Source organism: Cydia pomonella, chromosome 11, assembly GCF_033807575.1.
Source record: "Cydia pomonella isolate Wapato2018A chromosome 11, ilCydPomo1, whole genome shotgun sequence".
Taxonomy (NCBI): domain Eukaryota; kingdom Metazoa; phylum Arthropoda; class Insecta; order Lepidoptera; family Tortricidae; genus Cydia; species Cydia pomonella.
The window spans coordinates 16,556,693-16,617,640 of record NC_084713.1 but is presented as its reverse complement, the minus strand read 5'-3'; the positions used below and the strand labels follow the sequence as shown (position 1 = coordinate 16,617,640).

General features: G+C 37.2%; 5 protein-coding genes across 6 annotated transcripts; 2 read left to right on the top strand and 3 right to left on the bottom strand.

The window, feature by feature from the left end:
• Window positions 1-2,120: 2,120 nt before the first annotated feature.
• On the bottom strand, window positions 2,121-21,786 carry LOC133523009 (rho GTPase-activating protein 19). 2 transcript variants are annotated; one of them, XM_061858510.1, is made up of 10 exons: window positions 21,425-21,786; window positions 21,149-21,339; window positions 20,128-20,337; window positions 18,769-18,977; window positions 14,223-14,389; window positions 11,799-11,971; window positions 10,858-11,003; window positions 9,304-9,885; window positions 6,709-6,965; window positions 2,121-3,952 (listed from the first exon to the last, which is right to left on the bottom strand). In XM_061858510.1, exons 1-10 carry the CDS (start codon window positions 21,535-21,537, stop codon window positions 3,469-3,471), a joined length of 2,532 nt encoding a protein of 843 aa, XP_061714494.1. In that variant the 5' UTR covers window positions 21,538-21,786; the 3' UTR covers window positions 2,121-3,468. The 2 variants fall into 2 exon arrangements, with proteins under 2 accessions (XP_061714494.1, XP_061714495.1); XM_061858511.1 differs by lacking the exon at window positions 9,304-9,885 and having other exon boundaries at window positions 21,425-21,782.
• A 1,070-nt stretch (window positions 21,787-22,856) lies between these two features.
• LOC133523003 (U6 snRNA-associated Sm-like protein LSm1) lies at window positions 22,857-25,516 on the bottom strand. Its single transcript, XM_061858500.1, has 3 exons — window positions 25,307-25,516; window positions 25,047-25,231; window positions 22,857-23,101 (listed from the first exon to the last, which is right to left on the bottom strand). The coding sequence occupies exons 1-3, from the start codon at window positions 25,362-25,364 to the stop codon at window positions 22,928-22,930; spliced, it is 417 nt and encodes a 138-aa protein (XP_061714484.1). The 5' UTR covers window positions 25,365-25,516; the 3' UTR covers window positions 22,857-22,927.
• Window positions 25,517-27,101: 1,585 nt separating this feature from the next.
• Window positions 27,102-31,183, top strand: LOC133523001 (docking protein 2). Its single transcript, XM_061858498.1, has 2 exons — window positions 27,102-27,528; window positions 27,937-31,183. The coding sequence occupies exons 1-2, from the start codon at window positions 27,445-27,447 to the stop codon at window positions 29,488-29,490; spliced, it is 1,638 nt and encodes a 545-aa protein (XP_061714482.1). The 5' UTR covers window positions 27,102-27,444; the 3' UTR covers window positions 29,491-31,183.
• Window positions 31,184-31,366: 183 nt separating this feature from the next.
• Window positions 31,367-32,262, bottom strand: LOC133523002 (DNL-type zinc finger protein-like). The gene has a single exon (XM_061858499.1). It carries the CDS (start codon window positions 32,125-32,127, stop codon window positions 31,597-31,599), a length of 531 nt encoding a protein of 176 aa, XP_061714483.1. The 5' UTR covers window positions 32,128-32,262; the 3' UTR covers window positions 31,367-31,596.
• Window positions 32,263-33,404: 1,142 nt separating this feature from the next.
• Window positions 33,405-42,459, top strand: LOC133523000 (MMS19 nucleotide excision repair protein). The gene is given in 8 exon segments (XM_061858497.1): window positions 33,405-33,718; window positions 34,133-34,516; window positions 37,272-37,621; window positions 37,852-38,601; window positions 38,603-39,310; window positions 40,205-40,468; window positions 41,146-41,313; window positions 41,808-42,459. Coding segments are annotated over 8 exon segments (2,916 nt in total). The 5' UTR covers window positions 33,405-33,630; the 3' UTR covers window positions 42,012-42,459.
• The last annotated feature ends 18,489 nt before the right edge of the window (window positions 42,460-60,948 follow it).

Here is a 60,948-nt window from a genome sequence, read left to right as displayed (position 1 = left end):
TCGGTCGTGTTTTAATTTATCGTCACTCGTTTCGAATTATTTTTCGCACTTGTATCGTAATGTACTATTATGTATTAAATTAAAAAAATAGGTACGTTCAAATACATTATTGTGGGAGTAATCGCAGTCAAATTAGTACATTACGATACAAGTCTGAAAAGTAAGAAATTCGCAATGCGTGGCGATAAATTAAAACAACCTAATAAGGGAGTGTTTTAAATCGACACGAGTTGCGACTAACTTTTCCGCACGTCCCTTTTCCACTCGCCTACGACTCGGGGCAAGATATCTCGGTACTCGTGAAGTAATGAGGCAATGACATACTTTCCGCTCTAGCATCGAATAGAATAAAATAGAACATTTATTGATAAAATTTAAAAAAAAATTACATGTCATTTTTGCTAGTTTCTATACTATACATTAGGTAACATCATACAATTACAATATATATCACAGGTACATATTATCAGATTGAACGATTGTGTAGATGGGTCAATGACTTGTAGCAGTTAACGAATTCGTCAACACTACAGCACGCCATGTCCAGCAATATCCGTTTAAGATTTTTTTCAAACATTGAGTCCGAGCAGATTTTAATTGATCGTCTAGAGTATTGTAAAGTTTTATGCCTACTATGTGTAAGGATTTCCTAGACTTTGCTAGACGTCGCGGAGGCACGTATAGGTTGCTTCGGCGCGTTACAGTCTGTAGTTTTTGGCAATTAGAGGGGATCCGTTCGAGATTGCGTCGTATGTACTTGCATGCTTCGAGTACATATACAGAAGGTAACGTCATGATTTTTAGCTGCTAGTCTGAGGGTTTTCTGGCCATGATACGAATTGCACGTTTTTGTAGTTTGAAAACTTTTTCGCGTTCCGCACATGTTGCCCATAGGTCCACACCATAGACTAATATCGAATGAAAGTACCCAAGTATGCTTGTTTTTAGATTGTCTTCAGAGACGCTGTGGGTAAGTCTGGACAAGGCAAAACATGCTCAAGAGAGTTTTTTGCAGATTGTTTCTATGTGGGGAGACCATGTTAAACCAGCATCGATTTTGAACCCTAGGTATTTAACCTCACTTACTAGAGGCACAGGCGTGTCATTTATTATAATATTGAAGCGCTCTTTTAAGTTCTTTTTGAGCTGGAAGTACATTATGTTTGTTTTTTCGACATTTAGGAGCATGCCATTTGCTGTAAACCAGTCCGAGATATTCTGCATGGTTCGCGAGAGTTTAGATTCTAAAATCCTAGAATTTTCTGCAGTGACTATTATGCACGTGTCGTCAGCAAACATAATGTACTCCGCATCGTCAGACGCAGAGGTGATGTCGTTGACGAGAATTAGATACAGGTTATTTCCTGTCACCGATCCCTGGGGCACAGCACTGTCGCCTATTTCTTCAAAATCTGATTTATGCGTTTGAACATACGTGCTTTGTTTACGCCCGTTTAGAAAGGACTTGATTGTACGAGCGAACGAACCGTTTATACCATAATGTGACAGCTTCAAGAGAAGCAGTGTGTGGTCTACCATTTCGAAGGCACGCGACAAGTCGCAGAAAATTGCTGCGACATGTCGCCTGTCCTCGAGGTGTGACATGACGCGCGACACTAGATCCCGAGTCGCGTCCACGGTCGAGCGCCCGGGTTGGTACGCGTATTGTTGCGCGTTTAGTAAATTATTATTAGTTAAGTAATTCATTAACTTGGCACTCAATAAATGTTCAAATACTTTAGATATGATGGGTATCGAAATGTATACTTTTATTTGTTTCTATAAGCAATACAGAATAATCTAACTATTTATTTTGGCTGTTTTCTAAGACTTCTGAAACATATTTAGAATTATGAGAAGCATATGGTGCATACACAATCTCTTACTGATACTTTGATGAACTCAACTATTCACTCCGTGCACGACTGCGGCGCCCTAGTGGGTGTGACAGTTGGCAGCTGCCTAATACTATGACTATGTCGTCCCACAAGAGTTCATATTTTCACCACGTCGTCCGTTGGCGACGCTGATATTTCCCCCACCACCAACTTCGTACATAACCAATGTTATCACATTATTATGCTAAGTATTAATTTCATAAATAGGTAATAAAACAACAATTTAACTAAAATATACAAGTTATATTGACTTCCAATATTCAATTTGTATGTTTAATACATAGCTTACTACATTATTATAGAAAAAGGTCTCATGTTTATTTAATAAATAATATTTCTTAAGAGTGAGATACAAACCAGGTCAAGTTTTGTATTTTTTTTATGTTGTAATGTTTTTATATATAAGTAATTACAATTTGTTATTAATTAATATCTCAAAACTTAAACAAATTTATTGCAAATCTATATTTGTCAAAATATAATTGTTGCGCATATGATTATTACACCATTAATATAATACCTAGATAATATTTTTCAAAAATCGCAACTTGTCGTTTTACCTGATTCTCAATATACCTACCTGATTTCCGAAAAAATGCTTTACCAATGTCACCTTGATGAATTTCGGATTTTATAAAATGGTAAAATGAAAATGTGCTAGTTAAGTATGATGAGGATAAGGTGATACGTTAATCTAGAATTTTTGAAAATACTTGTTTTTTTTTTTTCAAAGTTTGACCCATTTTGTATATCTCAGGCGGTTATCATGCCGGATGCGACTCACACGTCGCTCCGATGTTTGAGCGAGACAACGCTATGCACGTATTACGCGTAATAGTGCGACATCCCGCTCGCACATCGGAGCGACGTGCGAATCGTATCCAGTGTAATAATCGCCTCACTCTCGTACGTTTAGGGGTAAAAAAAAGTTATAGCTATAATATAACTAAAATTATAATTTGGCATTGTTAGTAACGATTCATAAGAAGATACAAATATATTTATACGGATATCCATTATAACGAAATTAAGGAAGAAACAGAATTTTTTTTGAAGTATAAAATTATAAACTAACAGAATATAGCCAAGAGATATATTTATTTCGTGATGAAAGTAGTGTTATGAGCAGGTTTATACATAGCTAAATAAACGGTGAATACAAAAATATACAGCTGAATGCAAAAAATCGCTCGTTTCCAAAATACCCTATTGTATATAAATGACTACTAGATGTAAGATTCAACAGCTTTACCTATTTATCATATTCCTGTTACACCGGATTTCAAAAATATTACATCGTAAAATTCTTGAAGTACTTACACAAAATGTTCTAACCTGGTGTATCATGAATCAGGTAAAGAGAAATGTAAAAAAAAGGTATTTTAAAAAGCAGCGCTAAAATACTGCCGTATTTACATATACGTTGACGATTGTCAGCCTCGTGGAGACTTTAGAAAAACTAGCGCCTCTATACAAAAGGCACTTTAGGTATTCCGATACTCAGTTAACAAAACTATGTTTTTATCACAATGCCAAAATTCGGAGGCATACATTTAAAATTTAAAATTATCTAAAGATCAGTCTCTCTGATTTTATAAACCGCTTCGCGTTCATTCTCCTTTTCAACGAGCGCTTTCTTTACACCGACCTTTTCTTCGTTATAAACTAGCGAACTCGACCGTTTCCTGCTCGGACTCTCGGCGATTCCGTTCACATTTTTCAGCGGAGATCGAAGCGATTCGTTATTCACGGCCAGATTCCCGATCGACGAGGTCAGATCCGACGGAACGTTACCGTCTAAACAATACAGGAGGGAATCGGATATTTCTTCTTTATCTTTGGAAGTGTTGAGTATGGACAAGTCGACCGGCGTGGCGGTTAGAACTGATCTACTGAGCAGGTAGTCGCGGAAAGGTTCCGTGAGTGAGGTGGGTCGCTCTAGGGCTCGTGTTATCGGTGGGGGCTCCGGCCGGGGCAGGCGCGGCGGGCTGGCGGCGCCGGCCGACGGGGGGCGCCCGGCGAGGGGCCGGGAACGGGGGATTGATGTGTTTGATCTGAAAATATAAGTAAATATGTTTTTCCTACTCCTCTACTGTTATCTGTCATTTATGCATTCATTAACACGAATATAAGAACATACAAAGGAAAAGGTTTCGAGAAAAGTCTATATTGTCTATTCCTCATAACAGCACTTGTGCTTTAAATGGCTATAACGTTACTGCGATTAATGGCTACTAACCTAACAAAATCAAAACTAATACAATTTTAAACTAAGTGCATTGCTGCCAACTTACAAAATATTCATTTGGTTGCATAGTAAAAATAATTACTTCATAAGTCAGAAACACGCATGTGATACCCGTAATATAGCAACACCCATAGACTACGAAGACCGCTTAGCGTTGCTTGTTAGTCTCCGTAGGCTACGGTGGCCAAAATTGAGAAAAAGCTGTCCAAAAATTTAATTTAGCAAGTAGCAAGTACCAGGGCCTCATGAGTTACGAGGTGTCGCTGACCGGCCGGCCGCGGCCCGGGGCGGGCCGGGCGCGTATCAAGGTATGCTCGCTATATACTTTTGCTTTGTTTACCTAAATTAGTCGTCTTGGCTATATACTTTTGCTTTGTTTACCTAAATTAAGATTTATTTTTGTTGACTCGTAGGAAAAATATTGTATGCAACGTTGTATAAGTAGGTTCGCCTACGCCTTCGGCTCCGGCTCATATTGTAACTCACGCCGCTCGCCTTTTTTGACCCTTCTTATACAACTGTTGCATAAAATACTATTTCCTACTCCTCTACGGTTAACTGTCATTTATGCATTCATTAACGCGAATATAAGAACTACATAAAAGGTTTCGAGAAGAGTCTATATTGTCTACTCCTCATAACAGCACTTGTGGTTTAAATCGCTATAACGCTACTGCGATTAATGGCTACCAACCTAACAAAATCAAAACTAATACTGTTTTAAACTAAGTGCATTGCTGCCAACTTACAAAATATTCATTTGGTTGCATAGTAAAAACAATTACTTCATAAGTCAGAAACACGCATGTGACACCCGATATATAGCAACACCCATAGACTACGAAGACCGCTTAGCGTTGCTTGTTAGTTCTCCATACTGTGGCCAAAATCGAGAGAAAACTGTCCAAAAATAGAATTTAGCAAGGAGCAAGTACCAGGGCCTCATGAGTTACGAGAAGGTGTCGCCGACCGGCCAGGCCAGCGCGGGCCGGCCGCGTAACAAGGGATGCTCGCGTATCTTAGCTATATACTTTTGCTTTGTTTACCTAAATCTGACATTATCTATGAAAAGGGACCTTATTGTCGGTGGCGCTTACGCCATTATCAACGATGCTCCCATATTATAAACAACGGCGCGCTACGCAGTGCGGCGTAAGCGCCATCGACAATAAGGTCCCTTTTCATAGATAATGTCACAAATTAAGATTTAATTTTGTTGACTCGTAGGAAAAGTATTGTATGCAACGTTGTATAAATAGGTCAAAAAATGCTCATGGCGTATTCCTTTACCATGTTCACCTACGCCATCGGCTCCGGCTCACGTTGTAACTCACGCCACTCACCTTTTTTGTCCCTTCTTATACAACTGTTGCATAAAATACTATAAAACAACAACGATTTTTGTCTAATGTTTACAATCGTTTATTTAACTTTTATTAGTGTGGGTCAAATCTTTTTTTTGATAAATCGGATGCCAATGCAATATTTTGATGACATACAGCTGATCTGATGATGGGGACAGTGAAGCAGGTAAGGCTGGGTAATCAAGGTAAACACCCAGACGCTTTAAAAAAAATATTTTCGGGAGAACGATGGGGAAGTCCCCTGCACTTCCCCATCGTTCCCATCGACCCGGGGCGTCCAGCGGGCGACCACTAGCGCGGCCGGGGAGTGCCGTCCTGCCACGGAACCAAACAGGCTATTATTTAAAGGCCGTGGTACAGGTCCGTTAATTTAGAAGACGAAAAGACGGAAAGACTTGATCAGAAGTATACCTACTTCTGATCAAGTCTTTCGTCTTTTCCTAACCTAAGTATAATTGTATAATTGTGTACAGCGCCATCTATCGGCAAATTGTCTAACTAATTTGCGCGATGTATGTTGGTTTTTCGAGGATAATTCTCTATCATGTGAACCAATTTCAAAAATTTTTATTTTATTTGAAAAAAGTTATATTTAATGTAATAGAAATTTCAAGTGTAATAAACACACGTAAAGTTTTTTGTTATTTATAAAAAAATACTAAGATAGAGGTCTGATGATACTTTTTCCTGTAAAATCTATAGTAATGTTAATATTGTGTAAAAAATTTATAACTTTACTTCGGAGATAAGGGGGTGGTAATTTTTTCACATTTTCCTCCATACATCAATTTTTTTTTTCACTACGAAAAAAAATGTTTTGGGTTTTTACAATTTAAGCTCTTTCAAATGATACCCCACTTTACCTAGTCACTAGACTTTGAAATTTTGCCCCCTCTATATATTGCGCATTTTCCATAGTTATTAAAAATTAAAAATAATACTTTCAAAGTGTCAAGGTTAGCGTTGTTCATAACTATTCCAAATTTCAAATCGATAGCTTAAGTGGTTCTCGAGATATTTAGCGTTGTAACAGACGGAAGAAAATGTGACGGAGTTATGTTTTGGTACGGAAAAACTTTACTCCGTCACATTTTTTGGGGACAAAAAACATGACAACAAAAAGAATTTTGACCCAGCCCATGAAAGCCCATTTCGGACCTACCATGGCACAGTCAGACTGAAAACTGAGACGTCTTACCTTTCACAAGATAACGTGGACCTTGTATCATCATCCGACGACACAAAATCACTGTCATTATCCCGCGCCAAACCGAGCGCACTGGCTTCACTCGCCGCGTCACGATCCCGTGTCGCGTCGCGTTCCCGTGTCGCGTCGCGTTCCCGTGTCGCGTCGCGTTCCCGTGTCGCGTCGCCGACGTCTCGCTCGCACGCCGCGTCGCGCTGCTCGCACGTGATGATGAGCGGCTTGCGCGACCGCGGCGTCATTATGGACTCCTGCAACATAATGCCAGTGATGCTGTAGCTGACGACGGAACGCATCGTTCGAGGCGATCTTTCTACGTTACAGCGGAACCCTAGTGTTGGTAGATGCGAACACTGGTCTTGAGCAGAGCGCTAAAAACGAGATTTTTCCAACTTGATTTCTGCTTTAAAGATTGATTGATTGTATGTGTAAAATCTAGGACATGTTCATGTTTTGAATTTGAGTGCTAAAGTAGATACAGCTCTGTAGGTACGGTCACGTCTGAAAATATTGATATGGACATAGTGACAAAAATATGTACACGGCACCCTAATATATGGGGCCATAAGGTCGTGTATACATATTTTTGGCACTTCGATCGTGTCGATGTTTTCAGACGTGACTGTACAATATGAGTGGTCAAAAGTTGACGTTTGCCATTCAGTTACCACCAGTGATCGGCACGACCCGTGACGCACCGCGGGATTGCGAGCAGAAATCATAATATGGACATGATTAGATTATAACATAACTCCGTGGTTTTGTTAAATAGAATAATTTTATTGTATGATATATATTTGCAAATATACGATAAAGTGTTAAATAAGCTTATAAAATATACATTTTTATTAAATAAAAAATTGATATATTTCGAATGTTGAATATTTCAATTTGACAGTTTGTGAAATATTAAGTAGCGGCACGTAATTTTGCACTCATACAAAATATGTAAGTGTTAAACGGTGTAACCATTTCAAGTGCAACTAAACCCTTCGACCGACTACCTGGCTTATCGAAGGTCATTTTCGAATTTTCTATTGTTTGAGTTTGTTTAAACTGGTGCGGTGCAAAAAAGAAGGCTAGTTGAAATGCCTAAATAAAGAGTTAATGCCATCCTTTTCTAGTTTACTGATAAGGATTGCAACTATTTTCTAATGGCAAATATGTTTACTTATGTTCCTCGGTTCATTAAGTTCGCAAGTGTTGTTAAAGTTCCTTATTATCTCAGTGTTTATTTCAACGACTTTGGCTTATTTTACGGACTCGATAAACTCTTATGTTACACTAACTGGACTTCCTATTGGCTGCTGATTGGACAAAGTGAACTGTTGCTCGATGGTGTCCTGAATATGACGCGTAGGAGAACTCGGACCTTTCCTCAAACGAACGAACTTGATGTAATTTTATTTAATGGTAAAAATCATTCATCTTCCTGTGTGGAATACCTTTATGTACTATAATCGGAAATACTGACTTCCTAAAAAGACCGAAATCTCGGGGCATATCCATGTTAACATAATGATTGAGGTCATTGACACCGTGCGACACGGGTCGTGCCGATCACTGGTTACCACAAAACGTGTGGCTCGTGCAGTCATCTAGCTGTCAAACTCGGGGGCAACATTAGTTCTTAAATTCTAAGCAGAAAAATCTCATTTTGACCAAGCTGAGCTCAAGAGCTCGCCGGTACGAAAAAACTGACAAATTCTTGAGGAAAACATAGAGAGACCATGCACGTTGGAGAGTCTGCCACCTTGTGGCCTGAATCGGAAACATAAACATGTACATTGACACTTCACGCCAAAGCAAGTGCTGCCATCTACCGTTCTCGTATGTTTTCTTGTGCATAGAAGGTTCTGCCATCTTGTGGGCTACATTGGAAGCATAAACTTCACATTTACACCTCGCGCCAAAAATCTGACGTCTCCTGTGCTGCCCCCAATAGTTTATGCACGCTCCCTATAACAAGTCTCTCACTTAAATCATAATCTTAACTAAGAGTTTTGTGGACCATTCTAGCTTCTTTCTATGAGACAAGGCTGCAAAAATTAATACTGAAAGTAACAAAATGCAAACATAATTATGATGTTATGGAAGACAAAGAAAGATGATAACTTTGAGAAGATTAAGAAGTCAGTAACAAACACGAACACACAATGATTAAGAAACAGCAAGAAATAAAGTATAAAATAGAAAGCAAAAGTTACTCTTTCTGACATCGACATAAGATATATTTTCGCCTAGTTTTAGGAAGACTAATTTCACTATACAACTTGCCTCGAATGCTGATCCTAATAACAGTTCATTTAGCTATATTAGTAACTTTACGTAAAATGTTTGTAGGCATTTTTGGAGGATAAAGAGAGATTAAAGTAATAAAGATACGGTAAAAACATTTTTCTCAACAATTTTTTTATTATTTTTAAGCTCATCCAAACGAAAATATAAACCAACAGAAACTGGAAGGAACTGTCAAAGCATAGGGACCAACCGACGCAAGTTGTTCAAGTATGATTTCTAAGGTTAAAAATTACGTTATTCCTCACTGCAACTAAACATTAAACAATGATGTTAGTCATGCAAACAAACCTGCATAGCCTTTGACAGTTTCTGCGTAGATTTCGTTATAGGAGACATCGAGGCCCGTCTAAAGTTCACTGTATAGGGCGTGGCACAGTCTTCTATAATAGGCGCCTCCGCTATGCCCGGTGTGCTTGTCAAATAGTGCAACCGGAATTCTTCGTTAGGCCTTTTCTTTGGAGTCTCTTTGATCGGACTGTCGTATGACAGGTCATTTTCTGAATCTTGCTCGTCAAAACATGAGACACATGAAGTTGGTGTGCCTTTTATGACTGTATTTCGCTTTTGGTATTTCTTGTTTATATTCTGCGATGCAGATAGTAATTTTGAGCGGAATAGTCTAGAGGCTTTTTTAGGATTTTTAGGTGTTTCTTCACAATCTATTATGCTTAGATTCGGTTCTGATACGAATTTGGGACTAGTTTTCCTTCTTCTACTAATCGCTCCTTCGGATAAAGTACTTTCATTGCTAGCGTCCGAATCATAGTCATCATCGTCCAATGACTCTGAACTGGCAATTTTATGGACCAGGTTTTTAAGAGCGATGTTCTTATGCAACATCTCGTTTTTGTCGTCAAGGCGTTTCTTTTTCTGGAAATAAGGCATGCGTTAGAGATGCGGGTTATGGACGGAAAGTTAGAGAGAGAGATAGAGGGATGAATCACAATGCGAACACACAACGTTAGAATTGGATATTCAAAAAAGTTGCATATTGAGTTATGTTTTTTTAACACAAACATAGTCAAACAACGTTTTTGAATTACAATTATAAGTTATTGACAAAGCAAAGGATGCCAATGATACGAGTACACAGTAGAATGTAGAAGCACTTTTTATCTTTTGGTGCCCTAATTGTTAATCACAGAACGTAATATTGGTCGCATTTCGAATTAATGATTACACAAATCACCTTGACTATTAGATTTAGCGTGTAAAATGTAAGTCATCCCACTTAGACGTCTAAGGACCTTGTGTTCCTGGTCCAATTTAGTATTTATGTAAGGACTCAATGGAAATTAGCGATCCATTGAGTCAGCGTTTATGAGTGCCACGCTCATGTAAATTAAAAATATCTACAAAGAATGAGTTCTAGTTGGTGTGAACGTGACTTTTTTTTGTGACTTGTTATAGTATGGAACTCAGTATAGCTCGCAGTGAAGTATTTTACAAGTAAAATTGTATGTACAGGATGTTTATTTAATCACCTGCAATAATTTACGGGGTGAATATATAGGTTATACTGAGCAACTTATGCTATGGGACCAACCCCGAAATCGAGAAAATTTTTTTGGCTGTTTCATACATTTTGGCTATGTGACCTTGACATTTTCTAAGGGAGAGTAATTTTTTTCGCGATTTCGGAATCGGTCCCATAGTAAAAGTTGCTCAGTATGTCCTACATATTCAGCCCGTAAATTATTGCACGTGACATAAACACCCTGTGTATGTGGTGACCTCACGCTCATCGTAAACCCTTCATGTGTAGTCTGTGTAAGTGATTTCTCATAATTTACCGACTTTGTATAACAATATTTATTACTTGACAACTGATAAAAAACATACCTCTTCAATGGAATTGATAGTGGAGCCGGATCCTTTCTTCGGCGTTTTATTTAGGAGTCCCTTGTTGAAAATATGCCTCTTGATGGAGTCCCCGAAACTCCTAGAGCCTGCGACTTTGCCTGTCCTTTGGATCTGAATTGGTGTACCTGTAAAATAAAAATATATGGTAAACACAAAAACTGAATTAAACTCTTGAAAATTTCCGAGATGAGTTAAAATCTCTGATGGGTTGATTGATGGGCACAAACAACAATTTTTTTTTTTGTTATAGGAGGCAAACGAACAGACAGATCATCTGATGGTAAGCGATTACCGCCGCCCATGGACACACGCAATACCAGAGGGGTTGCCGGCATTTAAGAAGCGGGTCCGCTCTTTTCTTGAAGGTTTGAAGGTCGTATCAGTCCGGAAATACCGCAGGCGACAGTTCATTCCACAGTTTAGCTGTGCGAGGCAGGAAGTTTCTGGAGAACAGTTGAGGACTGTCATCCATCTAAGTGGTGAAGATGGAAATATTGAACTGCCTCTCACCTTAAGAACGTCTCCGTTTTGGCGTGGGTTAAAATTTTGTTATCGAAGCACCAATGCTGCTAGTAAACAGAATGTCCATTGACTGGACTTTCTCTGGCTGCATCCTCCAAAGTATCTTTGCGAACAGCTGTGGTTAAGCCATAAATCGCTGAAGCTGGTTTTAATATAAATATAAATAAACACATGCGTCGTAAACAGATGCGTTGGGACGACAACATCAAAAGGTCTGCGGGGAAGAAGTGGCTCCAAGTCGCACAGAACCGTAACGAGTGGCATAAAATGAAGGAGGCCTACACCCGAAGGGTAGATAAGAGCTAAAGAGAGAGAGAGAGTGCCCCAATCACACAAACACTGTCATGTGACAAGATTTCGTTCTAACTTTAAATAGAATAGTATCAGCATCAACTTACCATATCCATTCTGCCGGTTGAAGTGTTTGATGAGGCGTCGTTTGTGTGTAGACTCGGGCAGGGCTTGAATGTGCGCGTATAACTGTGCCAAGGCGGTGTCGGTAGGGTTGGACGAGTTCTCTGCCGCTGTTCGACCTCGGTCCACGAATGTGTATACTGTGTTTGCTGCTGTTCTGAAATGTTTATATGAAATTTTGAACACTGGGACTAACTGCACCAAAAGCGTCATTCGTTTATTAAGTAACACGATTTTTATGAGTGTTTGAAAAATAAGAGAACGCTGATCCTCCCTGGGACTTGTTACGTAAGAATCTAAAGTGGTTTAAATTTTATAGTAATAATTAATTTTAGTTTTATTTTTATCAGTCCAGTGTCTCAAAACCCACTCGGAAAGTGGATCTGCCACTGGAACATCTCTGGGACACACTGGTTTTCAAATAGGCGGAATCACAGAGTGAGCGAGCGAGCACGTACGTACGAGGCAATTTCCTCACGCACAATACGGCCAGTGTAGACGTGCCTCGGCTGAGGCGGCGCGCGCGTTTTCTTCGCCCGAGCACGCCGCCTCCTCCAATGCACGTCCACACTGGCCGTATTGTGCGTGACGAAATTGTCTCGCGCGTATGCTCGCTCTGTGTGGACCCGGCTAATTAAATAAATTTAGTCTGTAAGCATGTACCATTTGAGTAAATAAATAAAACAAAATAAAAGTATAATCTTAACTTTACGCAACTTTGTGATCTCACGTAAGAACTATCAAGACTAAGAAAAAAATTGACATGGTCGAAACCCAAGTTCCAAATTTTACCGGTCGATTTTGTGAGTTCGAACTTTCACACTCCATCGCCACTTGTATATTTAGCTTGAGATTATTACAAAAAGCGGCCAAGTGCGAGTCGGACTCGCCCATGAAGGATTCCGTACCATTTATGACGTATTAAAGAAAAAGTACTTACTAGATCTCGTTCAAACCAATTTTCGGTGGAAGTTTGCATGGTAATGTATATCATATATTTTATTAGTTTTATCATTCTGTTATTTTAGAAGTTACAGGGGGGGGGGGACACATTTTACCACTTTGGAAGTGTCTCTCGCGCAAACTATTCAGTTTAGAAAAAAAATATATTAGAAACCTCAATATCATTTTTGAAGACCTATCCATAAACAAGTATGGGTTTGATAAAAATAATAATAATAATTTTATGACGTTTTAAAAAAAAAAACTTACTAGATCTTGTTCAAACTAATTTTCGGTGGAAGTTTGCATGGTAATGTACATCATATATTTTTTTTAGTTTTATCATTCCCTTATTTTAGAAGTTACAGGGGGGGGGACACACACATTTTACCACTTTGGAAGTGTCTCTCGCGCAAACTGTTCAGTTTAGAAAAAAAATTATATTTGAAACCTCAATATCATTTTTGAAGACCTATCATAGATACTCCACACGTATGGGTTTGATGAAAAAAAAAATTTTGATTTAAAGTATGGGGAACCCCCAAAATTTATTGTTTTTTTTCTATGTTTGTGTGAAAATCTTAATGCGGTTCACAGAATACCAAGGCACCACCACCAAGTTTCAACAGTATAGTTCTTATAGTTTCTGAAAAAAGTGGCTGTGACATAAACGGACAGACAGGCGGACATGACGAATCCATAAGGGTTCCGTTTTTTGCCATTTGGCTACGGAACTCTAAAAACCAGCCGCGCCCAAATGCAAATCAAATTCCCGCTCTAAGAGCTCCATACCATCACACAGGTTAGACGTTTGTGCTTTAACTATTATAGAGACAAACCGTTTTCATTGAACCATTACAGAGTCAACTTTAATATTTTTTATATAATATATTCAAAGTCAAAGCAGCTACGGGATTATTGCATCTATTTAAGTTCTTTATATTGCGGTATTGGTTTTCTATACAAAATCAGTTCCGGTATCGTAAATTCCCGGAACTGGCGAACACTGGCTAATAGACATAGATGATACTTTTTGATGGCGATGTTGAGCATTTACTATTTATGTACAAATACATTGAAAACAAAAGAAATATACCCGCTTGTATAGAATTATCCGTATGACGGATCTGGCCGCATTGACCTCATTCAAAAATCGAACTTATATAGCATTTGTTCCTTCTTTTGGCCTGAGAAATGGGTGGTTAAAATCTTTCGGGCTCCTCGTGAGCACTGTGTAGATTCAAATGTCTAACAATTACCTTTCTTGTCACAGAGCTCGCTGACAGACGAATGACGAAGGCTCAATATTAGTATTGGGATAGTCACCCTATTGCCCTTTTAAAAGGATAAAATGAAGTCGAATTTTGAAATATAACAGAATTATAGGTTCCAAATTCAAAACTGCAAAAGCTCTGGGAGTTAGGGGACTACGCGAATGGAAATGGTCATAGAAACGGGGTACTGACTTGTCGGACACGCTCTCGTCGAGCCTGGCGTCGCGGGCCGTGAAGTAGGCGCGCGCGTCCGTGGCCAGCTGCGGCGGCGCCAGGAACAGGCGGCGCGACGCGCGCACCATGAAGCTCACCACGGGCGACAGCGCTATGGCGTCCGCGTGGAACGTCTCCGCCGATAACTGGAAGCACACAATAGAAGGATTTAAAATCTTAATTTGCTCTAATATGCTTGGAAATGTTGACCTTATTATAGCAAAAATAGTACAGGAAGTTCTTCATTATGGTCAAACTCAAATTAAAATAATTCAAACCATTATTGTCCTATTTTAGCGGACGGGAAGTTATTACTGTATTGTTTTTTACTTTTTTAGGGTTCCGTAGTCAACTAGGAACCCTTATAGTTTCGCCATGTCCGTCTGTCTGTCTACCTGTCCGAGGCTTTGCTCCGTGGTCGTTAGTACTAGAAAGCTGAAATTTGGCATGGATATATAAATCAATAAAGCCGACAAAGTCGTACAATAAAATCTAAAAATTTTTTTTTTTTAGGGTAAATTGGGGGTGAATTTTTTTTTTTGCTTCAACCGTACAGTGTGGGGTATCGTTGGAAAGGTCTTTCAAAACTAATAGGGGTCTTCAACAAACATTTTTTGATAAAGTGAAGATATTCGGAGATAATCGCTCCGAAAGAAAAAAAAATGTGTCCCCCCCCCCCCTCTAATTTTTGAACCATAGGTCCAAAAAATATGAAAAAAATCGTGGAAGTAGAGCTTAAGAAATCCATTAAATGAAAACTATAGCGGACATCATCAGTTTAGCTGTTTTTACATAATCGCAAAAAGTTTCCTCTTCATAGTAAAAAGACTTACTTTAATTAGGTACTGATTATGCAAATTTGCCTATTAGTTGAAAGGTACCGTTTTATCCCTTAGTTAACAATTTACTACACTTTAAGCTCCAGTTTAGCTTATTGTGACGGAAGAGTAACTACGGAACCCTACACTGAGCGTGGCCCGACATGCTCTTGGCCGGTTTTTTTAAACATGTATCCACTAAGAAAAACGCAAACGGCCAATTAATATGGCCGCGAGCTGCGCCTCGCCTACACGACCCGGTCAGCATCATTTCCAGCTATAGAGTGAAGATAAACGACCTTACATGTCTCGTTCTTACAAGACCATCGTGTATGATCGTGCGAATACTGCTTAATAAAATCAGACTTTTATATTTTTTTAAGAATCTCATGCGTGCACATACAGCTTATATTGCACAATTATATTGAATGAACGAATATTGAATGGTACTTCATATTGAATGGTATTCTGCTAATAAGTTGTTCCTTTATTTTATTTTTAATAATTAAAGGGGGAAATTGTTTTCAACGTTTTTGATGTGAAGGTGCGATTTGAGTCCTGGTTGCAGGGACTGCACAACCGAAAATAATAGTTGAGTTCACACAAAGTGAGCGAGCGAGCACGTACGTGCGAGGCAATTTCCTCGCGCACAAACCGGCCAGTGTAGACGTGCCTCGGCCGAGGCGGCACGTGCGTTTTCCTCGCCCGAGCGCGCCGCCTCGGTAGATTGTGCTAGAAATCTGGGCTTGTACACGGATTCGGGTCTTAAATTCGAGAAACATATAAATTTGAAGATAAAAACTGCTATGTACAAACTAAAGTCGTTGTATAAAATAAATGACTTCCTCAGTGCTGAAGTAAGATGAATGCTAGTTAAATTTTCAATTTTGTCACACAGTCTATGGCCCGTGTATATTCGGTCGGAAAAACTAGTCAGCGTATACAAAAAGTTTAAAATTCTTGCGCAAGATTAAGTGAACGACTTGGGCGTCGCGATCGTATAACTCCAGCGCTCAATCAACTAAACTCGCCGACAAGCTGCGGCGCGCCGTGCCCTCCACGCGCCGCCTGGTGTATACCGCCCGAGTGTCGTGCGGCTGCGTTCAGGGGGTCATTCCGCTACGCCGCCACTAAGTGTTGGAATGATATCCCCCACCTGTACGCGAGGCTAAGAGTATCCAACTGTTCAAATCTAGGCTTAAAAAGTTGTATATGAATCATGAAAGTAATTCTAGGATATACACGTTACCAGCCCAGTGAGGGATGCGTTCATTAAGTTAACAGTTAACTTCATGATACACATGTTATTTATTATTCTGTTCTAGTATTAATAGGCGGGCCCACACTGAGCGAGCATACGCGCTAGGCAATTTTCTCGCGCACAAAATGGCACAAAATTACCCCGTAAAATCTCTTGTTACCTACTAAATGTTCTCATTTTTTATGTCAATTGTATAATTCGCTAAATAATATCGATACCTCTCAAATTCGTTGACCAAGGGCGGGTTTAAATCCAGCAAGCTGTACCCGCATCTTTTTCATTACTTACACAATCAAATTGTTGCACATTGTTGAGATAAATACTTACCTACACTATGTACCTATGAACTGCTGTAAAATGTAATGAAATAAACGTATTTGTATTTGAAAAATAATGGTACCGTTATTTTACCTTTCCGCTTTCATAAAGATAGGGTTATCAGCTTAAACGTCGCAACGCAACGAATCGGCGAGCGCGGCAGGCGATGGGCCAGGCCAACCTGCTTGAGAGCCAATTATTACGGTATCGAAAAAATACCGGTACCGTTATTTTTAAAACGTAGCGATACCTTTATATCCGTGCCGCGCGGTATCCTAATTTTATACCGCTACCATACCCTTATACCGTAACCGAAATCAGTCCCTGGCTGATTGATGCTTAAATTATGATTATTTTACCTTATTTCCTCGCATGTTTGGGGAAAACCACAGTATATGCCTCGGCAGGAACAGCAATTTGTAGACTCGTCTTCTTTGTCAGACTTCGCTTTGTGTTACAAATACAAATGTTTATTTCTTAGAATATGGTACAAAGATGGTCAATTCATAATAAGCGCGTCATATTCTGCCTCTATCGGCGTAGAAATATTATAAATTAGGTTGCTATACTTATATAAAATTATTGCTAACATGCATAACTATATATTATAATATTTACAGATCTAGTATTTATAACTCTTATAATTACCTACCTAAGTATTGGCACAATACAATAGTAGTTCAGGCAGGTTTCAGTTACAATACAGCTTATGCAGAAATTTAACATAAGTTAAATTACAACATTAAAATAATAAGTTTATTAATAATTAAGGAACTCATTAATGGAATAAAAACACTTTTCAAGTAACCAATTAAACATTTTTTTCTGACAGTTATTTATATCTAGTGATTTTATGTCATTTGGAATCTTATTATATAATTTAATTGCCATGATATATACATTTTTCCTAAATATGTTCACTCTTTGTCTAGGGACATACAGTTTGTCTGGATACCTGCCGTTTGTTTTATTATGAACGGCATCATGCAGAGGAAACAGGTCTGGGTGTTTTCTGACAAATTTAGCAACCTCATATATATACAAGCAGGGCAGCGGAAGAATTTTTAGCTCCTTGAATATTGGTCTGCAGTGGGCTAAATATTGGGCGCCAGATACAGCTCGAATACACTTTTTCTGAGTGATGAATGCTCTCTGTATATCAACTGAATTGCCCCAAATTATCAGTCCGTAGCGTAACACAGATGATACATATCCATGATACGCAGAGAGAGCGGCCTCTTTAGATGTTACAATTCTAAGTTTTCGTAGCGCAAACACAAATCTGTCTAATCTGCTGCATATGTTATCGATGTGTAGTTTCCAGTTTAGATGCTCGTCTATTGTCAAACCAAGGAAGGAGGCTGAGTCGACTGTATTTATTAGATTGGAATTTAAATTGATTTTGAGATCTAGATTTGGAGAATTATAGTTCTGAAAATGTATTATTTTAGTTTTGTCTGCGTTCAGTTTGAGTTTATTATCCTCTAGCCATTTAATAGCTTTACATATTTCACTATTTGCTTCGGTTTCTAGGTCAGTCCTATTCCTACTTTTAATTATTAAGGTGGTATCATCGGCAAAAAGTATACAGTTGTGACTTAAGGATGCCGGTAAATCATTAATGTAAAGCAGGAATAGGAGGGGACCTAAAACGCTACCTTGTGGAACGCCACTATCGGTTGTTTTTGGAACAGATTTATAAATGCATTTCTTATTTTTTATAATTTTTGTAATTTCTACGTATTGTTTACGCCTACACAAGTAATTTTGTAGCCAGGAATAAGCATTACCCCTAATACCATATTTCTCAATTTTGTTTAGTAGGGTTTTATGACAAACCAGATCGAAAGCCTTACTCATATCAAGAAAAATTGCCAGCACTGATTGTCTATCGTTATCCAACAATATCGAAACTCGTCCACGAATTGCCCTTTCCTGGCCTCTCTCGTAATATGGTATTATTAAAGGGGCCAGCAAGAAGCGGAACATTAGCTTAGACCACAAAAAACACGTAAATTTTGTTTTATCAAAAATGATCGTATAGTATCGTAACATTCGTAACATACTTTTGTAGCATGATAGAGCCCAAAATGTATTTTTAAGGGATAAGATAGTTTGGCCTGCTCACCTTTCGTGGGCAAAGTAAGTGTGGCGTGAACATAGTAGCCAGCGTGTCCGGCGACATTCTGTTTGAAGCCTCATTGTCCGCCACCAATGTGAGTAGTGTAAGGAGCCGTTGTAGAAAGTTGCGGTGCAGCGGAGCCAGGAGGAGCAGCAAGAGCTGTAGCGCTGTCAGCAGCTTGGGCTCTGATGCTTCCAGGTTTGGGGGATATTGGACTGTGGACAGAATTATAATCATAATTAACAAGGGTGGTTTACAATGAATATTACTGGATTTACAATAGTATAATTATTCAATTAGTGTATTATAATACTAAGTTGCTAAATTATATTGTGTATTTTGTAAGTGAAAATTAACACAGGGAATCCTAGTTCAGGCACATGTAAACCATCACTTTGCCACTATTGCCACTATTAACCATTAAATACATGTATTTTCTTAATTAATTTTGTTAATATTTACTTTATTGCACCACAAAAAAAGAAACAAATTCAAACACTTTTTTTTTTTTTTTTTTTTTTTTTTTTCTAGCCTATCTTGTGTCCCACTGCTGGGCAAAGGCCTCCCCTTTTTTCCGCCACTCATCACGGTTTGAAGTATGTTCCCGCCAGTCTCTGCAAAAAGCGTCGAGGTCATCCCGCCATCTCTTTTTTGGTCTGCCTCTGCCCCGGCTAATCTGCGGTATCCATTCGGTAGCCAATTTGGCCCACCGATCCGGGTGCATACGGCAGACGTGTCCTGCCCAACCCCACTTAAGCTTAGCGGCCTTAACACCCACATCTATAATACCAGTTCTGGAGCGCAGTTCGGTGTTCCTAACTCGATCGGTTCTCCGAACTCCTAGTATGCTGCGCTCCATTGCTCGCTGGCAAATCTTGAGTCGGGACTTCTGGGCTTCCGTTAATGACCAAGATTGGGCGCCGTAGGTTAGGATAGGCAGGATACACATGTCGACGAGTTTGCGCTTTAGTGTCAGTGGAAGGTTGCCCTTCATTAGTGCCTTCATGGACCAGAAGCTCTTCCAGGCATTTTCGATGCGTCGGTCGATTTCTTTAGACTGCCTGTCATCGAAGGATGCTATCTGGCCCAAGTATATGTATTCGTCGACATATTGGATATCCTGCCCATCAACCTTGACTCCACGTTTCGCGCCATTGGTCATTAACTGGGTTTTGGCCCTGTTCATTTCGAGTCCGACTTCAAGACTTGCCGTGCTAAGGTCTTGTAGCATTTGTTCTAGATGGGGTGCAGTGTGGGAGAACAAAACTATGTCGAACAAAATTCAAACACAGTTAACAAAAATCTAGTAGAACTAAGGTATCTTTAAAACCTCAACAGCATAAGAAAAAGACCTAAACAACATACCAGCTAAAGTACAATAAGTCTGATAATACTGATCCATCAGTAACGGTTGCGGCAGCTCAGCAAGGAAGCCCTTTAGCACTGATGCACAATCATGCACCGTGAACCTGCTCTCTTCCAGTCCGAGGCTTGAGCCAGTGAGCAGCAGCTGCTTCAGCTCCTGCTGTCTTGTGAGGGAGCCTGTGCGACGGAATATGCCTTCTTGTGTTACATCTGGAATTTGATAAGTTTTGATCAGGAAATGATATCTACTGCTACTAAACTAATAAGTTCAGGATATTTTAAATTTGCATTAAATGTATAATTGTTAAACGACATTGTAACAAAAATTAGAAGGCAGAAATGGAAGTGGTAAGGTCATACCAGTAGAGGCATGGACAAATGGAGTAAAAAGGTGATCCAGTGGTACCCAAGAGGCTGTAAAAGGTAAAGGGGAAGGCAGTTCAAACAGGGTTTCCAGAGACAGGAACGAATGGAGAAGGCTGGAGGAGGCCTATGCCGACTGGCAAGAGGGCACCCAAATCATTTAACAACACAGCAGTGAAGAAACAAATAAACAGCATTTGGGTGCCATAACAAAAAGGCTACAATAAAAAATATATAAAAAAATATATAAATGTATAATTATTAGAGCAATAAAGAATATTAATTACTTTATTACTAAACATTAGTAAAACAATACAAAAAAAAGGAAGGACACACTTCTTGCCAAATCTTGTAGTAAATGTGTGGAACTCTCTACTTGAAGCTGTTATCAGTGCACCTTCGGTGAACTTTTTAAAAAATAGACTAGATACACATTTTAGAACTTTAAAAAGTGCAAAATAAACACAAGTGCTGCGATATACATGCATCAGATCCAAGAGCTGCTAGTGTATCAAATAAATTAATAATAAATAAAAAACATAAATAATGGAAATCTCCTGCAATTACAAAACTTTACTCCATTCAGTAGTCATGATGCAATTGAATAATGTTGTGATGCATTCAAAATTATACTTAATTATAAGTGAAATATGCTTACTTTCTGGCAATGACAAAAAGTCAATCAATTCGTTAAGCCTCAGGATACCATCCTCAGTAATGGAGCTTGGTTCTGCACCAATCTTCCCACCACTGCCATTGCTCTGTTGACTAGAACTAGGGGCCGAATTCTTTATCCTCTTATGAAAATTCCATCTAAATTGCTTTGGTTTATCAGTTGAACAATCAACACTGGAAGAAACATAAGAAAAGTGCAATATAAAAATTGCTCTTAATTAAACGAAATCATGTTGAATATATTTATATAATTACTTACTCGTCTGTATTTATGTCTACCACAAAGGATAGATGCATCCGCACTAAAGTAAAGAATTGATCTAAGTTCTCTTTCCGCAGTCTTTCTATCAGTAATTCGTCCGGAGAACCCATTTTATTGAATTAAACTTTGCACATGGTCTACAAGACTACTCTGTTCGTTAAAATCGTAATTTGACACATGTTTTTCACAATATAACTTATATTTTACAAAGGAGTCTTTTGTATAAAAACAGTTTTTCTAAAACGAACATATTCTATATTAAATATGCTATTATTTTAATTTATTTTACTTTCTGTTTGCGCCCGTTTTCATTGTTTTCAAACGTCAAGTTTGTCACAACGGCCAAACGACGTTCTGAAACTATTTAGTACTATCATAATATCTCCAACTTTCAAAATTAAAATAAATACGAATAAAATCTAAATAAACACGAAACTAATATTACAATCATTTAAAATTCTGTTTCCAATTTGGAATACCTATATATTAATATACAGTCTGTTAAGCCATTCCAGCCAGTAATGTAGGCGCGAAGGGTTGTCCTTCCATAGACAATTTGAATTTCTCACCTTTTTCTACTGACAATGTGGGTTTGCCAAAGTATAATATCTAGGAAATGTTCCCGTTTTGCGTGTTTTTGTAGGTTTAAGTGTTTTACTGGCAACTTTGATCAAGACGCCTCGTATGATGCGTCAAGGTGGACAAGATGCAGCTATGGAGTGTGGAATTAAGAGGAGTGACATCTCTTATGGTAGAGCTGCTGCAAAAGTGTCCAGCTGTTAGCTATAAATAATAGTTCCAAATCTCTCCAGAGTAGCGCTAGAGTAGCTAAGAACCTAGGCGCTATTGACGGAGTGAAGTGCGCTGTCTATGATTTGATTTTTTTGTTGAAGTATTCTAGGTATTGTAGCGCCACCTATTTAAGGTTTTTTGATGACACTTTTTGGTACATGGAGATTTATTTCCTTACCTCCACCTTCCGTAGATGCAGCTTTTTTTTTTTTTTGGATTTTATGGCCTGGTGACAGATCAAGATGTAGTCTAACTTCTGAATGTTACCAGTCTATTCCTGTAATATTTGTCGTACAATTTTCGTGAAGCGAAATTAAATATTCTCAATTTTAAATATTTTTGACCGTATGTTTTTTAATAAGTAGACACTATACTCAAATACACCCAACTTGTAAGTAGAAAAAGGCGCGAAATTAAAATTTTCTATCGGAGACCAACCCGGAGATAAATATTGTACAAAAGGTGGACTTAATGCTAAAAGCATTCTCTAGAGAGATTGAGAGTATATGCCTAATGAAATCCTATACATTTTCTAGTCTAAAATTGCTTCAAAATCCGGTCCATTTTGTCACACTGTTTTATTCAGTTTGTGAACTGGAGCTAAAAATGAAGGTAAAAAAGAAAAACAAAATATAGGTAAATAAAGATAACTAATTTATTTTATATAAACAATAAGTCTTAAGTATAGAGGTATACAGTAATGGACAGTTAAAACATATCATCATGTCCAAGATCCGCCAGTAGATTCAGTCCTCGCTCCTTTAGTGCTTTAGAGAGCAACTTTTGCTGTTCTATTTTGGCATCTTGTTCCTTTCTTTGAGCATCTAGGATGTCATCGACAGACACTTCTGTTAGTGGGAGGTTGTCTTCTTTGTCTTTATCCTGAAAATTAATAAGCAACATGTATGTCATAATTATTGAAACACCCAACTTGTCAGTAGAAAAAGGCGCGAAATTCGAATTTTCTATGGGAGATTATGGCAAGGTATGGCCAATGTCATGGTATCAGAAGGGTTTTGTAGTAGGACTTTAAGTGCAAGTCGATTGTAACTATGTACAAAATTGAATAAATTTTATTTACAAATTGCACATTATTTATACAAAATTTGAGAAATGTAAGAGAGTGGCGCATATTTTTTTTTATTTGCCGCCTTTTTCAACTGACTAAGTTGCTGTATCAGAGTATAAAAAGTATACTTGTTATTTTAGAAAATTTAATATTGAGTTTCAACATGCAAACTTTTCGACATGTGTATCCTGCCTATCTTAACCTACGGCGCCCAAACTTGGTCATTAACAGAAGCTCAAAAGTCCCGACTCAAGATTTGCCAGCGAGCAATGGAGCGGAGCATACTTGGAGTCCGTAGAATCGATCGGATAAGGAACACAGAGCTGCGCTCCAAAACAGGTATCGCAGATGTGGGTGTGAAGATGTGGGTGGAATATCAGCGATGTGGCTTGCCGCGTCATCATGCTGAGCCAGCGCCTATTCTCTGCCACGACACATGGTTTTGCATTCAAGAATTGTAAACTAGTTTTAAGAATAATTCTAAGCTGCATGTTCTTCTTATTGTCTATACCTACCTACCATGTATGTTGTGGAAACGAATAAAGTTTTTATCTATCTATCTATCTATCTGAAGGCCGCCAAGCTCAAATGGGATTGGGTGGGGCACATCTGTAGGATGCACCCGGACAGATGGGCCAAAATAGCGACCGAATGGGCACAACAGATCACACGAGGCAGAGGAAGGCCAAAAACGAGATGGCGAGACGACCTGGACTCATTTCGTGGCAACTGGCGGGAGCATGCACAAAGCCGTGACGAGTGGCGGAAAACAGGGGAGGCCTTTGCCCAGCAGTGGGACACAATGTAGGCTATTTAAAAAAAAAAAATATTGAGTTAAGATAAATGGAAATATTGATTATCTATATATGTAAAGTGTGGCCAAGCTAACTCCTCTGCTAAGACTTAGTAGTGACAGAGTGAAAGTGTCGAATGATCAAATGATCATAAAAATATGTTTATAATAGCATTGCCACATTTTGTTACATCAAATTTGATGCAGAGTTAGTATGAAAACAGACCAATCATTTGATAGGTGCATGGAATAAATAAATAAATATTATAGGACATCACTACACAAATTCTCTAAGCCTCATAGTCAGCTCAACAAGGCCTGTGTTGTTTAAATTTGTCAAAACTTTAATTTACAATTCAACTTATTCAATGTTGCTTTTACCACCTTTTACTTAGACCAAAGAAAGCTCTTTTTTTCAGTCACAGGTGTTATTTCTATAGGATATTTCTGAAAATATGGGTCAAGGGTTTGAAATTAATAAGGGGATTATATACTAGCAAAAAGAAATGGCATTTTTCTTTATAACACATATCCTAAGCAGATAGCTAAGGTATGATTAACTAACCTCTAACCAAGGTAAAATATATATATATAAAAGAATATGTAGATAAAACTAGAACCTAGAAACTCAATGTAACATCAGATTACATTAATGCTTGATGGTATGTAAATAGGTCATAATCATGAAAATTAAAACATTTCTCAATCAACAAAATGTTTATTCAAATAGATGTCAGTTCTATTGTAACACTAAATACAACTGCTGTATGTCAAGCTGTGTTTTAGTTGACAACCAAAAACGCAATAATCATCTGTTTTCTGTAATTTAAGAAAAAAGCCTGATGTGACTTTCACTTAAGTATCACTGAAGGAAGTGTTCATGTTAGAAATGACTAGTAATTACTGTAATTAGAAAACAAGTTACATGTATCCAGAATATTATGTCAACTCTTATTGCAACTTACGATTTCGCCAAGAAGAACCACATTTTCCCCCCGTACGATAAATATTCCACGGGGTATGTCACCATACTCTTTGCCCACATGAATTCGTTCTATTGTTTTATGTAGAACTAGATTCGCGAACTGGTCCACGCAGCGGAGATATCCAATCAGTGTACGACCATCCCGAAGAAGGACCATAAGTTTCTCTTCATGGAACAAGAAAAAAATTACAAACAATGTGCAAAAACAATAAGTACACAATAGTAGTTAAAAGAACGTACTGTCCAGTTCATCTAATAAATGCGCCGTTCCCGCTAAAGGGTTAACATTACTAGACATATTCGGTTGAAAATGATTGTTTGTCTACTAATACTAAATACTAATTATTAAACCTTTGCAGCAGTCTAATTCTAATATTTTTTCTACTCCTAAAAACCGGATCGAGATGCGGTATGCGGTAGTGGTGCAATGTCAGTGTCACTTAGACATATTTTTTTTTAACAATTATGGCCGTCACTTAGACATTTAAGAGTCGTATATATTATAATACTTTTTTTAATTTCAACAGTATTTTTTTATAATATGTGACAAAGAAAAAACGAAAAGATTACGTTATAGTTTACTCTCATGGAAAACTTCAAAATCTTTTTCCGTTTATCCGTTTCTTAATATTACTTTTTTGTTTGTGGTTAAAAAAAGTAAAAAACGCCTATAGGTTTTTTTAGGGTTCCGTAGCCAAATGGCAAAAAACGGAACCCTTATAGATTCGTCATGTCCGTCTGTCTGTCCGATTCTGTCACAGCCACTTTTTTCCGAAACTATAAAAGCTATACTGTTCAAACTTGGTAAGTAGATGTATTCTATGAACCGCATTATGATGTTCACACAAAAATAGAAAAAAAACAATAAATTTTGGGGGTTCCCCATACTTAGAACTGAAACTCAAAAAATCTTTTTTCATCAAACTCATACGTGTGGGGTATCTATGGATAGGTCTTTAAAAATGATATTGAGGTTTCTAATATCATTTTTTTCTAAACTGAAAAGTTTGCGCGAGAGACACTTCCAAAGTGGTAAAAAGTGTGTCCCCCCCCCCCCCGTAACTTCTAAAATAACAGAATGAAAAATCTAAAAAAAATATATGATATACATTGCCATGCAAAACTTCCACCGAAAATTGGTTCGAACGAGATCTAGTAAGTAGTTTTTTTTTAATACGTCATAAAAATTAAAAAAAATTTTTTTTTTCATCAAACCCATACGTGTGGGGTATTTATGGATAGGTCTTCAAAAATGATATTTAGGTTTCTAATATCATTTTTTTCTAAACTGAATAGTTTGCGCGAGAGACACTTCCAAAGTGAAAAAATGTGTGTCCCCCCCCCCTGTAACTTCTAAAATAACAGAATGAAAAATCTAAAAAAAATATATGATATACATTGCCATGCAAACTTCCACCGAAAATTGGTTCGAACGAGATCTAGTAAGTAGTTTTTTTTTAATACGTCATAAAAATTTAAAAAAAAAAAAATTTTCATCAAACCCATACGTGTGGGGTATCTATGGATAGGTCTTCAAAAATGATATTTAGGTTTCTAATATCATTTTTTTCTAAACTGAATAGTTTGCGCGAGAGACACTTCCAAAGTGAAAAAATGTGTGTCCCCCCCCCCCTGTAACTTCTAAAATAACAGAATGAAAAATCTAAAAAAAATATATGATATACATTACCATGCAAACTTCCACCGAAAATTGGTTTGAACGAGATCTAGTGAATAGTTTTTTTTTAATACGTCAATAAATTAAAAAAAAATTTTTTCCATCAAACCCATACGTGTGGGGTATCTATGGATAGGTCTTCAAAAATGATATTTAGGTTCCTAACATCATTTTTTTCTAAACTGAATAGTTTGCGCGAGAGACAGTTCCAAAGTGGTAAAATGTGTGTCCAAAGTGGTAAAATGTTGAACAAGATCTAGCAAGTAGATTTTTTTTTAATACGTCTTAAATGGTACGGAACCCTTCATGCGCGAGTCCGACTCGCACTTGGCTGCTTTTTTTAAGGTATTTTTAAGGCTATGATATAACTGCTGCGAGTTTTTAATGTTGTCTGACTTACACAAAAAAGTATATAAAAACAAGAAAAATTATTATTCTGGCTACAGTTAATTAAGAGAAACATTAATAAAAAGATTACCAATTAATTTTCAACAAAAAACCAATATCTCAAACAGGAACAATGGCGACACAATTTTGACAGAACTGCAGCTGGCTGTCATACAACAGAACGGAATTCGCGAGCACGGGTTTTATTTTCGTTGAGATACCAATAAAGACAAGGCTTTCAATAGTATTGATATGGTTTACTGTACCCGACGATTTGCGGCGAACTTGCAAAAAAGCTTGAACGACTTGTAAAATGGAGCAGCACGACGAAATTAAATCCGGTTGTTTGTTGTTCCCTCCCGCCGGAGGGAATGTGTTTAGTAAATTTCCTAAGAAGGTAATAAACTTTTGTTTTTTTTTTTTTTCGATTACGGTGTGTTTAATAATGCAGAAGTTACGAAGTAAGTTGCGTGAGTGAATCACGCGGAACCTATAGTTGTACTACATTACGACACTGGGCCGTGAGTCACAGGTGGCTAGCAATGTGCCTTGTAGTTTCAAACTTCCGATTACCTGTTCTAAATATTATTCGACTCGAATCTCAGTTATATACCGTTCTGAAGTTTATCTATTTTTATGTATTGCTAAGTAGTTGAATTTATTCGTTATTGGGTTTTCCCTTATTATCAAAAGGAAATGATAGATATTTTATATAGATATTTCTATATAAAATTATTTGGTGTTAGGTTTTCCTTAATAACTATCTGTAGATAGTAAATTGTACTATGATTTCAATTGTTTTCAGAAAAATTGGCAACAAAAGTACTGTCTGCTTCTAAACTCCAGCAAGCAGGGTATTGAGCGATTGGAGATATATGATAATAAGGATGACATAAATACAGGTGCCATCCCCAAGATTATTACCCTTGAGAATTGTATTAAGATAACACATTCTAGTCCAAACATTATCACTGTACTTACTAAGTCACATACCCAGCAGTTCTGTGCTCAATCAGAACTGGAAACATTAGAATGGGTGAAAGCGCTGCAGTCTGTTGCATTTAAAGGCCGAGACACAAGTCCAGTTCGCTGTGATGAGGACAATGACCTCTACTGTTCGTCAGGAGAAGGAGTATTTTCAGTCAAATTGTGTCCTTCTGATGCATCAATAAGGTGTGGTCTGGAGCCGATGAGGTACCTGCTACTCCTCACTACAACTGCCATTGATTTAAGGGATGTAAATGACAATAAGCTGTATGCTACTTGGCCATATAGATATATAAGACGTTATGGTTATAGACAGGGTAAATTCACATTTGAGGCAGGAAGAAAATGTGACACTGGAGAAGGTATCTTCCATCTGGAGCATCCTAACCAATCTGAGATATTTAAGTGTGTCTCATTGAAGATGAAAACCATGAAGCAGATGATTGGCAGTGATTTAAATAGTCCAGAACACAGTGAATTTAATTTACAGGCTGGTGCAAATTTATTCCCTGGATCTAGGAGTCCCCTAGTGGCTGCCAGGCCTGATGATTTAAGCTTGAGTTCTCTTTCATTTAAAACTGCACCTTCAAGCCAGCAAAGCTCATTCTCTGAAAGAGATAGTGCACCTCTCTTAATGCCTAAGCCAGCATTAAAGCCTAAACCACAAAAACCTCCTCGAAAAATTATCACCATGCCCAAGGCCCTTGTGAAAGAGTTATGTAGTTCAACAGATGAAAGCATAGATTTTGGAAGATATAAAAAACTTGAGAATTATGAGCCAATTGATCAAGTGAAAAGAGACCCAAGCCCTCCTTCTGTGCCATATGACAAGGTGGAAGTTCGTAGTGAAGCTTGGAAAACTCTGGGCATTGAAGACCCTGACCACACTGAGTTTACACCTAATTTGGGTGACAACCCTAACTGCCTGAAACTTATATCAAGATCACAAGATAATTTGAACACTTCTGGCCCAGAAGGTTCTAGAATTATACTGTTACCAAGTCCAATGGTTGATCCAGAGGATGAAAACTATGACAGACTACAGTATTTTGGTTCTACAAGTAAGTTGAATAAGTCTGCAAAGTATAAGAAGGTTGAAGCCCGTCCAACAACATTGATTCCTGGGGATCAAAAGAGTAAAGATACTTGGAATGATTATGATGAAGTGGAGAATGTGATGCAGACTGCAAGATTGGCTGATGATTCTCATCTGGGATATGGTATGATACGGAAACCGAATGCACCAGGGCCTCAAGTACCCACTGCTGCACAAGCTCAGGCTCTGCAAAATCAGGTCAGTTTGGAAGAGGTCAACCATAACACATGTAATGGGACTGACTATGCAGTTATTAGCCGTCCAAAAAGGGTGTAAGGTTACTTTTAAACTGTTATTATTAGTATTACAGCGAATATTATACACTAAGACTGATTTTTTTTCGAAAATTTGAATAGGAAGAGATTATCGTGGGTAAACATTTAGATGAAAATATTCAAAAATGTATATGTTATGAATTATACTTAAAATGACAAGAAATTACTATTTGCATTCCACTTTTTACTTTCCACAATTTAGGTAAGTGCTTATACATTTTATAGGTCTATGTATATAACTGTAAGTGTGATGAATACACACAATGTTTATTTTCCTTATATTTAAGATATTGATTTACAGACCATGTGATTACACAGTGCCTTATTGCTCTTAGTATAAGGACTAATTCTAGATTTCTACAGTGACAAGTCTACCAGTTGGTGCCAATATACTTTATATGTTTAAATGTAGTGTTAGTGTACCATAATTTACTTATATTATGCATATAAAGATCATTGACTTAAAAAGTATTTGATTACCCATTTCAGTATTTAGGTTTTATAGCCTGGTTATGTTAATGTCAAAGGTGTCATAAAAGATATATTTTCATCAATTAAGGATAAGTGTCTAGAGATCAGATTATTGGTAACACTTATTGGTTTGGTAGTCATTTTATTTTGAAATAAGTGGGACGGATGTTGCTATGTTGGATATTGACAATCAGTTGCAAGTACCTGTGCAGCTTCTTTTTCATTTACTATAGGATTATTAACATCATCAGTAGCTATTGTCAACCATCTGCTGGGCATGGGGGCCTACCGCGAAAACCGAAATTGCGGGGATCTTTCCCTTTTACTCTCAGTAAGACGTAATTAGAGTGAAAGAGAAAAATGCCCACAATTGACGAACTTCAATTTTCGTGTTAATAGCCCAGGCCTCTTCTTTTTGCACAAATAGTTTGTAAAATGTGAAGTAGGGTTTATTCTTGTAAGAGTCCTATGTATAGGGTTGCCATACGTCCTGTATATACGGGACGGTCACCGTATTTAAGTATTGCGTCCCGTTTTTGTCCTGTATATTTATATCACTGCAGAATACCTATATAAATGGTCACAGTCATCTCTGTTTAACCAACTTGTTTCTTCACATGTGTGAGTTAAAGCTATGTGAATAGCCGGGTCCACACAGCGAGCATACGTGCGAGGCAATCTCTTCACGCACAAAACGGCCAGTGTAGACGTGCTTCAGCCGAGGCGGCACACTCGGGCTTGGAAAACGCGCGGTTCGCCTCGGCCGACGCACGTTTACACTGGCCGTTTTCTGTGTAAGGAGATTGCCTTGTGTATGCTCGCTCTGTATGGACCCGGCTAATACGTATTTTCCCCCGCCCCCCACACTACCCTACTACCCCCTGCGTTGTCCCAATCAGTTCAGAATAAATATGGCAACCCTACCTATAAAAGCATTCCTGTAAACAATCAGTATTTTCACTACACCTTATAAGTTTTATGACCTAACTTTATGCAAAATCAATATGAAAAAAATCATTGCTCTTCATACATTTCAATTATTAAAATTTTGTCAAAAGTTATCTTGAAATTTTAATACAATGCAGTGTTACCAATATTTTATTAGGATTATCTATACAAGTAGATTACCGCACATATAGTCTATGTATAATTTTATTAAAGCCATATTATTGGGACTTATTTTATAAACTGAAAATATTGATAAATAAAATCATAATCCGGTTCCTTGGTTGTATTATTTAATAATTAATATCTTCCTAAATTACATAACTTTGTAACACCATTTTATAATAACCGACTTATGTACTGATACTTCAATCAGTTCTTAGTACTGAGTCCATTGAATCTAAATTTGTTGTTCACCCACAAAAGTGAGGATTGTAATGAATACATAATAGACCAGCATATTTATTTAACTGAAATATATTTAGTTGCATAGTCTTCTAATATTAATTTAATTTCAACAAGCAACTAAAAATTGTTTAATAGAAATCACTCCCAATACAATATAGCATATTTAGGGTTTGCATGATCCGGATAATTTAATACATTTCGGATCCGGATCCGCCCTAAGCATATTGTGATTTAAATCTTGAAAAAAAATGTTGAATTAATAATCTACAGATTACACTACTCTTCATGGTTTTGGTAATGTGGCTAACTCTTCAGCTTCCGATTTCTCTATATTCTTGACCATTTCGGTTGCAATAAACTCTAGATCTTCTGACAAAATTTTCTGAACCGTTTCTCCCTTCTCAGCCATGATATCTTCTATATTTTTCTTTCCATTCATATCACTGAACCAATTTAAGTTGTCAGCAATCAGGTGTCTGTGTTCGCAACCATCACAATTCACGATCACGACTCCCTTGTAGTAGGCAAGTTTTGTGATGAACTTTGTGCTTCTGGTATTACATTTTTTGCAGGTATACATTAATTGGAATTTGCCTTGTATCTGCACCTGTTCAGCGGCTTGAACATCTGTGAACTTGGTGCTAGTTGTGCTGAAGTTCCTTGGAGATACCGTTGTTGAAGCTACCGTTTTCGCAGGGGCAACCAGACGTCTTCCAAAATATGAATTTCCATTGCTTGGAAAGAATACTATGCTGTTTAATAAACGGGGCGTGTGGTATTTCACTACGAAATCTATCAAAGTTTTGTGCGACATATTTGATAGAATTAATGTTCACGCTTTGATAAGACTTAGTATTGCATCACTACCAATAAAATGTAAAAATAATATACATATATGCTAACTGCGCGCGACTACACGCCGTTCGCCCTCGCGTGCCCCTCGTGACATCGTAACACATTTGACAGCTGTCACTGACACACTTGTCAGTCAATCTGTTTCAGTTATATTATGTACCGCTCAAAAGTTACGTGACACATTTGCTGTTTCGCGTGTTTTTGATGAGCTTAAATATAAAAATACAGAAATGTTGCCAGGTTATATGTATTTCGACACTTACTGATTTATTATATTATATTCGAGTCAGAGAGTTTACATAGGTAACTTCAACAAACATTCTTAGACTTTGACTACCTTAAATTACAATAACTTTTAAAGGATGGAGGAAGTATTGTTAGCCATACTGTTAAGGGTCCCCGGCAAGCTCAGTTCTTTATACAAGCGTAATTGTGCTCTCACTTTAAAAGTTAAAACGACTTGATAGATTGTTCTGAAACCTTGTAGTATTTCTAGAAATTTAATTGTAGCCTCCGGTACCATAGTTCAAAAATACTGCGATTTTAGGATTTTCATACATAAATTGTTTTTGCTCTATTTAGCTTATTTTATAAGGTGGAGCAATATAAAGTAATTTCAGCTTTAGATATACCATGTCATTGTCATGTATGTATGTGCAACGTTTCGTTACTATCCGACACATAGTTTTAAAAAGAGAACAAATCTCTTTGTACCGTATGGTATTATTATTAATATGTTTCTCAGAGCGTGAGAACCTTATACATCTCCAAAGTTAATGTATTAACCGTGGAGACTATACGTCTCTGTAATATTGTATAATATGCTTGACAATTTCATTTTGACACTTGGAGAGATTTTACACCTCCAAATCTTATTAGTATTAGTACTTTGACATTGGGGACCTTTTACATCTCCAGATTTAATGTATGTATAACTATAGCGATTATACATCTCTGTTGTATTGTAGTAATTATTTATTTTAATATTATTATAATGTAAAGTTTACCCAAGTATTGGCTGTTGTATTTATAAATGTTGTTATGTATTTTTCATGTCACTACGATGTTGATATAAATGTTGGATTGAGTTGTAAAAGAGCCCTTAAGGCCTAGGTACTTACAGAATAAATTTTTGAATGTTTGAATGGGAAGGTGAAATTCAGCCGAGCTTGCCGGGGACTTACTATTACTACTACACAACACTTTATCTTCTATATTTCGAAATTTTCGAATATTTAGCTAGAAATGCTCTAGCAACATCGGTCAAATCTAACGTAACCTAAAAATTGGTGATTCTTTAGCGTAAATAAAAAATTAAATAAGTATAAATTCTTTTAGTTTTTCAACGTTAATGAAATTTAAATCAGAAGATGTGTAAACCGCGTAACAAAAAGATCATAGGTACCTAAGGAAGTATTTCCATTGCAAACACTTAAGTCTTAGTAGCTTTCCTTTCAGCAAAATGGATTCTGTGTGGTTTAGAGCAGAGTTGTCTGATGAAATAATACGGAATGAAGACATATTCGCTAAAACATCGAGTATTGTTACTGGTAAGTACAAATATTGCGGTGTGCTTCCGTTCTTGGTGTAATTTTAAAGAAGTAATTACTACAATGAAAAATCCTACAGTTGTAATTCATTCTATTTGTTTTCGCTTATTTATTTCGTCATTGTCATTTTGTAACGATTATTCTAATTTACACTATCCTTGGCCTCATGACCTGGCCTGGTAAACAGTTCCTTATCATATATTTGTCAAATATTTTCCTAACAACTTTTTACATTGGGTCATAATTATGAATTATGAATTTATGATTCATTAATCAAATTAAGTAATTTTTTCTCAAGAACTTAGGGTAGGTAGGAAGTTTTATTGAAACCTTTCTGCTCTTCAGTCACTTACATCTCTTCTAGCGTTAACTCCATGTTTGAATTGTATGTATCTAATAATTTTTTTTTTGTAGACATAATATCTTTTCACATAGACATAACACGCCTTGTTGAAAATATGGCCGGAGTCCTTACAAACAAAGAACCTGAAAATCGTGAAAAAGGAATGAGATTCTATACCAAAATCTTAAAAGAATTACCAAGAGATTTCTTATCGGAAAAGCAAGTTAAATATATAACAAGATTTTATATCGACCGTTTAAAGGACAACCATAGAGTTATACCATCAGTTTTAGAAGGATATTTGGCTATCATTGATATGAAGAACTATGATGTGCAGGGTAGTGGGGAATTCTTTACTATGCTGTTTAGAGAAGTACCGTGCCAGTCACAAGTGAGACAAGACAGGCAGAATATCTATTTGATTATAAAGAGGTTACTAGAGAAAGATATTGAATGTAAGTATTACAATTTCCTTTATTGTTTATTATTTTTATAAGTTTATAATATATTATAGGACATTATTACACAAATTGACTAAGTCCCACAGTAAGCTCAATAAGGCTTGTGTTGTAGGTACCTAGACAACGATATATATAATTGAAAATACCCATGACTCAGAAACAAACATCCGTGTTCATCACACAAATACAGGGTGACCTTAGCCATTGGACAAACCCTGAAATCCCATGTAGGGTTGTTCTTGTTCTCCTAAAGCACCCCAGAGGTGCAAATAGCCTTCAAAAGCTCGCGCCACGCCTTCCTATCTTCAGCTCGTCTTCTGGCCTCACTCCACCTCAACGCTCCAGTCTTAGGACGGACCGTTGCCAAGAATGTACAGGATGCCTGGAGCCACGGCTTCCGTCCGGCGGTCTCCACGCGAAAGCTGCATGCATGCTGCCATGCATTATTCGTTTTCCCTCTTCGAATAGTATGTCCTATCCATCTCCATTTCCGTGTCGCAATTTCTTCGTCAATAGGTGTTTGCCGGCACATACTCCATAGGTCTTCATTTCGAATGGTTTTTGGCCAGAAAACGCGAAGGATCGACCTGAGGGACTTGTTGACTCCACTCACTCTCCACGTTTTGCAGCCAAAAATCAACACAGATTTCACAATGGATTTGAAGAGGGAAAGTTTGACTCGTCGCGTGAGCATATTCGACTCCCAAACAGCCTTTAACTGAGCGAAGTAGTGTTACTTCTCAGGAATGCTCTGACGTTAATATTTTTTTAATTAGAACAAAAGATAAAGAAATAATTTTTTCGCAAAAAAGTTATTTGCAATAATCGACAACAAAAAGAAACACACTGTGTTAATCTTTGGCAGTGTTTTTGACAATTTGTTCGAAATATTTGATAATGATGACATTTTTCAAGAGTCAGAAGCTTATTAGTGTCTTATATAAAAAAGATAATCAAAGAGGTCGAATAAAGTTCCATACTATTCTTTGAGGATATTACTTTAGGAGCTACTAACACATACAGGCTGCTCCAAAGTAAAAAATGGTAATTTGTTAATTTCTTCGAAACTGCTACACCGGTTGTTATGATACTTTGTACACTGGTTCTAAATACCCTAATGCATATGTACATTTCGGCTTTGACCAATGGCTAGGGACACACTGTATATGCTCTTACCAGGATTTGAATCCGGGACCATCAGCTTCATAGGCAGGGTCACTACCCACTAGGCTAGACCGGTTGTCAAATTGGATGTCTTCTCTCTCCTTCTTCTTTAGCCCTTCTCTACCCTTCGGGTGTAGGCCTCCTTCATTTTATGCCACTCGTCACGGTTCTGTGCGACCTGGAGCCACTTCTTCCCCGCAGTTCTTTTGATGTCGTCGTCCCAACGCATCTGGGGTCTACTTTGAAGACGTTCCTCCCCCCATGGTCGCCACCCCAGTAGACGTTTGCTCCACGAATCGCTTTTTCGTGCTATATGACCAGCCCATTCCCACTTCAGTCTGGCTACGCGTTTTACAACATCGCTGACCTTGCTCTTCTGTCTCAGCCACTCATTCGTTTTACGGTCTCAATGTGATCCCAACTAGTTTTCTCTCTAGCGCCCGTTGGACAACGCTTAACTTATGTAATATGTCCTTGGTGAAGACCCAGGTTTCACCTCCATAAGTGAGAACTGGCAGGATACATTGGTCAAATATGCGGGCTTTTTGTTCGGCCTTAAATTTCATTTTGAAGGCAAACTCTAAATTCGAATAGGCTGCCGAGGCTGTCTGTTGATCTCATTGGTTTGGTTCCTCTTCCCGGTCACTATCTCTTGTCCCGAATATACGTATTTATCGACAGTTTCGATGGCGGTATTGTCAACTGTGATATTCGCCTGGACTTCCGTATTGGTCATAACTTTTGTCTTGTCTAGATTCATTTCCAGGCCACACCGTATGGAAGCATCACTGATGATGTATATAATATTAAATATTTTTATACATCCAATTGGCTTATGTCCTGCTCTATGAGGATAACTTATTTGAATCTTTTTGTAATTCACAATTAACCTCTGTAGTTAGCAAAGGAGTTGATGTAGTTGTATGACAATATACCACATGTATACAGTCACTAATAATATATCAAGGAGCTCAAAAGCTTTGTCTTGATTAGAGGGTATGTTCAGATACAGTGTAAACTCCATATAAAGTCACTTGATATAACGATTAACTCCCTTGCTCGCTTGCTATGCTAGCTTGATATAACGGTTAACTCTAACAATTAACTTAACATCGACATTAGTATTATTTTCTTTCTATATAATGAAAACTCTATAGCATCAAAAAATGTCTGGTCCCTTGAGTGTCGATATAAAGTTTACACTGTATTTGTGAAGCTTGCTTGTATTTGTGAATGCTTGAAGTATTGTGAGATGATGGATGATAGGCTAGCTTACTAGCATACAGGTACTCCTGTATGTGATGATTTTTTTGTCTTGTAAATCTGTTTCCATATCTAGTTTCTTATGTTTTGTTTCATGTATTCTTATTTTATTCATTTGTTACAATTTAGTTTCTCGGTATATTAGTGTGAACTGTAATGCCGTGTAAATAAATGTGTCAAATAAATAAATTTGTGAAGGCCTTGGCTGCTTGATAACTGTGTTGTCTGTTATTCTATACCTGATTAACAACACCAGCATAATTTACGAGTAGGAGGAGAAAATCTGTTATCAATTATTGTCAATTGTCAATTTATTTTTCAGACATGAAAACTTTGGGGCCAGACTTTGTCTATGGATTCATATCAGCAATGGATGGAGAGAGGGACCCACGTAACTTACTGTTTCTATTTGGATTTCTTCCAACGTTCCTGAGACATATACCACTTGGACATTTAGTTGAAGAAATGTTCGAAGTGATCTCATGCTATTATCCAATTGATTTTCATCCATCACCGGAAGATCCGGCAGCTGTGTCCAGACAAGACTTAGCGGATGAACTGTGTCCGTGTTTGTGTGCTATACCACAGTTTGGGGAGCATTGCCTGGTATTGTTGTTAGAAAAGTTGGATTCCAGCTTAAGGTTGGCCAAACTTGATTCATTGAAGCTATTGGTTAGTTTGTTTTGTTTAATTTGATATTAATTACAAATGATAAACAATAAAAAGTGTTGACATGCAAGAGTCAAACTATATTCTGGATGTGTTGGTGGCCAAAGCTAAGCCAAATTTTACAACAAACACTTGATTATGTAAACACATCTTCTTAATTTCATAGTAACTAATGATCATTCGGTGAATTTCATGACTATGCTAAGGTTAAAATAGTTTTTCCTCTTTTTCAGGAAAAAAGCTGCAAGACATTTCACCCAGAAGCTTATGATCCCTTCCTGAAAGCTTTATGGTCTTCAGTGAACAGGGAAATATCTCACAAAACCGATGAGGAACTAAAAATGGCTGCCCACCAAGCATTATCAGCATTAGTTGCTAAATTGGCAACTTCTTGCAACACAAGTCAATCATTCGAGAATTTCGTTAAAGGAATACTTATCTCCATGCAAACTGCTATAGCAGAGGCCTCCACAGTCGCACAGTTTGTTCAAGCTACTAAAGTACTACTGACAACTGCAAATGCTTCAAAAGAATCTTGTGTTCTCATAACCAAATCCATGATACCTGCTGCTCTGGCATTTTACGAACTAAACCAAACTCGGAAACTACAAATAGCAACATTAGATTTTCTAGGTGATCTATATGAACTGGCGGTACATTGGGAAGTATTAGATGATATCGAAAAGCAGGTCATTGAAATACCTCAGTTATGCTTGACAGCAGTCAGCCAGCCTGATAAGGAATACCAAATAGCAGGTTTCAAAGCGATGATAAGAGTAAAGAAAGTCATAGAAACAGAATTAATTGTGCCGTTTGTCGAAGTATTGATTCATAATATCCAACATAGTCAAGAAAATGATGTTTTAAGCGTAAGTGTGGAGGCAGTTCATGCTTTAGCTAGAAAATACCCGGAAACTATCATGGCATTGGTGGTCAAAGGGAAATGTGATTTAGAAAACTTGACTCAAGACAAAACTGGTTTGAAAAAAACGACTGAATTTACTCTCAAACTTGGCAAGTATAGATGATTTTACGAAAGTAATTATAGAGGAAATGTTGAAATTGATCACTTCAAAAGACCAGGAGGCCTTAAAAGTTGTAGAGGCACTAAGTGAATCCATGTCTAATTCAAGTTTGTACAGTGACCAAAAATTGATGCAAATCGAGAGTGACCACGGTCTCATAGACTCCATACTTTCCTGGCTTATAAATGAGGTGCCTTTAAACACACTAGACTCCTTAACCCATGGATATTCCTTGATTTCTACAACTATAGCCAGTTTGCCAGCTGAGAAGCAATGTAATATTCTGGCAAAACACACACAAACGGTTTTAGAAAAAAGTAAAAACGAAGAATGTTATTTCCTCACCTTAGAATCTTTGTATAACTCTTTGCATACAACAGTTTTTGAAACTAATTTTCCTGAGATTATGTTGTTAAGTTTGAAATTGTCGTTATCTTCTGATGATGAACTTACTAGAAGAAAAGCATGCAGTTTAGTAGCTCATTTTATGAACAAAGCAGAATACGGCCAAAAGTTCGATATTTTATATGATCAATTGAAGAATCATTTGACAACTTGTAATAGAGATAGTGAGAAATTGTGTCCAAGACTTATAATGCTGTATGGATGGATAACCAAAGCTTTGGTATTGAGAGGAAGCAATCTATTCCAGTTTTGGTTAGAAAAAGTAAGTTTTGATCATTTCTTCAGGAAAAAAGCTTCCGCAGGGATCTCTATAACGATTTCTTGCGACCTTCATTGTCATTCTGCCTGATTGGCGTCCATCTCTTGCTACGTCACAGCAAGTGTATGGAGTACTACAGCACTCAAGTGATTCACTGTGAGTGTAGAGCTGTAGAGTGTAGAATGCACACTTAATAAATTTTCAAATTATAAGAATTTTAGCATGTACCGTAAGTGCCCCAACTTAAGTACCCGTGTCGCTGTTTAAAAAAGTGGTTACTTATGTTAGGACACCTGACTGTACATGTATAGTCTGGTAAACACAACTTGTCAATCAGTAAGAACCAGGAAAACTATACTCATTCCTTTCTTTTGAGTGCTAACTAGCGTATAGTATGAATTTTTCTCAAATGATTTTTACGGTCTAAGTCCCTAATCTGTTAAACAAAAGCCATTATTTCTTTTGTGCGAGCGGTGGGCTCCCGTTTTGAGCGCTTCTTCTGTGTTGTCTGTCTGTGAGTTGTTTTTGTGTAAAATGTCAAGATGCACAGCATATTATTTATTTATTTATATTATAGGACATTATTACACAAATTGACTAAGTCCCACAGTAAGCTCAATAAGGCTTGTGTTGAGGGTACTTAGACAACGACATATATAATATATAAATATTTATAAATACTTAAATACATAGAAAACACCCATGACTCAGGAACAAATATCCATGCTCATCACACGAATAAATGCCCTTACCAGGATTTGAACCCGGGACCATCGGCTTCATAGGCAGGGTCACTACCCACTAGGCTAGACCGGTCGTCAAAGGATATAAGTATCGTAATTTGTCATCTTTCTTATCACTGACAACTTTTAATCAACATTTTAATACACATTACAGATAACAAAAGTCCTATCAATACCAGACTACAGCCTAGCCAGCGCTGAAGCGATCTATCTCATCATGACCGATGACCCCGACCATTTGACCCCCAAGCACCACTGCCGAATAAGCTTACTATACAGACAAAGGATGTATCAGAGCTTCTCAGCTTTGGCGAGTAAGCTGGAAGTGACCGATGGTACGAAGGAGAATGTGTTACTTAGCTGGGCCTATGTGTTGGCTAAGGCGCCTAAGACTGTACTTAATAGTGAGGTTAATAAGGTAAGGCGCATTTATACCTTATTATATACCCTCTATGGTTTAAAAACAGCAAATCACGCCTATCATAAAGATAAACTGTTTTGTTTTATGTGTGATCACATGCCGCTATGGCGGTCGTAACTTTCCATCCATGAACACATCATCGAGAGATTATAATATCTGTGTAGATAAAGCAGTGTATGTAACTGTACTTAATTAGGCATTAAAACACTCGCGTGATCTTTTTATGAAACTCGCTTTCAACCCACACTCGTATATCAGGGCTGGTCATTGACCTTTCATTATGTTGCTGTCACATAAATTACTATTGTTAGATTATTAGATCTACTAATACAATATTATTAGTATTATTGCTTAAGGACAATGCTCGATTTAGAGGTCTGGAGGCCTCGGGCAATAAAGGAGTGGAGGCCCCCTGGCCTCAAATTATTTTCCAAATAAAGTGGTAAATTTTCCGAAGTCTATTGTGGGGGCCCTATTTCGTGGAGGCCCCAGGGCTGTAGCCCCGGTTGTCCTCCTCTAAATCCGGCCCTGCTTAACGAATGTAAAGATGTTTCAAGCAATGTTCAATGTTAGTCAAGCCTCGTCTTGTGGGCTATGAACCTACGGATTTCTGAATAGGTAATCCATTCCGATTTTGAGGTTATTTGCTTACCACTTATCCTTATTGTTTGCAGGTCGTGCCCCTAGTGATCGATTCCCTACAGTACGACAACAAGGATCTGTTACTCGTCATGACCGATGTGCTATCGTATCTGGTGCAAGCAAAACACGCCACCGTGGCTGATAGTATACAGACCATTTTGCCACGGCTGGTCAATTTATCCAAATATGTTAAATCTATGGTGAGATATTTTATTTGGATTTAATTGTTTGTTAGAGGGAAAAATTATAGGATATATGTACAGTCAGCGTCAAATACTTCGTAGCAGTCAAAGTGGCCAAATAGTTCGGTACACCATACTAAATATATGGTGTACCGAACTATTTGGCTACTTTGGTTGCTACAAAGTATTTGACGCTGACTGTACCTATTTACAGACGGTAGCTAAAGAATTTTAGTAATAGCTCTGAAAACATAAGAAAACTGAATTTATTTTGAGGAACGCAGATATTGATTTTAGAGAAAGATTAATATTACGTGAGAAAGATTGGTATTAAAAATCTTCATACCAGAGGGCCTACCGCGAATCACGTTCACGTTCGTTCGTTCTCTGTCGCACTTGTAAATTCGTACGTAAGTGGGACAGAGATGCAACACGTCGAACGTGGTTCGCGGTAGGCCCTCAGAATATTTACGAACCCTAAACTAACCTTAGAATATTTTCATTATTTCCAGGACGTCAGAATAAAAAGTCTCCAATGCCTATTCGACATAGCGCACACTTACCCCACCATGCTCCTGCTTCCATTCAAGCAAGACGTGTTGTTAGACCTGGCGCCATCTCTCGACGACAAGAAGCGCCTCGTGCGCAACATGGCCGTGAAGGCGCGCACGAGGTGGTTCCTCATTGGCGCGCCGGGGGAGGATAAGACGAATTGAACCAATAGGAATTATGTGAAAAGACTTGATGGCCTATCGACATCATAGAAAAATCGAATATCCTTATCTGTTTCTTTAATTGCTGTTGCATATTCGAGCGATAGAGAGGCATGATATATAACTATTTTTAATTTTTCAATGTTGGCGGCAGAGCTTCAGACTAATTTTTTTTTGTTATTTTTTTAAAAATATCCAGTTCTATACCTCGAATTCAGGTAATTGGCTACTTAAAACGTCTTCCAAATTTTAAAATCGAAAGTTATATATGGCAAGATTGGCAAGTAAAGTTTGGCATTTAAACTGTCACAAAATGGCCTCTCATCGTTTTTCCCCTATGTTTCTCGTAATTATTACTTATGCATGAATAGTAGCAATGAGTCTACAAAAAAGTTAATATAATATTGTTAATGCAGGAATATACGCAAATAAATATCATGTTATAACGGCACAGTATTTTTATTTATTTTAGTAATCTAAACAGACGCAAAAGTTGTACTTATTATTCGATATAGCGTACACCTACCCTACCATGTTCCTGAGGGCTTACCGTCTGTCGCCCTTTAAATTCGCACGTAAATGTGATACGGAGGCAACTCGTCGAACGTGGTTCGCGGTAGGCCCTCTTGCTTACATTCCACAGAACTAAGATGATAAAAAAATGCGACCAAAAATTAAACGCAAGTATGTGCGTAAATTGTCTATGTAGATAAACAAGGGTTATTCCCACTAATTACCACCAAGTTGTTGTTGTACCAGTGGTAACTACTGGGATTTTTCTCCCACCTTTTACTACTGGGAAAAGGTGGGTTTTTCCCAGTAGTTACCACAAAATTTTTGTAAGAGTTCAATACTTATAAAAATAGTATAGTCTACCAGTTTAGCAGTGGTAACTACTGGGTTTTTTTTTGCCAGTAGTTGTAAAAGGTGGGAAAAAAATCCAGTATTTACCACTGGTAACAACTTGGTGGTAACTAGTGGGTATAACCCATCAAAAATAGTTATGTCATGTTACAACATAATTATTAATGGGTATCATTTAATCGATCTGCAAAAATATTCCTATTTTGATGAACAAAAATATATATTTGGTCAGCCAAAATGTATACTTGGTCAGCAACTTATGGTTAGCAAGTATTTTTAAACCAGTTCGTAATTAATGTCTTACTGAGCTGCTCTAAATTGATTTGGTTGGCAAATTAATTATTTGATCGGCAGTAAGCGATCCACCATTAATCAAATTTTGATAAGCAACCAGTGGGTAAGCGGATTATTTCATTTTGGATTACAATTTACCTGATCCGCAAAAATTGGTTACCTGAAAAATCAGTTGATAAGCAAATGTTTAACAAACTTAACCTAAGGGGGTATCCCCATTCCTAATCAGCTGATTTTTTAAACAAAAGAAAGATTGGTCATCATTTGATTACTTTCCTTTCATTTTGTCCTTTAAAAAACTTACTGCCCATTCAAGGGTAAAAATTTACAATATGGACTTATCGACCATTATACCATACGATACGGTGAGGGGTGAGGGGGCCGGCGGGGTGCAGCTGTTGGATCTGGGTAGCTCCGGCGCTGCGGAAGAGCAGCCCTTCCGCCCTCGCGGCAAAACAGCACGGTCGGTCACTACACTCGGCTCCGCAACTCGCTCCCGCACTCTGTCACAGCGTGCAGCGGGCGAGCGCTGCCTTCCCTCCGCGCCTCCGTTTTCGCAATGGCTCTTTAGGGGTAGGACAGACAAGACCACGTGAATAGTGTTGTGCTCTGATTCGGTTTTAGTTGACCTTGAGATTTTGGTAACCTTGAGATTTTGGTGGTGGTGAGATCTTGTCACGTGGGCTGGTTTCGCTCCGCCTGCAACTCTGCCGATTTTTTAAATCAAATGTTAGCCACCTTATTATATCAGATTACCATTCCTTTAATATGCATAGGTACCATATGAATTAAACTGCGTAACGACATGTTTTTTCTACCAACCAATTTTTTAATCTTGCTGATCAAATAATAATTTTGCAGCTCAACAAAAATAATAATAACTTAACTACTTACTTACTTTAACTGCTTAATTGAGCAGTTAAATTATGACAGAAGCAGATTGATATTGTTTTAAATGTTGACCGTTTGTGAATTATTTGCTGAATAAGAGTTGTATCTCGATATTTATTTATTGTCAGCAAAATTGTTGCATGCTTTCCAAATGATTTAATGGCATTTTTTTCTTGCAGATCAGTTTTAAAAACGGCTGATCATTTAATTACTTCTCATTATAATCTGTCGGTGTTAGACTGGTTTTTCAAATGTGTTTTTTTTTTTTTAATTTTATTTATTTCGAATCTGGGAGATCCATATAGTTAGTAAAGTACAACAAATCTTAAAATTCATTAAGGTTACGTATAACTAACAAACAATTTACAAATAATTAATAGACACTTAAGATACACACAAATAGCCCAATAAATACTTTATATAATAAAATAAATAAAATTTAGGCAATCTTGATGCATCATTTCTCAGCATTTGTTGCTGGCACATGTAGACTATTCCAGTGCTTGAGCAATGGTGCATCTATCTTACCTGCTAACGTTTTCAGGATACTATTGTTACTGCCGCCCAGCCCAGTCTCCGCATAAGTATCGCCGATCTGTTGCGTATAATCGCAAAAAAGTCGTTGTGTCGTCATGAAAACGTTGTTGTACTGTATTCGTAGTCCCTTGTATGCTCGCTGAGTATAGCTGGCCCACAGGCTGCAGGTATAAAAATATTGGAAGAAATACCTTAAACAGTGTCTTTTTCAGATCTTTATTACACCTTGCAAACCTGCGCGCCAGCATATTTGCGGGAACGGCCAACGCTCTACGCTCTCTATGTTGAGGTCATCCTTAAGGTGTTCGGAGACCCAGTGACAATTTAAACGTCTTTGAGGCCTTGAGCACTTCTCCGCCCAAGGTCACAGGGGGTACTGTTTATCTGAATAAAAATTGTTATATGTATTACTAGACCATATTACTTAGCACCTTTATTGTATCTTTAATTTTTCTTTACAGAGACTGCATATTAACGAGGATGATGATATGATATAATAAATATTATACGACATTCTTACATTGACTAAGTCCCACAGTAAGCTCAAGAAGGCTTGTGTTGTGGGGGACTCAGACAACGATATATATAATATACAAATACTTAAATACATAGAAAACACCCATGACTCAGAAATAAATATCTGTGCTCATCACACAAATACATGCCCTTTCCGGAATTCGAACCCAGGACCATCGGCTTCATAGGCATGGTCACTACACTCACTACACACTAGGCTAGACTCGTCGTCATATACACAATATACACGACATACAAAGACCTACCAGAGAGCGCTGGTGGCCTAGCGGTAAGAGCGTTCAACTTGCAATCCGGAGGTCGCGGATTCAACTGTGGATTCTGTCAAAAAAAAAAATATATATATATATATATATCGCAAGATGCCTTGCCATATTATACATTTTGGTACTTATATTAATATATATTATAGCTACGTTTGTGACGGGCTTAAATTGTATAAAGATGATAGGGACCGTGCGCGTTGGAGGGTCTGCCATCTTGTGGTCTGAATCGGAACCATAAACAGGCACATTTACACGTCGAGTGTTTTCTTATGCATAGTAGGTTCTGCCATCTTGTGGGCTACATCGGAACAAAAAACATCACATTTACGCCTCGCGCCAAAAATCTGACGGCTCCTGTGCTGCCTCCTATAGTTCATGCACGCTCCCTATAGCTGTCACTGTGGGTAAGTAGGTACCCTAGCTATGTGAGCAAAAAGCTACGCGTCGTAACCGTAATTACGCATTCGGATCTCAGTTCCCTAGGATTAGTTGGACAAATCTCTGGCCACTAACAATTTGATAAAAATTTGCATAAGCTGATAAAGCCGTGGGGTTCGCGCTCTTTTCATGTTAATGAAGGGCTAGGATTTTAATCCATTGGACCAGCTAGGGCATTTCATTCTCAGCCCCGTTTTAATTAAAGGTTTTAAATGCGATAACGTTTTCTAGATTTAAGTTGGTACTCCAAACATTAATTAAAATAATTAAATGTTAAGTGTTATTCAACTCATTTGAAAGTTTAAAAAATACTGATGCTGGTTTCGAGAGAGAGTGGTATGTACCTAATTTTTTTTTCACTCATCAACTGTAATGGTTGCATTAAGACTTCGGATATCAAACTGCAATCGAATACATTTACTATCCTGACTAAACTAATATTTTCATATAGAAACGCTTCAGTCAACTATAATACCTAAATTTGACCAATCACGTGCCGCCGCGGTTAAAACGACGAAACAAAACAATAGCTCAAATTGGTTATTTAATTTTAGGTTGTATAGTAGAAACAATTGCTTCATAGGTTAGAAACGCGCATGTGACACCCTTAAAATAGCAATAACTATGAAGACAGCTTATAGCGTTTCATGTTAGTCTCCATATGGTAATGTTCATTCAAGGCAAGTTTATTAACACTTCTAGTATAATAAAACGAAAAATGATTCGTTTTACGAGTATGAAGTTTCTTTAAGAAATCTTAGAGAAATTTAGTGGTCGAGAACTAAACCGTACCAATTTTATAAAGTATTTAGTTATCAACCACGGACGGATGGAAACCGAAATAGTTAAGTGAATATTTAGTATGGTGATGTTATTTAAATATATCTACTAAATACTTTTTTTTATTGATGCAGGCATTAGTAGACGTCCACTCCTTTGTCAGCGGTGTATGAATAAAATAGTGTTAGAAGAATGATTGGTGAATGTGGTATGAAAATAGTGAGTACCAAGGAAGGACATAGGACAGTTTTTTTATATGTATAAAATTAAAAACGAAATATATAATAATATAATTGAATTTCATCTCAATGCAGCGGATGAAAACTAGCTCATATTTACGTGGACGGAAACTACTTTTATTAATAACACTATGTACTTTTGCAAAATACCGTAAATATTATAAATATATTATATTTTATCAAGTTATACCTTAATAAAAGACAACAATAGCAATAAAAACAAATACAATACATTTAAATAAGAGTACCTACTTTAAGATATGTTCATAGTATATCAAAGTTGGCAACACCTATATTTGGACGAAAACGAACGCACCTATCCTATAATGTTCAATCCAAATTCAGTACTTAACTGTATTACCTAACACAAATATTCCTTAGCTACTATAACATCCATTAGCGCTCTAAGCTGAGCCCAAACCCGCTTACAAAAACATTCCGTTTTTGTGTAAACACGTCCATCTGCTAAACGCCGACGCTATGCAAATTCAAATTGAATCATCAGTGGGCAGGATTTGTCCGCGTAATCCCGCGAAGGGTCCAGGCGTTAGTCTCAGAGACATGTCTAGGGGAGAGTGAGGCAATTGCGAATCGGGAATCATTTGAAACTAAATTAAGATCCGACTGATACAATACATAGTCATTATTGCACACCTCGATAAAAGGAAATAATACCTAAGTACATAAACACCGATTAAGTGTAGATGAAACGGTTTGCCTCCTCTTTTTTGGTACGGAAGGCTAAAGAATGGAATGCGCTACCGCAATCTGTATTCCCTGATAAATATGACCTCGGTCTCTTTAAAGCAAGAGTGAATAGGCTACTACTCAACCGGTGAGCTCCATCCTAGGCCCTGTCTTCACTTTTTATCAGGTGTGACTAGAGCCAATCGCCGATCAGTTTTTAATAAGATAAAAAAAGGCAGCTGACCTTTGGAAGGCGGGAAATATAAACCTACTTAAGAAACAAATGAAACAAAATATGTGATTAAATATGGGAAATTAAATCAAATTTAATTAGAAACAAGAAACCTACTTAACTGATAATACCTAATTATACATAGTTGCCACCACTAACTTTTTGGTTAGGTAACAGGATGTGCGATTGTACGATCCTATCATATATAAATAAACAAATATAGGGACATTCTTACACAAATTGACTAACCCCCTTATTCATAAAACTTTACGGGCCTGATTTAGTTAAATTATGTTTTATCCCTTTCTTACAAACACTTAAGTCAAAATGACAGATTCATAGCTAATTCAGGCCAGTAACGCGTTTATGAATAACGCCATAAATCCCACGGTAAGCTCAGAAGGCTTGTCTTGTGGGTACTCAGACAACGATATATATAATATACTTAAATACATAGGAAACATCCTTGACTAAGGGAACAGCAAATATCTGTGCTCATCACACAAATACATGCCCTTACCGGGATTCGAACCCAGGACCATCGGCTTCATAGGTAGGGTCACTACCCACTAGGCCTGGCCGGTCGTCAACCCTACCTCATATATACCTACATGATTTCCCCTATCTTTCTCAAACTTAGCAAAGGCGTGAACGTCATTACCCGACACTCCCCTATCTATCTATCTACCTTTATCTATATCTACGGTGTTCTATCCCCGTTGCTGTAGCTGTACCTAAGCCTCCCTCGGTTAGATTTTGATAACAGTTGACGATGTAGGGTCTGTATAGTTATGCGTACGTAGGTGTACGTACTACGTACTGTAAGTCGACCCTCAAGAGTTGCAAAATGTACCTCTATTTACTATATATAGAGTATGTTATCATGATTTTCGTGGTCAAGTTTAGTAAACTAATTTTATTTAATCTTAGAATGGACGCCCGTACTCGTATTTAGGAAAACCGTTCTAGGCGCTAATTCTCTCATTCCAGCCGGGCTAGTATATTTTTTTCTTTCGGACCGATTACTTTCGAATATATAAACAAATACTTTGTATGGGACATACCCTTATTTTCTTTCAGTTTTTATTTTACCGTTCTGTTGCCATGCATGATTTATGTATCCATGCCAAATTGCAGCTTTCTAGTCTAGCACTAGCGATCACGATGCAAAGCCGCGGATGGACGGACAGATGGACATAGCGAAACTATAAGGGTTCCTAGTTGACTACGGAACCCAAAAAAAGATCAATGTCTAAGATCTCGCCTTGCCTTCTCGAAAGTGTAAATAAATTTTGTCATCGGCATTTCCGAGGTATGTGATATATTCAAATCAAATTAACGTAATCTCGTTGTCTTTATGACGCAACAGGAGTGGTCATTTCTCCATACAAACGTTCTCGACTTCTTCGTGGCTTTTGAAGTTAAAGCAATGATTTTATACTATTAATGTCTGTGTCAACACAGATTATTATACTATTAATGTCTGTGTCGGACTGTTTTGCTTTTGTTGATATTTTTGTTTCTTAAGGCGCCAGTGCACTTCAAATATTCGCAAAAACGGCCTAATTTTAGTTAATTGCCTGACATCCATTAGCCTAAAAAACAAAATAGTCCGGAACAGATAATTTTATTACCATTTAGATCTCAAAATATCGTTGCATTTGGTTAAGTTTTGGAGGAGGAAACAGTCGAGGACGAAACATCGTTTTTTGAGATTTTCACGCAGGATTTTTCGACTAACCTGGCGTTGTCCTTATCGCATTAGTTTTAGGAGCCGCTTCCGTTAGCGAGACGGATATATTCACGTAAAATACTTAAATCTCAGCTCCCGTATCCTTTTATGAACTTAAGACTTCTCCCTTTCAGTGTATTGTATTTTTATAGCTTATAAACTTGTACCTATGTAGGTCGTATAAACGCCAAAGGTTCCAAAATGACAGACAAGACCAATACGAATGGGCAACTGACGTGTATCTTATGAAATGCGTTATTTCGTTTCTCGGCTAATTTTAGGTAATTTCAGTATTCCTTATTTTCAACCGGAAAATTTCCTAGCTCCATAAAGTATTTTAAGGCTCTCTTTAGTTTTTAAAATTAGTGGGCAAAGTTGTGAAAGCTAATTAATGTAAATTATGAATTATTTCCTCTCATTATCTGGTAGGATGCACTTTTATGTGATGATTCTGAATGATATATTTTATTTTATTTAATACGTAGCATTGGTATAATTTTAAGCAGATTTATAAATTTTGTAATATTTTACAGCTAGTAGTTTTATCGCGTTGTTGTCATGCAAAGTTATGTAATTTACTCGGCAGCAAATTTGGTTCACCTCTCGTGCCTCAAAATCCCCGCATTCCACTTTTTTGGAATCTTTCGCTTCCTCGGGTCTCAATATTAGCACAGGGGTTAACATAAACAAAGAAATGACTCCTGTATCTACACATTTTTAATTCTTTATGTATAGTTAAATTATCTACAGGATTTCAAAAACGGTTGGTATAATATACCTATTAAAACGTATCCTTTATCTTGAAACAATTAATCATTGTTCAAACAATTAGTTAGCTCCTACATTTTATTTTAGGGAAACAGTTCCGGGCTTCAGGTAACAGTTTTCGTTCTCTAATCACCCTCAATTAATGTGCTCTAGGTTCTGTAAACATTGTCGAAGGGCCCATGTAGTTAGCTTTAGAATTATCCATTCGCAGGGCCGTAGCGACCGCGTTGCTCGGCTCACCGAACAGATAGGTTAACGGGTAAATATAGTTCTACTTACATTACAAAAGTGCGTAACAATTGCAGTAACCTTTCAAAAGTCAACCTTATTAGTCAACTCATTAAGATCAATTTAGAAAGAAAAGCTGGGAGGAAATATGGGTGCTGAAACTGCTGAACGTATAGGTCAAAATATACTCACAGTGCGCACATTTTTGCTGAGTCAGTGAGCAAAGGCTTCAGGTTCAGTTGCCTCACGTGATTTACGAGTATGTGTTAGTAGTTTTAATGATTTGGTCATTTTTGTTAACCCTTGATAAATCACTTTCGAAAAAAATATCGTGACAGGCCGCGTAGCCAACGTGCAAATCGCTTACGCTCCGTAGCGATCGAAACGCAACTGTCACTGTCGCACTAATATGGAAGCGTGATAGAGAGACACAAAGCGTTTCGTTGTCGAAGCGATAGCGATTGTCACCTTGGCTAGGCCGGCAGTTCAAATGTTTGTCGTAATGCATGCAGATGTTAACTTTAAATGGACACTTATCAATGCTGGATTATGGTACCTACTTATGCCTCAAGCAAAACGTCCATAGGTATTACTTACTATGGCTTTTTCGCCTGTCATTATGGTGCTAAAGAATATATCTATACTTTGCCTTGTCAGGGACAGGGCTTAAACTTCTCCTGTTTTGAAAGTCAGTTAAATATAGCCGATGTCATTTTAATCATAAATATTAATTGATTGGCGTTATTTATTAAAATCCCGGCACTATAGAACACACTTAATGAAAATACAATCGTACATACATTCCATACTAACAGATAATACGTATGATCTATGTAAAGTATTATTATTATAACATAACTTTTTCCGTGGTCAAGATAAATCTCAGATCCTTATTTATTAGCGACAATAAATGCTCTTAAGAGTATTAATATTTCAGCCCATTAAAACATCTTGATTTATTTTAGAAGCATTTATTTTTCACGTAAACAAAAAATAAGCATTATGTTGTTAGCCATAACAAGCCAAACAATAATGCTCTCACATCCCGCAAAAGCTACCTAATATACAAAGTTTTCAAAGAGACGGCCAACAATCTCATTATTTCCCACAGAAGATTGAATACAGTCAGCACTGAAGGTTTTCAAAGCATAATTGGAGGCATTAATTACAACATTCGAGTGCTTCTCTAATAGAGAAATGATGAGACTTTGATGTCCCACGCGACTTACTAATGTATGTCCTACCTCGGAATCAATACAGCGCGTGTTCAGCGCTACGTCTTAGATATGTGTACATTTCCCGATCTTATTCCAATGTGTCAAAGTTGATAAATGTTTATATATATATGACGTCGAAAGTATTAAAAGACCGTGTTAGAGACAATAAACGGGTTTGAGATACGTCGTCATTAATGTTACGAAATGCTACAGCTAATGAATTGCTCAGGAAAATGTTTTCAATGCGAGTATTTGAATAGGTATCGTGAAAGTTCTTTGTAATTGAAAAGTTTTGTAAGTTGTAAAGAAGAAGGTGATAATAAGTAAGGTGGTACCTTGGGCAGTATTTGTGAAAAAATAATTATTTTGCCCATCATTTATTTGTTTAATAGGGGGTTAAATTAGCTTTATTTTACTTTTATCAAACGGAAATAATTACTGTAAGTAGTTGATTTTAAGAATTTACCCATGTTTTTTTCTCCCCATGACTTCTTGCATGATTTTTTTGTGAGATCACGCGGAGCCCGGAATTTTCGAGGCAAAATAAAAGATTGTCTCAATCTTGCTAGTTTCAGAAACATTTTTTATCGATATCGAGTATTATTGGGTATATAAAAAAACATGCCGATATATTTACATCATTTTATTATACCGATATATTTAAAATTAAAACATATTTTTTATTGCTCTAAAATAAAATATGAAATACTTTTATTAGATTCCTTTTATTAAAATGAGAAAAAACATTAAAACAACTATTTTATTATTATTGGTGTTTGTGGGCCTTTGAGTGCCACGTCGACCACGCAGTGATCTATTGTGACAGCTCTTTAAAGTTCGTTACTAATGCCCGTTGAATCCAGGAAATTCCAGATTCTTTGGGCCGTAATGTTCTGTACCTCATAGGGTTGCACTACTTGCCGCCCTACGTGTTTAGTTCTTATTGACATTAGTGGTCCACAGGAGTAGAGAATGTGCATTGCAGTCTCCTCTGACTCATGGCAGAACCTGCATGTCGTATCTTGTTTCTTTCAAATTTGAATCATGTGTTTGTTCAACTTACAGTATCCAGTCAATATTCTGATCACCGTGCAGGCTTTGTGTCTTTTGAGCCCTAGAAGCTCCTTAGCAGTTTTGCTGTTGAACCCTTTGATTAGAACTTCCGAGTGTTCTTGTCATTTGACGAACTTCCAACAATCGATTGCTCTTGTTTTTTCTAAGTTGCTGAGCAGATAATATGCATCCCGTTTTGTCTGCAAAGAACACTGTCTGAGCACACATCACACACGGCTCCACCAAAATGTCTTTTGAATAAAAGAATCATGACAATTCAATTTCAATTCAAATATACTTTATTCATGTAGGCCTAGCAACAAGCACTTATGAATAGTAAGACAGTATTACATATAATTATCTTAATCTAATTATCAGAGCAATTTATTGATGTTGTAAATATTATTCCATATATAATACTAATGAATATAATTCATAGATCAAATTTAATACTAAAACTTTCACAAAATACAGTCATACAAAAAAAAATGTATAAAAAATACTTGTCTAGATAGTTTCTAGAATAAATTCTAAATGTCAAACAAATATAATAAAAACAACAAAGGAAATACATGCATTGGAATATCCATTTCATCATCATTATTCAAATATAATAAATAATTAATCATTTCGAATTAAAATTAATCCCACGTTGTTTTATCATTCATGTAGTCTTGTGTGGTATAATAAGCTTTAGAAATAAGTTTACGCTTTACATGATTCTTAAATTTATTAATTGGTAACTCAGTAATATGGTTTGGAAGTTTATTATAAAATCTCACACAATTACCCATGAATGATTTTTTAATTTTATGGAGCCGAGTGAAGGGCAATGCGAGCTTATGTTTATTTCTAGTATTAATATTATGAATGTCACAATTTTTCTTAAAATCGGCAATATTTTTATGCACATACAGAATATTCTCATAAATGTATTGACAGTGCACTGTCATGATGTCAATTTCCTTAAATGTATCTCTCAGTGAGTCTCTATGGTTCATTTTATATATTGCTCGAATAGCCCTCTTCTGCAGAACAAAAATGGTATTTATCTCTGAAGCACCACCCCACAGTAAAATCAGCAATTGTCTGCCTCACAGTAGCAGACAAATAAGTTTTCTGTTATTTATGCCTTAAAAATGCGTTTAAGTGTATAGTTGTTATAATTGTTTTTCCCCGTTTTAATATAAGGAATATACTTAATAAAAGTATTTGATATTTTATTTTAGAGCAATAATAAATATGTTGAAAGTTTACGTTTAAAAACTCGATTATACTTACTCGTATTCAGAAAAATGCTACAAAAATTGCAGATTTCACATTTTTGGATTATTTTCGTGTTGTTGAACGTGTTTTTTGAAGAAAAATTATTAAATATTTTTCATGCATGTACTTATGCCATTGTATTCTGAGGATTATTTCAATTTACGATAAAAAAAGCATTTAAATGTTCCGGTAGGTAGGTACTTTTAAGTTAAAATTACATAGTGAATTCATTTAAAAACGCATTAAAAAACGCATTGAAATTAAAATTACCTCGGAATCAGAAGCTCACATGCCTCATCAGGTATCGGATAATTACTACGAAATCTGTCTGCTGTTATTAATTTCTGAATATTCGTTTTCGACACAATTGTTAATTAACCTTTTAATCGCTACGCACCAAACACGTCTCTGCTATTTTATTTTGTAATTATTGAAGGTGTATTTTCATTGTAACTTGGTGATTATATAACAATACGAGTACGGTCGTTTATATACGAACTAACTATGCATTAACAAGCCGTAAACCATATACCGTAAACTGTCATAAAAATGGCATCTAAAATGCTGTTATTCGTGCCCAAGTTCACGGATATTATTTCATTTGCGCAAAAAATGTAACAAATTTTTAATAGTTACGTGTCGATTTATCGCCACTTGTTTCGAATTTCCTATTTTTCGCACTTGTATTGTAATGTACTATTACAGTTGACCACAGCGTATCGAAATGAAATCTTATAGTTAAGTGGAAATCCATACATGAGAAATACGCAATTATAGTTTGGTATAAGAAATCTTAATTCATTACAGTCGATGAGTAGAATAGATACGAGTATTAAACGTACCCAATACTAATAGCACCTTTATCCCTTTAAACCGTGCATGTGCCGCGTACACTTTGACGGGATCGGGACAGTCAAAGAGGTAATTAGGAATGAATTAATCAATTGTTTCAGTGGAATAGTTAGCGGGCCGTGTACAGTCAACATCAATAGGAGCGGATGAGACTAGGTACACGTCTAAAGTGATTTTATATATATTATGTTTATCGCTCCTAATTTAATAAAAAAAAAGTCTCAACGAGGCGGGGCGGGTTTAGGGTCGGAAACGCGCATGTAACTCCCCAGGAGTCGCAGTCGTACATAGGCTGCTTACCATCAGGCGGGACGTACGCTTGTTTGCCACTGACGTAGTATAAAAAAAAACGAAGGAGCGTTAGTTAATATTAACTAATGCTCCATCGTTTGACTTTTCAATATATACTCGTATTAAAATTTGTAAAAATATTTCGCATGATGTCTATCCAGAGAGGAAAATGGGGACTACGTTTGTATGGAGAAGTGGTTGTACCCTTTCCTCTCTATACTTGCCGCAAAACTAATTAGCGACTGAGATCATAATGCTATCCTTTACCCTTGTTAAGAGCGAACAAGAGTGAAAGAGATGGCTTTATGACTTGACTCGTCACTTAGTTTTGCGGCAAGTATAGTCTCTAGGTATTAAATACAGGGCTGTTTATTTAGTCGCCTGCAATAATTTACAGGGGAATATATAAGTCATACTGAGCAAGTTTTACTATGAGACCAACCCCGAATTCGCGAAAAAAATATTGGCTGCTTCATACATTTTGACTTGACCTTGACATTTTCTATGGGAGAGTAATTTTTTTTCGCGATTTCGGGATTAGTCTCTTAGTAAAAGTTGCTCAATATGACCTATATATATACAGCCCGTAAATTATTTTAGGTAACTAAATAAACACCCTGCATAAAATTCTGTTCTGCAGCTACCGCGCGGCTATCTGTGGATCTAGATCTGCGAGTAGCATGCGACGGTAGACAATGGCAGGCGAGATTGTGCGGAAGGCTAAATTTGGTCTATGTCTTCGATTGTCTTCGAATAAAAACGAATTGCATGTTTTACTTTGCAATGGGTGTACTTTTACAACTTTAGCTGCTGTAGAATTTGGTTATACGCAATATATTTTAAATGATTTGGTGTGAGTATGTGAACAAGAATACAGTGTACTTATATGTCTAGAATAATACCAAGCTAAGTTGACAGGTATTTTGGTAGCCCAGACAGTAAACGTCAGAATTTCATAGAAATTAGAAGTTCAAAATAACACTTGCACCGCCTGGACTACCAAAATCGCTGTCAATTTAGCTTGCTCTGACTGACTCTATTTCATTTGCATCACGCCCCGCGAATGAATAATTGGTTAGACGAATTTTGTCGTTTATAATGTTGTCTGATTCTTTTTGCTAAACTGCGTCTATTCTCTGTCTGTCTCTATTTCATTTGCACGACGCCCCGCGAATGAATAATTGGTTTGACGAATTTTGTCGTTTATAATGTTGTCTGATTCTTTTTGCTAAACTGCGTATATTACATGAACTAAAACTAGTAGCAGACGCAGAAATGTTTACATTTATTTCTTGTCACAATCTTGGTACCTGTAAGTATTTGGTTTGATGCGTTGTGTTTCCAAGCAAAGTCAAATTATAAGTATTTGTCCTAATAACTATTGAATTGTACTAGAAATTAGACTGGCAACGTCGTGATACTCGTAGTTGGTATTTAGTTCATTTGGTAAAGATAATTGAATCCTAATTAATACGAGTAACTACGAGTATAATGGAGCGTTTCTATCGACCCGCTCTAGCGATGGTTCAACGCCATGAATGTCCGATAGGCTTTGGTTTTTAGCTGATTCTTTTAGCTGTCTCGCTATTTAGTCGCTACACCGTACCGAAAATAGCGCCTTTTGTCTTCAGATATTTGTATGTGAAATAGAGCCTTTTCCTAAATTTCCAGGCCGGAGACACAGACGGAGTAAAGAGACATTAACAATATTGCGTGTCGGCAGACGCATAAAGAACAATGAAGGAGGGATCCTCTTTATGGCGACCAGCTGTTAGCGCGGTTTAGCGCGCTGCCCGTAACCCCGGCCATACTTATGGCACGTTCACACTGTCACGTACCTAGAGTAACCAGACAAAACTTTCATCAAAGGTATAAATTGATTCATCTAACGTGAATTAAATTAACATTGTGTATTGGGTAGCTTTGAAGTTTCAGAATAAAAGGGTCATTTTAATATTTAATGCAGGCGTATGCGAGTTCAAAGAATCTTGAATTTTTAATATTCGTAATGCGTTTTAACTTACACTAGCTACTAAAAATTTATATGCATAGAATAGGCCTCAATATTTGTTTTTTTTTTTTTTAATTTATAGCCTGGAGTATGCAATCATACAACTATGTTACCGTCCCTGCGGCTTTACTCATAATGACAACTTTGTTACTTATAAAATAATATACAAAAATAGTTCCAATATTTTTACTTTAGTTACAAGGTATCGTTAGTGCGGCATTAAAATGTGCTTTATCTTCATATAAAATTTAAAAAATATATAATTTATAAATATAAAAATCAAATACTTTCTTCTGGGGACACAAAAACCTGCAGTAAAAAGTAGAACGACCCAAAATGAATTACCAAATCTTGGGGCAGTTTTTTGTACTACCAGCAATAACACAAATCGCTCAAAGTTACAGTGCTGCTACAGTTGTGCCCACAATTAGGTATGAGTGATGTTTGCAAGCATTACAGTTACAGTAACGCCGTCAGACGTGAGTGAATGATCGGCGCACACGCTAAACCCTGAAATCCTGGCATTATCTTGCGCCTACGCGCCGCAAGTAGTTAGCGGAGCGCGGCGAGAGATCAAACGAGAGAGTACTGTCAGCATCAAAAGGAGCATATCAGACTATGCGACAAAAGTATCTAATCTCTGCTAGCTTAAAAGGGAAGAATAGCTTTTTGAATGTAACGAAGTAACGATAATTTTTCTATGAAATTCCATTTCGGGAGAAACCGTTATCCACTAACTAAATCTTAAACAAATCACTTTGAGTTTGATGTCGATCGCTTCAGCATAATATGTTCTAGGATTATAGGTTTCGCTTTAAAAGAAATATATTATTTTATGTTTTGTTTTGTTGTAGGTATATCGCTTCAGAATAATATATTCTGGGTTCATAGGTTTCGCTTTACAAAAATATTGTTTTTTATTCCCAATTGTGAAAAAATGGAAAACCTATAAACCAACTTTTTAATTGTGTTAATGTTAATAACATAATAAAAAATCATGGAGAATGGCAAATATTTAGAAGTCAAACACATTTTCTCTTTTTGTATGGACAAGTAAGTCGTATACCCTCTTAAGATGAAAGGAGACAATCGCTTTTTCCATACAAACGTAGTCCCCATTTTCCTCCCTGAATATTCAAATTTGTATACAACTTGATGAATATAAACCATACTTAAATATATGACGGGTAAATTTCTAATATTTTGAGGTTTCATGTAACAATAGTAACATTTACCATTTGACAGATTTTTCAAACCTAACGCTCTCATCTCCTCTCTGGCGCACCAGCGGAACGCAAATGGGGTCGTATAAGCCTCCCTAGGAGCCGTATCAGATACAGTTACCTATTATCTATAGTCCGCAGCGGGGGTGTTTGTTCCACGTGGGGGCTAATTCTCAGTGATAAGGTTTTCTTCAGTCTTAAGGGTCCCTAGCAAGCTCGGTTTTCCATGCAAACGTAGTTGCATTCTTATTTTAAAACGACTAGCTAGATTGCTCTGAAACTTTGCACTTACAATAGGATAAGGTATATCTAGTCCTGTAATTGTCTATGTAGCTTCTTTAAAAATACAGCGAATTAAAGTTTTTCATACAAAACTTGTTTTTGCTCTATTTCGTTTGTTTTACAAACTGGAGCTATATAAACTGATTACCGGATTAGATATACCTCATGTCAATGTATGTGCAAGGTTTAAAATGAGAACGAAACTCCGTTTGCATGGGAAGGTGAAATTCGACCGAGCTTGCCTGGGAACTTGGACTCTAAGTTGGTAGTGGCGTGAAGTTTTGTTTTGTGAGGGAGTATCAAATTGAACTGAAATTATAAGGCGCTGTGAGCCTGCTCATAATCTAATGATTAATGTATAATGCCCTCAACTACACGTTTACCCAATTTCATTTAATTTTGAACAAATTTACTTAAGTTATTGCCCATCAAACTATTTACTGATAGTTCAGTTTAAAAACATCGAAATGCCGGGACGTGCCCCTAGCCAGCCGTGTGTTCCAAGTTGAATGTAACAACTTTGCTTCGCTTCGGTCGCTCGTTCAATTTCCTTCATACATACAGCTAAGATGTCAGGAATTCTTTCATATTACTCAATCTTAGAACAAATTTCATATACAAGGTACACGACGCGTTACAGTGGTGGATTTGCAGCCTTAGGCCCTAGGCCCCATATGAAGTAGGTACTAGCCACCCTTTTCTCAGTACCTTTCTATATAGACTGCCGTCCATAATATCTAGCCGCCCTAGGCCCGGGCCTACTCAAGCCTTAGGGCAAATCCGCTACTGTGTATATACAAACCAAACAAACATTTTATTATACCAACTATATAAAAGTTACAAAATATACCTACATACGTATGTATTCAAGTAGTAGAAGTTATATAACATACTCCAAGAAAGTGTATTAATTTACCAAACGGTGCAGCCTGGTATAAAAGAAGAATACAATGAATTTGCTACGTCGTAGACGCGGCTATGAGTGCTATGAGACTCGAGCTACGAACACATGGGTAAAGTAAATTTTGACGTAAGAGTCTTGTTCTCGCGAATCAAATTAAGTATTGCACGCACCAATATAATTGTACATACGAGTATACCTGAGTACTTGCTTTAATGCATTTTGATTTAGATAAGGGCTAGAAATTTATAACGACTGATTAATTAAACATAAGTTAGGAACTGTTGATGAAAATTTGATGGCCAAAAATTGGCCATGTCTAACATTTCGGCCCGCAACACACAAATCCTCTTATGCCTAAGTCTGAAATACAATTTATTTTATTTTACGAACACAATTTACTGTAAGTAGATAAGCTACTTTAGTACGAAATACAAATCGCAGAAACTCCTAATGCCGGCATTCCTCCACAAAACATCACGAGCAAGGAATTCACTTTCGTCTCATATCAAGTTTTCGTTCAATTTGAGCTGAAAGGAATAGTCAGGCATCATAACGTGGATGCCGCGAATGGCACTCGTTTCGCGGACAAAGACGCCATTTTGCGGATTGCGGGATGTTAACAAAATGGCCGCCGGACGACAAACGCTCGCGATAACGACTTCCTTGCGTGTGCACTTGATGTTTTGGTAAGTGCCCGTTTGCACTTAGATTTATCTGCGTTTATTTATTTAATCGTATGGCTAGATATTTATCAAGGTCGCTTACAGTATTAGTGAAACTTTAACTACTATAATTTTACATCTAGTTCCTTCACCCATCGGGCTGCATTTTCATCAGGGAGGAGCAAGTCCAGAGTATCTTCAGGGTATTTTCTCTTTGGCAGTCGTAGATGATATGGTGCATGTGGATTGCACTGGCTCTCCGCAATCACACATTATCTGTGTAAGTACCTAAGTTTTTGTTTATTCGTTGCTGTATTTTTTTGCGACAATAGCTGACTTTTTATTTTGATTTTTTCTGTCCTAAGATATTTTAATAAAATATATTCCTGCTAGCAATATAATAATAAATTTTAAAAGACTGTAATATATAAACGTAAGACAATCCCTATTTCTATTCTACTCATTTTAACAACCCAACCCGCTAAATAAAGATTTATCCCCCAAAACAGAAAACAATCGCGCGCCAAGTAAACAGCGACAAAACCCAACATTTCCTGACTTAATTTAAATTAAGCCGAGCAAAGACTAGAAGAACAAAGGGTGTCATATGCACGTCATAAGCGTCGGCAGACGAAACCGAGCTATTTGTTGAGAGTTCTAATAAAGACTGCACGGCACACGTGGTTAGG

Coding starts and splice junctions, on each gene's coding strand:
- LOC133523009 (XM_061858510.1), bottom strand. CDS start 21,537: ATGGGTTCTCCGGACGAATTACTGATAGAAAGACTGCGGAAAGAGAAC. Junction 14,390..18,768: donor ACTTACTTTGCCCACGAAAG/GTGAGCAGGCCA, acceptor GTGTGCTTCCAG/TTATCGGCGGAGACGTTCCA. Junction 3,953..6,708: donor TCCACGTTATCTTGTGAAAG/GTAAGACGTCTC, acceptor TTATATTTTCAG/ATCAAACACATCAATCCCCC.
- LOC133523003 (XM_061858500.1), bottom strand. CDS start 25,364: ATGTCTAGTAATGTTAACCCTTTAGCGGGAACGGCGCATTTATTAGAT. Junction 25,232..25,306: donor TTTATTAGATGAACTGGACA/GTACGTTCTTTT, acceptor TGTTCCATGAAG/AGAAACTTATGGTCCTTCTT. Junction 23,102..25,046: donor TGGTTCTTCTTGGCGAAATC/GTAAGTTGCAAT, acceptor ATTAATTTTCAG/GATAAAGACAAAGAAGACAA.
- LOC133523002 (XM_061858499.1), bottom strand. CDS start 32,127: ATGTCGCACAAAACTTTGATAGATTTCGTAGTGAAATACCACACGCCC.
- LOC133523001 (XM_061858498.1), top strand. CDS start 27,445: ATGGAGCAGCACGACGAAATTAAATCCGGTTGTTTGTTGTTCCCTCCC. Junction 27,529..27,936: donor TTAGTAAATTTCCTAAGAAG/GTAATAAACTTT, acceptor AATTGTTTTCAG/AAAAATTGGCAACAAAAGTA.